Source organism: Nelumbo nucifera, chromosome 4 (genome assembly GCF_055504915.1).
Source record: "Nelumbo nucifera cultivar China Antique chromosome 4, China Antique-T2T, whole genome shotgun sequence".
NCBI classification, from domain to species: domain Eukaryota; kingdom Viridiplantae; phylum Streptophyta; class Magnoliopsida; order Proteales; family Nelumbonaceae; genus Nelumbo; species Nelumbo nucifera.
Window position 1 is genome coordinate 88,663,341 of NC_142652.1, and position 72,089 is coordinate 88,735,429.

The 72,089-nt window shown below is 37.0% G+C and overlaps 4 protein-coding genes and 1 pseudogene across 16 annotated transcripts; 3 read left to right on the forward strand and 2 right to left on the reverse strand.

The window, feature by feature from the left end:
• The first annotated feature begins 15,374 nt into the window (after positions 1-15,374).
• On the forward strand, positions 15,375-22,735 carry NF-YC9 (nuclear factor Y, subunit C9). 8 transcript variants are annotated; one of them, XM_088904128.1, is made up of 5 exons: positions 15,375-15,623; positions 15,708-15,781; positions 18,418-18,481; positions 19,681-20,571; positions 21,315-21,662. In XM_088904128.1, exon 4 carries the CDS (start codon positions 19,717-19,719, stop codon positions 20,530-20,532), a length of 816 nt encoding a protein of 271 aa, XP_088760254.1. In that variant the 5' UTR covers positions 15,375-15,623; positions 15,708-15,781; positions 18,418-18,481; positions 19,681-19,716; the 3' UTR covers positions 20,533-20,571; positions 21,315-21,662. The 8 variants fall into 8 exon arrangements, with proteins under 8 accessions (XP_088760254.1, XP_088760256.1, XP_088760255.1 ...); XM_088904130.1 differs by having other exon boundaries at positions 15,375-15,587; XM_088904129.1 differs by having other exon boundaries at positions 15,375-15,577.
• A 7,306-nt stretch (positions 22,736-30,041) lies between these two features.
• Positions 30,042-32,759, forward strand: LOC104612486 (increased DNA methylation 2-like). 4 transcript variants are annotated; one of them, XM_019200280.2, is made up of 3 exons: positions 30,042-30,250; positions 30,858-31,895; positions 32,290-32,759. In XM_019200280.2, the coding sequence occupies exons 2-3, from the start codon at positions 30,863-30,865 to the stop codon at positions 32,535-32,537; spliced, it is 1,281 nt and encodes a 426-aa protein (XP_019055825.1). In that variant the 5' UTR covers positions 30,042-30,250; positions 30,858-30,862; the 3' UTR covers positions 32,538-32,759. The 4 variants fall into 4 exon arrangements, with proteins under 4 accessions (XP_019055825.1, XP_010278230.1, XP_010278216.1 ...); XM_010279928.3 differs by having other exon boundaries at positions 30,861-31,895; XM_010279914.3 differs by having other exon boundaries at positions 30,048-30,254.
• A 15,094-nt stretch (positions 32,760-47,853) lies between these two features.
• On the reverse strand, positions 47,854-54,718 carry MEF19 (mitochondrial editing factor 19). 2 transcript variants are annotated; one of them, XM_088886572.1, is made up of 5 exons: positions 52,309-54,718; positions 51,513-51,726; positions 51,304-51,406; positions 48,485-49,441; positions 47,854-48,170 (listed from the first exon to the last, which is right to left on the reverse strand). In XM_088886572.1, the coding sequence occupies exon 1, from the start codon at positions 54,716-54,718 to the stop codon at positions 53,000-53,002; it is 1,719 nt and encodes a 572-aa protein (XP_088742698.1). In that variant the 3' UTR covers positions 47,854-48,170; positions 48,485-49,441; positions 51,304-51,406; positions 51,513-51,726; positions 52,309-52,999. The 2 variants fall into 2 exon arrangements, with proteins under 2 accessions (XP_088742698.1, XP_010278192.1); XM_010279890.3 differs by having other exon boundaries at positions 47,854-48,175.
• On the reverse strand, positions 48,789-49,412 carry LOC104586750 (uncharacterized). The gene has a single exon (XM_010244083.1). The coding sequence runs from the start codon at positions 49,410-49,412 to the stop codon at positions 48,789-48,791; it is 624 nt and encodes a 207-aa protein (XP_010242385.1).
• LOC104612477 (outer envelope membrane protein 7 pseudogene) lies at positions 52,333-54,779 on the forward strand (annotated as a pseudogene). Its single transcript, XR_016068648.1, has one exon. The product of XR_016068648.1 is annotated as an outer envelope membrane protein 7 pseudogene (transcript).
• The last annotated feature ends 17,310 nt before the right edge of the window (positions 54,780-72,089 follow it).

Consider the following 72,089-nt stretch of genomic DNA (forward strand, 5'->3'; position numbering starts at 1 on the left):
CACCCACAACCTGCCCGAGCTCAGAAGTAGGGAAGAGGTAAGCTCAGGCGAAGCCAAGGCTCCCCTCCTTTCAGTTCTGTCCCCCCTGTCTTCCGAACTCCTGGCATTCCCAATGCCTAAAGACTTCAAGCTCCCCCCTCTTGACAAGTATGACGGGTCGTTTGACCCAAATGACCATGTAGATGCCTTCCAGTCGTAGATGCACTTGGCGAGAGCCAATGAGTCGTGTATGTGTGTCCCGCCTACCTCGGAGAGCCCGGGTTCCCCACTAAGGAACCCCAAGCTCCCACACCCCTGGGAGGGAGCACCTCGATGCTTTGAGGCAGGGACTGATCTGCCTCGATGCAACCCGGTATGTGGCAACTTGGCAAGATGCGTGAAGGAGGGAAGGAGGATCTCCTGCCCGATCGCCATACCCGACAAGTCTAGGGACAACAGCCATGTCCCTCGTCAGGGCAGCATCGTGCCTGTCACATTTAGAAGGTGTCTTACACCTGACAAGCACATACCTAGCGGTGACGGCCCCGCGCGTGCCACCTCAGCCCTGCCAATAACGGTTGTGGCAGGTTGGCAGTGGCGGTTATACCCACCCTGTCAGAGGCCAATGGGCCAAAGGTAACAGATTTCTGCTATAAGGAGCTTAGTATCATGGAGGAGAGGTATCTTCATCTTCTACACTCGCGCTATCTTCACTCTTAGCCTTCATCTTCTCCTTGCTTCTCCTATCGAGTACTAACTTAATCATCGGAGTGTTCCCGCCGGGTAACTCCCCCCGGGATTCTTCTTATTCTTAGGTATCTTCCAGGAGCCATCCGAGTGCTAGCTAGGAGTGACCAGATCGCTCTACATCAGTTTTGAAACACAACATATCGTAATTTCTCTCCTATACCAAAATATTGAGGATCAATTCAATCCACAACAAAGGTAAATTTGATGATCCTCACCATATATAATGTAATGCCAGAAATGTTTTGCTTAAAATATTGCTGACATTGCATCCACACCACAGTGCAGAGAACCTTATGGAGTGTGGTGTGGTTCAAACTATGTGATTTTAACCACAGAAAGTATGTCCACTAGATTCAAATACACACACAGCATTTTATAGAGACCCCACTACCAAACACTCCCTAAATTGATTAGGGTGGCCAACAAGAGAGATACAGTGATAGGGACTAGTAACACTTCAATATGAAAGGAGGGATGATGCATTAATTGGTGCTGCTTTTTAACTTGTAGAGTTTCTTAAAGGCTCAATAATTTGAAGGATTTGGTGAATGAACTAATAATTCAATGCATCCGGATGAGAAGAGGGCCTAAGCCCAACTCACCTTTTGTTTATTTTTCTTCAAATTTCAACATCCAAATCCTTAGTTCATAGGATGTGGACATGATTGGAGCCTTTTGGAATGTGAAAGTATGAAACAAAGCTTATGTACTCCAATGGGAATGGTTAGTAGACATCTTTTTCTTGGTTGGAGGAAGAGGTGGTCCATCACCAAACAAGAAAGGAAAAAGTTAGTGGAGTGTTGGACACATCATGACAGAATTCATTTACCACCATAAAATGATAGAATTATTGTGGAAAAGACAAAAATCTTCCACAAAAATGAATAGACTTGTTTGGATTCTTTTGGAAAAAAAAAACAATAATTAGGTCCAAAAAATGAATTGTATAACTTGCAATAATTGATCAACTCACAAATTCTCCCTGGATCAACTAGTAACATGGATGGTAATAACTTCAGCCTGTTATACATAAAAACCTTGTTAAGGTGTGGCTTATTTACCTATTACAAGTTGAAGGGTTCAAAAAGTTGCGAAACAAAAAAGGAATTGACTGAAAGTAATAATCAAGGTTTTAAAAACCGACTCAGAATTGAAATGATTTTTGGCACTGGTTTTCAGATCGACAATTTGATCATCTGATTTGAATGAACAGCCCGCTTTAACAAAAAATAAAGTAATTAAAATAAAAAAAAAAGATCAAAAACCATTGAATAGATTGATGATGGTTCAACTGCCTGGGTCAATGGGCCATTGACCAATTCAATAATTTTTAGCCAAAGACCAGTTTTAGAGTAAAATGGGATCAGTTTCTTGAACGGTTCCCAAATCAAACGGTCCAACCGTCTGAATCAAGGAAGTTTGAAAACATTGATAATAATAAATGAATTAGACATTCGTAATTTGAGGATGGATATGGCACCGAAGGGGTTGATATAGCCGATCCCATATAGTTGGGATAAGGCTTAGATGATGATGCTACTGATGAATCAAGCTTCCAGGGTTTTCATTGAGGAAATAAAATACTTGAGAAAAAGGAAGGAAATGAACACTTTCCAGGGGATCTGACCTCCTGTTTGGTTGATTGTCCAGGCAGTCTGGAAAAGAAAACCTAAATAGTAGGAAAGCTATTGCATTTACAGAATGACTTTAGATATGAAGACTGCTCTGTTATCATTTAGGTGCTAGCGGAAACCCTTTTCAGCACCTTGGGTTATAAAAAGTCAGTTTAAATAGAAAGAATGGAAAAGGATAAAACATGTTTAGTTTTTCCTGTGACTTGTGACCTGTATTATTACATTAATAATTTATGGTGAGCAGCTACAATGATAAGACATCAAACTGATGGAGATTGGAGACTGAGAAAAAATTATGCAGGCTTAGAAAAATGGAGAATCCCTATCTTCTATGGACTGGTACAGCAAAGTCTTGGCCTAAACCCAACTAAGAGCAGAGAATTCTTTCAATTCTTGGTATTGGTAGCATCAATTGCAACTTTTCTTGGTTTAGGTTTAAGAAACTCCATTGATGGGCATTATTACATGTTTGGCTCTTGATGTTACAATTTACCCTAACAGATGAGTATGGATGCATCTTGAGAAGTCATGGTGTTAGTCATATGATTTGACATTTTCAAGGGATTCAGCTTCATTTTGAATCTTGGGCTCCTGGTAGTTAAAAATTTTAACCCTAAATGTGCTCTTTTAGATCAACATTTATCTATATATACTTAAAATGCAATTATTCATATAATTTATACCATGGTTTTAAAATCGTCATTGATCCGATTTGGGTGGTTGAATTGTTTGATTAATTTTTATTGCAAAGCAAATCAAGCTACGGACTGACTAGTAAATTTCAATCCGAGGGCTCTTCCCTTTCGACCTTATGAAAAAAAAAATCATTAGGTCTGAATTTTATTAAAAAACCATTAAATCGGCCAATAAATTGTTGACTCAAATGGCTGAACCGCTAAACTCTTCAACCCAGACAATGGGTTTCAGGTCAATTCTATTTTTAAATTATTTTTTATTTATAAATATTTAATAGTGTCATGGGTAGAAGACTTCAATTACGGTTTTGCGAGTGGTGCTGTGGGTAGGGGTGAGCATAATTCGGTTGAAACCAAATAACCAAATTGTGCTGTGGGTAGGAGTAAACATGCAGATATAATCCAAAGCCCGCCTTTGGTCTAAATCCAAAAACAGAACTTGTAGGGGTAACTTGGTAAATATACAGATATAGTGAAAATCCCAATGGTTACTAGCCTTAGGCCAAAACTTAGTCTTTGACCATCAACCTTCATCTTCCTCCAACCTCTAAAGACTAAAAGCCCTGAATCCCTTGCAGCGGTGAGCAAGCAAAATTGCAACAAACTACGAGTTTCAGTTCCATTACTCCACGGTCCAGCATCTAACAAATTAATTTTTCCAGCGGCAAGTGATAGAGTCCGGCGAGTCTTCTTTAATCTTTATCTTTTTTGTTCTTTTTAGTTCCCCCTCTGTTTTTTTCTTAGTCATTGGAATCTCTAAGTACAAGTATTTTTTTTTCTATTTTTCCCTTTTAATCTTTCAGTTCTTCCTGGTATTTTTGTTAGCTTTTGAATCTGGACTGTGGAAATTTTTAGTCACCGGATTCTTCAGTTTTTAAGTGCTTTGCTTAAATTTTGTAGTGTAAATTTCAGATGCACTTGCACAAATGCATAGGAAAGATCGAGAGTAGCAAACAGATTCGGTTTAAACCGAATCAACTGAAATAACCAAAAAAATTCGGTTCAGCTTATTCAGTTTTTGCAAAGTGGTTTCGATTCAGTTTCCCAAATAGATATATCGGTTTTTGAAAATTCGATTTATTCGATTCAGTTTTTAACCGAAAAAGCCAAATTCTCACCCCTAGCTGTGGGACACGAAACAGCCAGCCTTTTGGGTTGGTATCTTATACCGGTTTGGTAGTACTGTGAACCTGGATTGTTAGAGTTGTTGCAAAATACTCAAATCCTGCCTTGAAGACAAGGTTTGCAAATTGGGTGCAGCCAACCCAAGCCCAATTCAATCTAACCTGTGCGGGCTTGATGTTTAAGGCTGGGCCTGGGCTTCAAGTTTCGTGCTTGACCTTAGCTTGGGTTATGTTTGAATGTGCAGTTACTGACATTATTATCCACACTTCAGTGTATGCAGTGCATGTGTGTATGCATAAAGCATGTATAAATAACCATGCTATTTCTACACATTTTCTTTTCTTTTTTTTTAAGGTTGACTGTAAAACTTAAACAAAAGTCGTAAGTGCAAAATATCAACAAGAAACTTCTCTAACCTGATCAATCCATCTAAAAGCAACTGAGTTGGGCCTTGGATTGGGCTTAGGCTGGTAAAATTCAAGCGTTAACTTTGAGTTGGGTTAGGTTTGAGCCTAAGGTCTAGGTCTTAGGATTGAGTCTAGGATAAGTTTTTGTTTTTTAGCTTTGGGTTGTATAAAATTGAAATAAAAAAATGCTTAAAACATTTGATAAGAATTAGGGGTGCAAGTCGGGTTGGCCCCAGTTAACAGTTTACACTGTTTTGGGCTTAGGTTTCAGGTTGGGCCTATTGAAAATTTGACAAAATCCCAACCTTAACCCAGAAAAGTTGCACCCCTAATAAGAATCAATTTTAAAAATATAGGTTGTGTTTGATTGCAATGCAAATAAATTTGCACTGATGCGAAACTATGGCAGTGCAAATGATTTGAGTGTAAAATCTGACCTATTTTTATTTCAAATTTTAGCTTATTTTTGTTTGGTTGCAATACAAATGGAAATGGAGTAAATTAAAACATAAAGCAAAATAAAGTGTAACCCAAAATAAAATTTGAATTTTTTTTTTCCATTTGCACTCCCATACATTTGTACTAATGCAAATAAAATTGCACTGCAACCAAACACAGCCATAACAATTTTGAGTAAATATGCTTTTACCCCCAAAACTTAAAACCTAAAATTGGGCTTTTCTTTTCTTGCAAAGAAAGATGAACGACTAAAAACATCATGGACGCACAGTGGACCTCCTAATATATGATGAAGCTAATCTAGTAATAAAAGTGGGGGTTTAATAAAATAAACAAAAGATTTACATATCCTAGTTTTTTTTTTTTTTTTACCATTACATGAGCAACTGTAACATCAACCATATTAACATACGTAAGCATAGTTTTATCAAAAAAAAGGGAAATTGTCAAAAATTCACCATGAGTTTTCAGCATTTCTCTTAAATTCACAACATTTTAAAATGTCTATCCCCCATATCACTAACTTGACGTTAAAGAGACTAGCGGCTGTTAATGTATTACCATTTTAACCTTCATAGAAAAATATAAATTATATACATATATTTTAATATTTAGACATGAAAAAGGGAAAAAATTCAAAAAATATTTTCAAATATAAAATACATAAAAACATAGAAATTTCAAAAATATAAAAAATTATAGAAACTACACACAAAACTATAGAAATTGAAAAACAAAATCAGAAAATAAAAATTGTAGAAGAAACACCTAAAAGTATAGAAAAACACAGAAATTGCAAATAAGTAACAAAAAATACAGGAAATTTTATATATTGTAGAAAATAGAAAAATGTAAAAAAACAGAAATTATAAAAACATTAGAAATTATAACAAAACACTAAAAATGTAAAAAAAATGAAAAATACCCTTTTCCTCTAACTTCCCATTCAAGGGTGATTTGGTCATAAAAGTTGTTATTTATACTGATGTGGACACCTCTGTTAAGAAACATTAACAGTGCACTAATGGAAGGTGAGTTTTTGAAAATAAAAACTTACTGACATGGTGAGTTTTAGACGTTTTGAAAAGTTGTGGTGACTTTAAGAGAAATGCTGAAAACTCATGGTGAGTTTTTGACAATTTTACAAAAAAAAAAAAAACTTAGCATATACTTACTGTAATCTATGAGATGTTGATCCTTCTAGCTAATGTTTCTTCAAAGCTTCTTTCGCATAAAAAAGTGATAGCCATTAGTATTCTCCCTGAGGCTAGAAGACTTAAACCTCTGACGATCACCCAAAGTTTAGCTTCACTTAGACTTGGCAAAAAGTTGACCCAACCATTGAACCCGACTCAACCCAACCCGAAAAAAATAGAGTTAGGGTCTCATATTTAGCTACTTGAATGTGAGAATGACCCAACCAGACCTAATCCGGAAAAAATTGGGTTGTGTTTGGTCATGGATCAACCCGCTGACCTGATTGTCAAGTCTAATTGGGACTATTTATGCATTGTTAGAAGTTTCCACTCTTTAATTTTTTCTATTCAGTCTTTACTTTTTATTGTCTACTCTTTAAATTGTTAAATGTTCAAGTTTTTTTATTTTATATTTGGAATTTTAAGACTTTTTTTTTAATTTTGACATTTTCATGCAATTTTTCTTTATTTTTTTTAAATTCCAGTTATTTTTTGGAATGAACCGAATTGACCCATGGGTCAATCCTAACCTAAACATTTAGGGTTAGGATCTATCATTTGACAACCCAACCTGAACCCGACACACCCAATCCAATTGCCTGGTCTAGCTTCACTGGATGCGTTTGCCATGCAATGTTGCCTTGCAATAAGGGTATCAAAATGGTGAGAGGATAAATAATGACTTGCTACTGCTGTTTGTGTGTATGTGTGCGCGCATAGTGTCCCATGAACCATCAACTATCACAAAGGTATAAGAGTGGTTGTGAAACCATTGCCCGTTCATGATATTGGAGGGTTCTATTCTCTCATGATAGTCGAATCGATTAGCATCTAAAGGGGAAAGGGTAATATGTGCCTGCCTCTTGATGTAGACCTCATGAGGGTTAGGAGTTTTCCCTTTGAATAAAACTTCATTGTGCACATCCCATATGCTTCACAAATTGGCCTGAATTCTTGCTAGCTAGATCTTTTTCATGTGCTTTATTTCTACCTTCATACCACCATTCAAAAAAAAAAAAAAATTAATGAAATTGTGTTGAAGAAAAGCTTCAGGGTGGACACCAACTTGGGAATGTAGCCACACAGCTTTTGAGAACATGCATCTGAAAGAGAGGTGTGATAGTGTTTCTATTGTAATAGCAGATCCTTCACTTTGAGGTTAGAGGGTAAGTCCTGTTGGTTTAATTCAAGATTGAAGGTGGGTCTATGATTGCTTGTCCAAGGTACCAAAGGGTCATTTATCACATTAATCTTCTCTTGTACCAATTTTACAACTGAGATTACTCTTTAGCTCTTCCTTTAGTTTCATTATGCTTTTCCTTTTCTTTCCCTACTTTTTCCTTCAAACCAAACACAGTAACACAGTGTTAAGGAATTTCCATGTTTGCAAATAAAGCCTTATTCATTGCTTGTGACAGTTGAAGACCCAGTCCTCCCCTATCCTTCCTTTTGCAACTTTTGTTCCATGTAATGTTGAGACCAAAACTTTGGTTTTTACAATCCTTCCACCAAAATTTTCTATAAAGTTGATCAAGTTTGAACAACATTAGTCAACACGCAACAAACAATAATACTTTGGGCAACTGCTTTCAACTCTATAAACTAATTCTAACCTCAATTCAACTCTATAAACTAATTCTTTATAGGAGGAACTCTTGTTATATCAATGGACTAGATATTGGCTTAATCCAATCCAATCCAATATAAATTTGTTATGACGGACCAGGTCCAATCCAATCTAATAAATATTTTGGACCAAATTAGTTCAATCTAATATATCTTATTGGTCTATCCATCCGTCCAAATTGATTTTGGACTGGATGGGGTCCAATTCAAAACCCCTCCATTAACACCCTTAACCGGGTGTGCTTTTTTTATGATTTTAACTCCTTCCAAGTTCCCTTAAACATCTCCAAGCAACACAAATAAAACCTGCATGCTAATTATAAAATGAATAAGAGAAAGCGGGTCCCCTTGCCTGAAACCTCATTTAGTAAAGAAGGAACCACATGGGCTACCATTTAGTTTTATTGAGAAGGATGTAGTACAGAGGCATTGATAGGTAAGATTACAGCATTGATTCGCAAAACCCATTTTCCTCATAACTTGTATTAAAAAAATTCAACCACATTCTATGAAAAGCTTTTTTCATGTTCAATTTTAAAGCAACCCATCTTTCTTTTCCCTCTTTGTTTTTTTTTTTTTTTTTGAATTTATGAATGATTTCTTGGCTAAAATTTATATTATCCGATGTATTCCTTCAATATAGGATGCTTGATTTCTTGGCTAAAATTAATGGCTTTGTTCTATTAGCTAGGGTTTCTGCAATTGATCTATATAGTACATTGCACAAGTTAATAATTGGTTTGTAGTGATTAGCAAGCTCTGCTCTTATTTTCTTGGGAATGAAGACTAAATTGGTGTTATTTTATTCTTTGAGAATTTTCTGTCCAGTGAAGAAGTGTTGAACCATCCAAGCAAGATCCTCCCTTACGACTTCCCAATATTTTTGGTAAAAAAAGGCTGTAAAGCCATTTAGTCATGGTGCTTCATGGGGTTTCATTTGAAAGAATGCACTCTTTACTTCAATTATCAAGGGATTGACAAGTAGATTAGCCTGATCATCTCCTATGAAGGTAGGAGTTATAAGTTCGTCCAGAGAGTTGGGGTTGAAAGTTCTTCGTCCCACTCACTCAAAGGATTTTGTTCTTAAAGCAATTTGCAATTTCCTTCTTATAAACCCAAGTTCTTTTGCCCTTCTTTAGCCATTCAATGCTACACCATCCTCTTCTATATCTAACTTTCTGATGGAAGAATCACATATTTCTATCCCCTTCATTAAGCCAAAGCTCACAATCATTCCTCTTACTTAAGCCATTGATTATACTTACTCATTAACCTGCTAATCTCATCCTTATTAGAACCTAGAAGAGGGTCACTTTGTTTCAATGCAATGGCTTCCTCCAAATCCTTGATTTTTTTTTTATTTTATTTATTTATTTTTATGAATGTTACTAAACTCATTCTTGCCAACACCTATCAACAATGGCTTTGCATTCTTTATGCCCTGACCACATAGGAAGGAAGTGAAAAGATTTCTTACCTCCCACGTAGTTATAATTGTTGTCTAAAAGCAAGGGGTTGTGGTCTAAGTTAATTAAAAGAAGGACAAATTACTTAAGTGGCGTTTGATAAATCTGAAAAGTTAAAAATATATTAATTGCATCTGGAACCTGAAAAGAGACATAGATGCTTTTTGACTTTTTAGAGGCTCTGAACAGAGAAGGTTGTTTGTGTTGGATCAAACCTTCAGCATCTGAAATTCCTTAATTTTACTATTTTACCCCTAAAACATACTATTTGGTAATTTTGAGTTCAATTTGTACTATTTCACAAAATATAATTTATTAAATTCAAAATAATATTGAAAAATGTGAACAAATTATGATAAATTATAAAAAATTAAAAATTATTAGAATAAGCAACTAGTTGACCTAGACGGTTGGAGTGTTCAGCCCGGAAATCGTTCAAGCAACTTGTTATGTTTCACCCCTAACCCATTCTTGGTCAAAAACAATTGACTTCATCAAAAAACAGCTAACCCGGGTTGTTGAACCGTCAATTCATTTGACCCATATAGTGGTTCATAGTTTAAAAAAGTTGCAAGAGGAGAGAAACACATACCTCAGATCTGAAATCCAGCCTAAGACGTGAACTCAAATCTAAGATCCAGGACAGAGAGAGAGAGAGAGGAGGAGGAGGAGGAGGAGGAGGAGAAGAAGAAGACTACAATACAAACGTTGTAGAGTGAGAAAATTGATCTCAACTTTGAGATCTGAGAACTCAGGTCTCAGATCTATGTCTGTTGCCGCTGCTTCGCCATCGTTGTTGCCATTATCGTCGCTGGTGAGCATCCAATCATCCTCCTCTTCTTCCTCTTTCTTCCCTTCTTCCGTCCTTCCTTTCCTTTCTCTTCTTTTCTTTTTTGCCTTTCTCCTTCCGTCCTTCCTTTCTTTTCTTTTCTTTTCTTTTCCTTCCGTCGTTGTTGCCATTATCGTCGCTGGTGAGCATCCAATCTTTATTTTCTTCTTTCTTTCTTTCTTGTATAAACATATAAATATTTGCCCTAATGTAAAATTGCAAACCGTCTGAACTGTTCAACCTGGGCAGTTGAACCACTGACCCGGAAACCGGTCGCTAGAACGATTTCGTTTCCGGGTTAATTTTTAAAACCTTGTTGATATGCATCAATAACCACTTGAGGGTATCAGGTTGATATTTTGATCCTTGGTATTGGGTTTAGAGCCAACTTAGGCTATATTTGCATAAACTTAAGGGTTTATGCTTTTAAACTCCCAAATCACGAAGCTTAAAAGAATGGATACATCAAGAAAAAAATGTTGTTGCTACAATGAGGGGCTAAGGGGATGATTAAACGACTCGAAATCAAAACCATTCTGGCCACCGGTCTCTAGGTCGACGAATCTACCATCTGGTCCAAACGAATGGCCCATTTTGACAAAATAAATTAAAAAATAAAAATAATTAAAATTTAAAAAATGATCAAAAACCGTTGAACGGGTTGACAGTTTGATTGCCCGGATCAATGGGTCGTTGACCGATTCAATAGTTTTTTGCTAGGGGTCGAGTTTGGGGTAAAACGGAACTAATTGCCTGAACGATTCCTGGATCGAACGGTCCAACCATCCAGGTCAATAGCAGTTCGAAAACCATGGTTCAATAATGGTGAGAAGTTAATGGCTAGGAGCATTTCCCTCCATATGAGCAATATGATAAATGCCAAGTTAACTCATAGCTACAAGTTGAGTAACAAGAAGATTGATATGAAATCATTAGATCCGCTCACACAGCTAGAGGACTCGAATTGGTGGAAATATTGGGAGTCACTTCCAATTCAACAACAACTAATAGCTAGGGGTGTCAATTGGACTGGATTTGGTCTAATCTGATCTAGTCCAATGTGAGTCCATTATAACTGAGCTAGGTCCAATCCAATTCAATGAATATTTTGGACTATTTTGGTCTGGTCCAATTCAATGTCAGGACCATCTAATTTGTTCAAGTTTGTTTTGATTTAGATTGGTTTCAACCCAAATTTGGTCTATTGACACCCATACTCTTACCTTATATCAATAGACAAACCAGGCCCAATCCAATCTAATAAATATTTTAGACTGAATTAGTCCAATCTAATATGTCTTATTGGTCCATCCAATCCATCCAAATTGATTTTGGACTTGATGGGGTCCAATCCAAAACCGGTCCATTAACACCCTTACTAATAGCTACACCGGCCTTACTTGTTATTCAGGTATTCGAGTGTTCATATAACTTGTTCACAATAGTTTTAATACTATATCAACTTATTCTTTTGCACTATCCACAATTCTCTTGTTTGTTACATTCAAAAACGCGCAAGTTTTGAAGTTAAGTACACAATTAAAATATTTTTAATCAAAAACTATCCAAGCTCAAGAAAATAGAAGTGGGTTGCTAGAAGAATAACATCATAGTTCATGTGGTGGACAGCTCCTAATGTTATATTGAACTCTCCTGAGGCTAGTTGATAGGTCATATCTGAATTCAAATCCATGTAGGAAGATGATGATTCAGCCCCCGTTTGGAATCATTTATTTTAAGCATTTATTCATATAATTACTTAAAATAAGTGGTGGAACCACACAATAATTGAAAAATAAGTACGACAAAAAAAACAAAATAAGTACTTAATTAAAAAATAAGCAGACCTGGACTAGTTTCAGTTCTGTTCAATATTTGGTGATCTTTAAAAAGTACCAACCAAACTGAATTCGAAGTTGAATGAACATTCAAATTAATATATTTTAACCAATTAATTGAATTGTTTTACATTCATATCGTTTATCAAATAAATGAATATCTATAATAAAATTTTATTTGAGAGAGATAAAGTATATATAGAAAACCTCATGTGTATATCAATGTTGTAAATCGGGTAGGCCCAACACGGCACGTGGCACGCCCCCCGGGCCCATAGCGGGCCGAACAGATGTCCCCAACGGCTAGTTTAAGCTTTTTGGGGTTTTTTACAAAAATACCCCCCAATAGCTATAAATAGCTATATAAGGGGGGTATTTATGTATTATGATTTTGGGGAGAAAGAATGACACAAATGCCCCAACAGCTATATAACAGCTAGTTTGGGGGGCATTTTGGGTAAAGTGATAAATAATTTTACAATGACCAAAATACCCTTCTCAACAACTAAAAAATGACTAGTTTTTAGGATATTTTGGGTAATTGAATTATTTTCAATTCCTATAAATAGCCCTATCCTCCACCATTCTCATCACACCAATTCAACAATTCCTATAAGTAACCTTATCCTCCACCATTTTCAATTCCTACAATGATCAAAGTCAAGAACAATAGCAGAAAATGATGAAGTCAATGTTTTTTGTATACTCAATAGTTGTATAGCATTTTTTTCAAATTATTGTAAATTTTGTTTTAATTTTTTATGAGGGGTGATTTGGCCTGACCTAGTAAGTGAAGGACACGTGGACACGACTTGCCAGCAAGACGACAACTCAGCGTGGAGAGCCTTGTCAACAGTTTGGGAGCTTGGGTGCTCGGGCACCTCGATACCAAAGCCACTTCGGCACCCGAATACTGAAGTGCCACGTAATCAACTCTAAAAGCTTCTCCACGGACTCCGAACCTCCTGGGATCACGCAACGTAACAGCAGGCCTTATCCTCTCCCCGCCCGGAACGGAAGGTAATGATAAACTTCATTGACTGATACGTTACTCTCCCTCTAAAGCGGAACGGATCCCAACTATGCGGGTCGAGGATCCCGAAGCCGTTTTGTGAGACCTACGACAGCTCAACTATATAAGGGCATCAACCCCCAAGACCCAGGTACGCGCGATTAAGTGCATTCTAGCTCTCTCATTTCTTAAGCTCTTAGCTCACATATTACAGTTACTGACTTAAGCATCGGAGTGACCTCGCCGAGTTAGCCATCCTAGGTTCTCTAATCCCCCATTTCTTTGCAATTCGAGCAATCTACTTGGCAACAAACATCCAAGCTGCCCTACAGCTAAGAGCATCCAGATCGCACACCATCAATTTTATTTAATTTATTTGATATTTTTTAATAACATAATTTTTTATTTTCAATTTGTAACTATATTGTATTTTTTATGTTTTTATTATTTTATTCTATTTTCTAATTTTCATATTTCATTCATCCAACCATTGTATGCTTTGTATCATTCAAATTTAAATGAAATAAAATTCCTATTTTTCTTCCAATTTGGTATTCACTTTGAGTCTTTCTCTCTTTGTCTTCTTATTTGGTTAAGTATTTTTTTTATTTCTTTGTTAGATTTTTTATTTATCTTTAAATAGTTTCCAAAGTAAAAAAAAAAACCAGTCTGGCCCATTTCGACCCACACCCAAGACCCAACCTGTGGCACAACCTGACACAGCTTGCAGCCCGCTTGGCCTAGGTCCACGGCACGACACCATCCCACACGATCTTGGGCCATGGGCTGATCCCCAAATTATCCTTGCAGAGGGCGATACGGTTTGCATGGGGCGGCCCGGCGGGCCGGCACAGCCTGTTTTACTAGGGCTACAAGTCGGGCCGGGTTAGGTCGGGTTGAGGCCAACCCTAACCCTAACCCAACCTGACCTTCAACCCAACTAACCCAACCCTAACCCTAAACCCTAATTAAATTCCTTCAACCCTAACCCAACCCAACCCAACCTTCTTTCCATTCCTTAAAACTTCATAGAATTTCTCAATTTTAGATGTTAAATCAACTCTCACTACATATATTAATCCTATGTTTCATTAGTATTTGTTTGTTGACGTTTTTTTTTTGTTCTTTTGGTACAAAATTCAGAAAAACAAGTGTCAGAAATGACTATAGTTTATTATGAGTTATGACTTACGATAGATCTTTCTTAGGCGACAAACAACATAGAGTAGATGAAGAATAAAGTTTTTAAAAAACATAAAATAATGTTATTAAGGTTTTAGTCTTTCTTATTAGAATTAAGTGAAAATGGTTATCTTAAAAGAAATACATGATACTATATGGTGGGGTCTATACAAATATCATGCATCTGAACAAACCACACATATAACATATATTTATATATGACATGTACTATAGAGTCAGATTCGAATTAGATTAAATTGATTAAGGAATCAACGCTAACCCTAACCCAAACATCAACCTAACCCAACAAATAGGCCAACCCGACCCAAGTTGCAGCCTTGTGTTTTACACCTTCTGGTTCAGATGTTTATTGGATGAATCCCGCTATATCCAAATTTGATCAAGCATTTGTGTTCAAATGCAAGGATTTTTTTTAAGAAAAATGGAAGGAATTCTCCATGTATAATGAGTCAAGCATGATGTATTCCACAAGGTCATCCCTCATGTGATGCACCATGCACATGTACGGAACTGAGGTGGTGTATCATAACTGGCCCAGTACAACTGTAGAGGATTTCTTCGCACTCATTCGTATCCATCGTTCATCGTTGTTGATTGAGTTCAGGCCTCACCGTATAGTCATGTGCAAGAGTAGAATCTGGAATCTTTGACCTGGAATTTCTTTTTTAACACACCAAACAAAAACAAATCTATAAATCTGTCCTTATTTTTCCACATGGCCTGTGGGCCCGGCGTTTATATTATAATAAACCATGACATGATAATGATACTAGAAATTGCCACGTGGAAAATTTCGTGTGGTCTAAAATCTCTTTCTAGCAAACGACCCACGTAAAGGTGGACCGGGCTGGGAACAGCAAAGCAAACATCCAAATTTTAAAACCAGGTCCCGTTAGAAGGAAATTGCATCTGCACCCCACAAACACCCCCTACATACATATCTCAGCGTGCATTGAGAACATCTCTCGAAGTTTTCAATGGAAAATGTTCTTAATACACGATTGGGATATGCTGTGGGGCGTTCGTAGGGCGCCCTGTGTGGAGCGCAGATGCGAATTCCGTTAGAAGGAGTCAGTGGTCGGATCCTGGGTCCGGCCTGTCGGAAACGGGGTAGAAACCGTAGAATTGTAGAAATAGAACGGCATGGCGGCACTCGAATTCAGGGGTAAAGTTGTCAGAAAATTGGAGAGAGGGATTGTCTCTCGTCTCGACGAACCAAAGAACAATAGAAGCAGGAAACAGTTTTCTATTCCATTTCTCTCTATCACTTCACTTCTTCTATTGATTCCAAACCCTAAAAAAGATCCTCTCTCTCCCTCTCACTCTTTCCCTCTCTCTCTCTCTCTCTCTGTGAAAAGGTGCGACGTGGTATTCTCTCGCTTTCTTCCTAGTTTCGTGGAAAAGGCAAATCTTTTTCTTCGTTTTCGACCTTTCTAAACCTAGTTTTCTTTTTCGGATGATTTTGACCAGTGAATTCGCAATTTTCAGGGGTTTCAGTCTGGTAGGAAGGGCCCAAATCAGAGAAAGAGAGCTCCATATTCGAACTGTGTCTGTGTGGAAAGGTGAACTTCTGCTATTTTGAGCACAGCCGGATTTTATTGTTTCCTTGACAATTCGTTTATAGATCTGTTTCTTCTTCTTTATATTTCTTCAGTTTGATTTATTTGGTATTATTGGTGATATGGATTTTCTAGAATGATGTTTGGGATTTCTGAGCTTTATATATTTGGTTCTAGAAATCGTTGCTTTGTTTTTACGTTATCTTTTATTATGATTCAAGATTGGATGATGTTGTCTTGTAGTCAGAGGATCCTAGATTCTTGTTTATTTTCTTTTTTTGTTAAATGCTATTTTTTTATAGCTTCTTATGTTCTATTTCACTCCATCCTGGTTTTATTTAATGATAACTAGTTGCTCCCACATCAGTGATACTGTAGCTATTGGATGTGGTTTGGATGTCATGAAAGAATTGAGGGACACTTTAACAAGGTCAATGAATGGTAGAGAAATGGCAAGAAGTCACATTAGGTGGCTTACTTGGGATGGCCAATCGGTCTTGTTAATGTTAGTTGATGTATTACATACTTCTTGTTTATTTTCTTTTTTTGTTAAATGCTATTTTTTTATAGCTTCTTATGTTCTATTTCACTCCATCCTGGTTTTATTTAATGATAACTAGTTGCTCCCACATCAATGATACTGTAGCTATTGGATGTGGTTTGGATGTCATGAAAGAATTGAGGGACACTTTAACAAGGTCAATGAATAGTAGAGAAATGGCAAGAAGTCACATTAGGTGGCTTACTTGGGATGGCCAATCGGTCTTGTTAATGTTAGTTGATGTATTACATACTCAGCTGCTCTTACTGCAGTTGAAGATTACTATTTTTTTTGCTTGTTTATGGTTAAAAACACATTTTTACCATTATGGGTAATGTGGTTATGGTCCTTCCCGTGGAAACATGTTAACATGCTCGGCTATTCAAAGTAAATATTGGGGTTGGTTACTATACATAAGTTCCAAGGTCAGGTAATTTCGCATTATATAAATACTTTAGGCATTTCTTATGTATATAAAGAAGGTAACCTTTTTGTAACTTTATTTATTACAGCATACAATAGTAATACAAAATTCAGAATGTTATAGAAGAATAAAATGAACCGTTTTCTGAGAAATAAAAACTGTAGCAACCTGTCAATGAAGTAATGTCTGGATGTAATAAGGATGATCGTTGATCCTTTAACATGTAGATATTTATCATAAAATGGTTATTAAGTTTTCAAGTGTTTCATCCATGGACGTTGGAAGGATGGGGGGGTACTTTGTTTAGAGACCACTTGGGTAATATTTTATTAAGATTTTGTGTTCCAGTATAGAGAGGTAATTCAATTAAGGCCAAACTACTAGAATTTTTGCAAGATTTATAAGTGGTTTATTTGTAGAAGGTGAATGCAAATTGGTGGTTAGGTGGCCGTTATCACCGTTTTCATGGTCTTTGAACCCTTAGATTTATTACTAGAGAAGCTAAAGATTTGTCTTCAGCTTTGGACAGGTCATTCAGTTGGAACCCGAGGTTGGCAAATAGCCTTGCTGATGATTTGATTAGGAAGGGGGTCTCAAGATCTGAATTAAATTGGAACCTGAGAATGTGCATTGGAGTCTGAGAGCAGCCACTCCACACAAAAATAAATAAATTAATTAATAAAAATTCCAAAGCTTGCATCCATATTCACTCTACCCATCTGGCCCTCTCAAAATCCCAGATTTGCAGGACCATCGTTAGGTAATGGCCATTATTTGGTCCAAAGCTAAGGGCTAATTTGCAAACAGTATTATAATGCTTTATGGCAGTGTGGCCAGCCTTGCTACATTGTACTAGTCCCTACTTTTCTGTTTCTTGGGAAGCAGGAATTCTATCCTTCTTTATTTCAATATAATTTTTTGCTTGTTCTTGATGATAAAAAAGAGGGTACTTGATCATCCTTTAAATGTTTTAAGTGATGAAAATTTGAAAACATGCAAAAGAAATATTTGAAAAGAATTCTTCCTTGCAATGTTTTATTTGGACACTAGAGATTTTTTAGAAAAAGAATACTCAAAGAGAATCCATATTTTTGCTTTTGTAAAGAGGCGAGCTTATGGAAATTTAGCAATGAAAAGAAGAAATTCAGATGGATTACAAAGTATATGGAAGTAAAGATAGATTGAGTCAAGAGGAGTGCAAACTCCATGGCAGATGCTCTAGCTAAACAAGGGACGGGTAGAAACTTGTTATTTTGGGCACAGTTGTAATATAGTCTTTAATCTGTGGGGAGAGATAAGAGAGTTTATCTCTCTTTCTGTTTACTTATTTGTACTTTTCTTCAATCCTTAATCTTAATGAAAGTTGGTTATTGTCTCATATTGATAAAAAAAATCTTGGTTCTGTTTCTGTATTTCATCTTTTTATCAATGAGATCACTGATTCATTATCTGTAGTGATGTGAAAAACGATACTTCAAATGCATTAAATTCTCCTTTGTGGCATTTTTTTGAGTATCTTCTTCATAAATCTGCATGATTTATGGTAAAAAGGCTTTGTAGGATTTTGAAAAGGATGGTCACTGAATGACATGCTTATATGAGTTGGTGAATGGTGATTAGGGCTATCAACAAGCTGGGCTAACTCATGGTATTTCTTTGCTTGGTTTACCATAGGCAATAAAGCTCAGTTTGGAGCTCAAGGGCCAATTCTGATTATCAAGCCAGAGATGGACTATTGGTTCATTTACTATACTTAAACAGAACCAGTATTTTTGCTAGCATTTTTTTTTTTAATTTCTTTGGATGTGTTGGCTTCTTCCCTTAAATGGCTGTCAAGGTATTTCTTGTTGCTCTAGGATATTTTCATTATAAAGAGGTCGATCTTGGTGCTGCTCCTTTAAAGGTTTAAAATTGTAATGGAGCTTCAGATTTTGAATCTTGTAGTTGCAATTCTCTGAAGTAATAACATTGGGTGGGCTACCAGTTTTAGAAAGGTCCTGTCTAACTTCCCCATTCTAGAATTGTCTCTGTGTATAGCAACTCCTTTTTACCAATTTCCACTGACATTTTAAGATTTCTCATATTTTTCTGTCTGGATCAACTGATCAATTCCAATCATAGAATTTTATTATTACACTAGCTTTAGGCAAACCTGCTTAGCTCCTAAGGAAGTAATTTCTGTTCCTGCATCTATTTTATATTTAAAATATATAAAATAGAGTCCACCCTTCACAAAGGCCTAAATGGAGCTACAAAGGCACAAAGCAGTTGCTATAGGTTGCATGACTGCAAGCCCCTTAAGCTAATCCCATAGCTACGTAATACAAGACCATGGAACCTAAAAAGATAGATGGAACTTGATGGTGCTATAGGTTTGATCTGTGTTATATGGTTTGGTAATTCCATTACTCATTATATGCTTTTTCTTTGGTTGATAACAATATAACTTTTACATATATGGCCTTCTTGTTAAGGAATATGATAATGAAAAAACTTCATTAAAACAATAAAAAGAGTTGGTACAAAGGGCAAGTAAAGAAACAAGAGCTCAACACTCAAGAAGGGCCCTGCCAAATACATGCAAACCAGAATGCCCAAACAATTGCTATGGAATATCAGGATCTAATGGAGTTGATCTCTGTCAATACTTGATCTAGCAAGGCCTTTTTTTATTGATCTAGTTAGGACATTAGCCAAGGTATTTTCCGATCTTCTCAACCAGTTGAGCAAGATGCTAACTCATGCTGCCAATGATCTACCCTCTTGAACGTGATGCCTTGGAATCCAAGGGCCATCCTTCTCAATCACTCATCCATTGGTTTCATACATGTATTTTTAATTTAACCTCATCAAGTGTGTATTTTCTATCAGGAGGTGGCCAGCCATGACCTGTTTATGATTTATTTATTTGTTTGTTCTTTCTTAATGTGATATCAGATCTCAGAAGACAGAGATTATCTTGCACAAACTAGAATGGATCAGCAAACCCATGGACAGCCCCCAGTCATGGGGATGGTCAGTAATGCTGCTCAAGTGCCATATGGTGCAAATCCATATCAAGCTAACCAGATGATTGGAGCCAACCCCCCTGGATCAGTTGTCACATCAGCTGGATCCATTCAATCTCCTGGCCAACCATCCGGTTTTACTGCCTCTCCAGCTCAGCTTGCACAACACCAACTTACTTATCAGCATGTCCACCAGCAGCAGCAACAGCAACTGCATCAACAACTCCAGGCTTTCTGGTCAAATCAGTACCAAGAAATTGAGCAGACCACTGACTTCAAGAACCATAGCCTTCCGTTGGCAAGAATCAAGAAGATAATGAAGGCTGATGAGGATGTAAGGATGATATCAGCCGAGGCTCCTGTTATATTTGCCAGGGCCTGTGAGATGTTCATCTTGGAGTTAACACTGCGTTCATGGAATCACACAGAGGAGAACAAGCGGAGGACACTCCAGAAGAATGACATTGCTGCAGCAATCACAAGGACTGACATCTTTGACTTTCTAGTAGACATTGTGCCCAGAGAGGATTTGAAAGATGAGGTACTTGCCTCAATGCCCAGGGGAGGAACCATGCCTGTTGGAGGTCCATCTGACCCTCTTCCTTACTATTATATGCCTCAACATTCGCCACAAGTTGGAACTCCAGGGATGATCATGGGTAAGCCAGTGGTTGACCAGGCTCTATATGGGCAACAGCCTCATCCTTACATGGCTCAGCAGATGTGGCCTCAACCACCACAACAACAGCAGCAGACACAACAAGCACCTTCAGATTCTTGAGCTTGGATAGTGACTGCAGAAGACAGTTTGGAGAAGAATGTAAGTGAAAACTGAAAACTCATCATATCATCTCTAAACAGTTGTTAAATTTGGTATTTAACATACTGTGTTTGTTGTTAGGAAATATGATTTTTTTTTTTTATCAATTTATGAAATAGGGACTTCACCATCTTGTCCTTTTCCTTTGGGCTGGTATTTCTTCTTGCATTATGATTTCTACCAATAATTTACCAAGCAACTACCAAGAATATCATCTATGTGGTTTTTTCATATGTTATCCAGTCAAAGATGTTATTGACTCTAATGGCTTTAAGACTATAACCAGAAGATTCTGTGGTTTCTTTTCAGAGCCATGAATGTTCAGCCTTCTGGGCATATAGATTATTTCTCTATTTCTGAAATTGTAATTGTGCATATTAGGTGATTGGGTTGCTCTAATCTGTTCAGATGTATCCACTTTTTCTTTATTCAAAGGTGACGTTGTTATGAACTGCAGTCGCCCACTTTCCCCTTTTGTGTGGTCAGTGTTAAATTCAAAGGATTTGTAAGTTCACCGTCAAAAAACAAGTTGTATGAAACGGCACCCTTTTTTATTTCTATCAAATGGCTAGAGCATATACCATGATAAGAAACTTTCTCTTGATCATGTGCTAGAGCTCTTTTTCATTAACTATATATATCAGCATAAAACAATCTCCATATCTTTTTCAAAGTTTGTGTGTTAAGATAGTATTTTTCATTCTCCATTTTGTTCTTATTTTATAATTTGATACTGTTCACAGAATTTTAGGGTGTTGAAACTTCTTCCAAATGTCAGTACAATGAAAGGAGTGGCATCCAGTACTGGAGTTATAGTCAAGATAGTTTCTGCAGAGGATTTCTCTTCTGTATGGAGCATTAATACATCAATACTTCTAGGGAGTAATTAGTTTCTATTGATGGGAGTTGTTCCCTTGGGTCTTTTATTTTTGGTCTTTCCCATCATTTCCAGGTTTTTTTTTTTGTTTTTGTTTTTAATTCGAGAGCCTTAAATCAGTTGATGCAGTACAAATAGAAATTATAACTGAAAGAAATGCTTACATCTCTTACCATAATTTCAAAACAAAAAAGGTGAGTGGTTGCTTAACCTATATTATTTTTTGCTTAGGTAGTAGTTAATGTTGCCTTATGGTGTTTCAGTTGCTTTACTGTTATTTTCATTATCGTCTACTTTATTTGGTTAATTTTTAAACATGGGGGCAGAAGAAGACTTGAGCACTTGTATATGGTGAAAAGTAGGAAATATGAAACCATTCTTCACAAACTTGTATCAACCGTCCAAAATCATGTGGCTTGAATAGAAGCAAACAGGGTTTCTACAAATGCTATCTAAATTTACATTTGCATGTTGTAATGCGATGTTGCCGGTACTTTCGATTAGTTAGACATGACTATTGTTGCTTAGCTTACAAGAACTTACACAAGCTAATGTCATAGCTGGGGCCTTATCTTGTCACATAGGAGTTAGGACTGGCGATATTGAGGCTCTGATGTGGTTTTCAATGATAATCTAACCACAAAGAACAACCTCAGTACCTTTGCTTAAATCTTTCTGAGGCATTCGAAGGGCGTCTTGATAACTAGCACAAGACGCCTTGAACTTTGCGTTAGGCTGCGTTTGGAAATAATGCAAATGGAGTGTAAATCCAGTTCATGGTAAATTTGCACTCTGGTTCATTTTCGCCCGTGTTTGGCAACATTACATTTATGCTTTGACAAATGACAGACCAATGCGTATTTACATTGATAATAAGATGTAATACATCAATAAAAAAGAAGTAAATTTGCATTCAAGTGGGTTTTTGATAAAAAAAAAACATATCCTTATTGAAATTCATGTTTGAAATCATTATGGTTAAAAGTTTATTTGGTAAGAAGGTAAATTTGTCAGTGCAAAACTAATTCAATTTTGCAATTTATATGAACTATTTTATACTTTACATATTTGCATGTTTTCAAACACAGCCTTAGTTACTCGTGGGATGTCTTGAAAACTAGCACAAGACAGCTTGTTCAAGGGGCTCTTCGGTGGACCCCAATGATAACTAGACATCGCAGCCGTGAACTGGGAATGTCTTCCCATGAGTGATAACATTGAATACGGGTGTATTTATCATGTCAAAATTTTTATGCATGTTATAAGTTGTATCAAAAGTTTTACACCCCCATGTCCCATGGTCTATTGATTCTTCATTAGTTCGTCACGCTTTACATGGTGTATTTATCATTTAGGACTTTAATAAGGTTAAAGGTGTTTTTTTTATGCTTCACAAGGTATATTTATTATTAAGCACTTTAACAAGGTTAAATGACCATTACATTTAATTTAATCACTCGTTTATTCACGTTTAGAAGGATGCAAAGTAAGGTGGTGTTGTGTATTTCAATAATTTAAATAAACTATTAAAATGCGTTTCTTATGTGCTCGTACCCAATTTATGGTTTTTTGGTAAACAATTTATGGTTATTTAAGCATTGGATTTGATGTTATTGATGAATTTTTGGGGTTTATGTGAATTTCCTTAAATAAACTAATAGAACTTGATTTGTCCTATTGGTTTTTGATATTCTCTTTTTATTTGGCCTATAATTATTAAAGTGCTTTCTCTATATATTTTGAAAAAAAATGCATGGAATCACTAAATAATGTTAATATTTGAGGCTTACATCTTTTTACACCTCATACCTTGAGGCTTGAGGCTTACGCCTCAAACCAAGATTGTGAGGCTTAAGCCTTGAGGCAAAATCTGAGCGCCTCACCTCAAGGCATACGCCTCACGCCTCAAGCCTTTTAAAATATTGAACAAGATAAAATCAGCATCCTCTTTTAAACCTTTCCAGACAGGTTTGCGGGGAGGGGGCATAGAGCTTTGGAATACTTCTTATCACCATTTGGAGTAGGCATTACAGACAACAAATCACTCATGGCCCTCTAAATTTGCTCCACTGCCCCATTGGCCATCCAAGTTTTATTTCTAAAAATCTTATCATTTCTTAACCACCAAATATGATAGGATATAAGTGCCACATTAGAAATTTCTTTTGGTCCTGTTTATCTTTCAGATTGTTTAAGAAAGAGCTTACTGAGTCCATAACCGAGGAACGCACTCTTCTTGAAATATCTCCAAAAGGGAAAGAAAACCAAAGAGCTCGAACAAAAGGACAGGAGAAGAACAAGTGTGAAATGGATTCATCCCTAACATTACAGAAAGCACAAACAGAGGAGCAAACAAGACCCAAATTATTCATGATCTGCGAAGAAATAACATAACCTTGAAACATTCTCTAGAGAAACAGTTTATATCTTCGGAGCAGGGATAGGTGCTGTTGACTTAGGCTTTGGATCCTATTCGAGGTTAAATATTGAATGACTGAACCTAAGGTTCAGTTTGAGAGGAGTATAAATGCAAATATGTACAGTACAAATACATACAAAATATAAGGTTTTGCACTCTACAAATTTATATTTGTACTCTTTCCAAACAGAGCTTAAGTAAATTTACCTTTTGGGTGCAAGGTCCAATAGAGTTGGTCTCCTAGAGCAGATCTAAAAACATGGGTATGATTGTTAACTCATTCTTCCCCAAAAAGCTGACTCAGGGCCCCCTGATCCCAAGACCCATCCTCATTGAGGACATCCTTTGTGGTCAATTTAGTTTGGCTCCGCTAGGGAGGTCCCATATGGGAGCCACAAAACCTTTCTGATTATAGATCCAAAGAGTTCCCCATAAAGGGGCTTCCTGAGTCATCCCCATCTTGTAGCCCAGAAAAGGAAAAACTTCTAAATGCTTTGAAATACCAATATTTTGAACCTTGGTGTTGGATGGGCCACTAACAATAAAAATAGATGGGTTTATATAAGAAGTTCCACATTTCATAGTCATTTGGGACCTTGGCATCAGCATTCAAAGCATTAAAAAAAAGGGTCCATTTGGTTTGTAGGGATAGGGGATTGGAATTGGAACCGGAATGGGCCATTCTAATTCTAATTGTTTGGTTGGGCAGAATCAGAATCCCATTCCCATTCTTGGTGGAATGGTATTCCTCCATTTGAGGGAATGGTCATTTCCTCTCTCTCCCCTGGGAATGAAATCCCATTCTAACTAATTCCAATTCTCATTCTGATTCAAATTTGAACCAAATAAACTTTGGGAATAAATCATTCTGATTCTGATTATGAGGGATTTCAATTTTGATTCCGACTATAAACCAAGCAGACCCAGGGAAAAAAACGGGATCTTAGTGTTCTGAGTCAATGCATGTTAGTTTCAAAATCAAATGTGCCATTAGACACCATGTAGGGCAACTCAAGTTTAGAAGCATATGTGCCATTAGACACTACATAGGGCTAAAATAAGTAGGAAGAAATTCTTGATACATAATCCAATACAAAATGTGATATTGCCATTTCAAGTGGAATCTGTCCAAATAAATATGTATTTTATATATCAAAATTAAGGGTAAATTGTTGGATCCTCCCTTGAAGTTTTTGATCATTATTGAAACCTCCCCTGAAGTTTAGTAATTGCTATCACCTCCCTTGAACTTTATGATACAATTGAAAGTAGCCCCCCTTTGTTAGAATCTTTTAAGAAGAGGTAGAAAATTGTCCAAAATACCCATGCAATTACTATTGAGGTTGGTTTCTACAGAAAAATAATACAAACTTTATAAAGAACAAAAAATAAAAGAGAATTTAAAAGTTGCAGCCTTACCTTTGACAACGATTGATATGAAGATAAATCAATTAAAAAAAAAAGATTTTAACAAAGAGTGTCTACTTGCAACTATGTCATGAAGTTCAGGGGAAGTGATTGAAATTACCAAACTTTAGGGGAGGCTTCAACAGTTTACCCTAAAATTAAATCACTTTTGTGACATTTATGTGGAGTGAAAACAACAACACAATGCCATTGCCAATATAAAGTATATATTGATGCAAGTCCAATTAGCTGCATTAAAAACATTGTTGTTGAGACTGTATAACCAATCACATCTCTCCACATCACCACATGTTACACTTAGGGGTGGCAAAGGGTGGGTTCAGGGAAGGTTTTGTAAATTTTAGCCCTAACCACCTCCTTAGACTTCCCAACATACCCTCTCCAAAAGTCATAGTAGGTTGGATCTTTAGAATCTAGAGTCTTCCCCCACATGAAAATGCAAAGCCCTCCTAGCACCACTCTCCCTAAATTTGAGAGTGGAATAGGTCAAGTTGGGTCTAAAACCTACATCTAATTTCCTCTTACAAATAAGCAATAAACAAGCAAGATAACATAAAAAACATCAAAATTTCCATATACTTGATTAAAATATATAAAAAACGAGATCAAATTTGTGCCCCACAAACTCCCCAATGCACATCTCAACCTGCATTGGGAACATCTCCCAAAGCTGTCAGTGGGAGATGTCCCCAATACACGATTGGGATATGCTGTGGGGCACCCTCTATGGAGCACAAATGTGGATTTGTAGAAAACACATAAACCATCAATTATCCTTCACAGAAAGTTCAAAATATTATTAAATTCAACACTTTTGTGGTAAAAAATTCAACGCATGAATTCATATGCAAGTCATGGAGGGGCAGCTTTAACCTAGTATCGTACCCTACCTATACTAAATTGTCAAATCCCAAAACGCATCCTTGCCCAAAATCACTTTTTAAGTAAAAAAAGAAACCACTACAATGGATAGGTACGAGGTACCTATCAGATAGGATTAGACCTGTTCATGGGCTGGATAGCCCAGCCTAGCCCCCGATCGGGCTTGAACATGATTTTTAGCCCACGGGCTTGACCTCGGGCCTAAAATCTAGCTCGATTATTTTTTTGGGTTGGGCTTGGGATTTGTCAAAAAAGCCCAACCCAACTCGACTAGTTTCTAAACCCTAAATCCCTATTCCTTAACTCGACTAACCTTTCCTAGTTTCCCTCTTTTCATATTTTTGTCTTCTCATTCTCACTCTCATAGTCTCAGGCACCAGCAAACTCAGACACCTTTCTCACTCTCAAAGGCGAACTCAGGCACCGGCGCCACCAACCTTCTCTCTGGCAATGACCACTGACCAGGCTCTCTCTCTCTCTCTCTCCCTCCCTCCCTCCCTCTCTCTCAAACAAAAGAATTGAGAGAGTTTGGCGATATGAAAGCTAGCATCAAAGGATTGGTTGACACTGGAGTGGCCAAGATCGCTCGTGTTTTTTCTAAGTCCGCCGGATGATCTGAAGGAGAAGGTAGTTTCCGATCGGACCTACATTGACGTTGGGGTTCCGGTCATAGATATGAAAGGCGTAGGTGAAAACCCTTTACTGAAGGGAAGGGAGATCCATCATATGGATGGCCGAACCATGCAGGATGGCTGGGCGAAATTTCAAAAATTTCTTTTCTCCCTTCTGGGAATCATATTCCCAGTTTTAGAAAAACTACATTTTAATCATATTCCCAGTTTTAGAAAAACTACATTTTTCAAGGATCATTCATGAAACAAACCGGACTAAATCTGAAACCAAAAGAATGGGAGAGCAATACCTGATACGGAATCCACACGTGTAGCTCCCAACGTAGGTGTTCACGCCCAAAGAGGGTACCAAAACCTGCTTCCACTAAAGATGACGTAGCTTAAGATGAAGCAGGTTCAGCAATGCAGTCCTTCAGCAAGAACTGCAATCCTTCAGCAAGGATCAAGCAAGGGATGGTGAGCACGAATTAAATCTGATTTTTCTTGCAAAAATCAGAATGAAGATCCAATCTTGATCAGTCCAAGAAACTGGAGATCGAATAGGATAGGGTGGCAAGAAACAGAGGGAGAGAACTAAGAGCAAAAAAAGATGAAACTGAAGCAATCCGCCCCCTCTATTTATAAGCCTTAAGGATCAGTTTCTCCTAATCCAAATATTTATTCGGATCTAGACTCCTTAAGTGATAAGGCTTATCCCCTTATCTTATCTATTGATCCAAACTTAGATCCATACCCATATTCACCCCATGTCACATGACTACTTAAACTGTCATATGACACCCTGATTAATCATATTAATCTTGGGCCCTAGGCCCATTAAGTAAGTGGGCTCACCTCCCCTTTTAATTGTTGGCTAATTTGGCTCTCTTTGTATGGCGTGAGACCCTAACATTGATCTCACAAAAGCCATATGGGTTAAGCCTAGACTCTATTACAAGACTTGACCGAATTCACTGTTGTACATAGTGAACCCCTGAGTCCATCAGTATGGGCTCTTAATGGGCCTAACATTTACACTAAATGGTCCCTGAGTCCAGCCACCTTATGAAGGCCCAAGGACTATGGTTCTTAAGTGAGATTAGCCCATCAAGTATAAAAGCCCTAAATGATCTTACACTTAACCTCTCAGCCCATAATGATCAAACACTGCCCGACAAGAAATGACCTCTCCCTCGGCTGCAAGGTACAGTGTTGCACTCTCTGCTCGAATGGATCTCGGGAATTAAAACATTTTGCAAACCATTTCATAAAATATAATATATATTTATAATATAAATATATTTTGCTAAAGAAATCTCAAACACGGTTGCAATCTATTACCGACAGTTTTGGTTTCCATCAGAGAGAGTGTTGTCTCCGATCATTCACTTTGTCCGACAAAGGGGCTGATTCTGTCACTATGATCACCCATTCAGGTGAATTCTCATATTGCCCCAACATACCCAGGTTTTGACCTCCACTAAGGATCTCACTGACTGACATATTAAAGACAGTCCAATCCAATACCTAGTGCAATACCATAATCAAGTCTAGGGGTTAGGTGTAACTTTCCAATTTTGCCCATCAATCTCCAAGGTCCAGGGCACAACTGGAAATTGGTCTGGGTTCAGGGTTTCAAGCAAAACACACACTACATGTGCTTCGGGTCTAACCCTGGCAGTTGAGACAAGCTACTCCAACCGACTTAGCAGCACATTAGTGTCAGCCTTGGTAGGATAAACCTCCCCAGGTCTACCCAACGGCTGAGAACATTCTAAACTAACTCAAGTCTCATATGTGTCCAGTTTAAGGGTAATTACACAGAAACATACCAAATATAATATGAAACAATTATGTATTTTTATTCATTTACAATAAATGTTAAATGTACATCAATCTGATTGGAACTAAGGGCATACACTGTCTAACATTTACTTCGTGAGGAGATTGTTGAAAAAGTGCAACATGCTTCGGAGACGTGGGGCTTCTTTTAGGTAGTGAATCATGGGATCCCTCTCAGTGTTCTGCATGAAATGATTGAAGGGATACACAGATTTCACGAGTAGGATATTGAGGTGAAGAAAGAGTTTTATATACGAGATCCCATGCGAAAGGTAAGATTCAACAGTAATTTCGATATGTATCAGTCAAGAGCAGCTAATTGGATAGACACCTTGCTTTGTGTCATGGCTCCTCATCCTCCAAGCTTGGAAGAATTGCCACTGGTTCGTAGGTATCCAGTATTCTCTCTCTCTCTCTCTCACCGGCAGTAAATTTGCAGTTTATTTCCAAAAACCATTAAATTCTATGTAGAGCTTTTTTGCCTTCTACTAACTATCCCACGTCTCCATTACATCTATAGAACTGATTCTAGGCATTATGCCTCTATAGCTATCACCATGAGCTGAAAATACATTGAACGTTGCTATCACCACGAGCCTGGCCTAACAAGGGATAATCATTTTGTTAGGTCAGGCTTCAAGCTTGGCCCAGGCTTCGGGCTTTTTATGAGGGCCGGGCTCGGGTCTGAAAAAATTCTGTTAATGAAGAGTATAAGCCCGCCCCATGAACAGGTCTAGGTGGGATAGAAATTGCCATCGTTAAACTAACACTTTTTTTTTTTGGTAAATGCATTTGTTTCATTTAGGCTATATTTGGTTTGAAGGAAAAGGTGGGGAAAGGAAGGGAAACATAGGAAAACCTATACAAGATTTGTAAAGGTTTCCCCAATTTTTCCTTCAAACCAAAATGCAACCTTAAGGTCATTTAGTAAGACACCCCCTTACATTGAGAACGGTTTGTATATTCGTTTGGGAATTTATTCTGAAAATGCCCGTAAAAAAAGCCTCATATCACCTTTTTACATACAAAACACTCCCCACTTTATCTTATTCTGAAAAAAAAAAAATAGATAAAAACAAACAACAAAAAAATAAAGAAAAATAACAGAAATAAAAATAAAAGTAAAATAGACAACAACAAAAAATTATTTTTATTGTCTATTTTATTTTATTTTTATTTCTCTTATCTTATTTTTTTCATTTTGATTTATTAATTTTCTATTGTCGTCTATTTTATTTTTATTTTTCGTTTTCTATTATTTCGAATGGACATTTCAGTTATTTCATTTTAGGGGTGTATTAGTAATATCCAAACTGTAGGATCGGTATTTGTAATTACATAAAACTATGGGGTCATCTTAGAAAATGACCTTTTCATTTATTTTCTTTTTATTTCCTGGTCTTCCTCTTTCAATCCTTCCCTTCGCCGTTCCCCCTTCTCTCTCCCCTCTCTCTCGCTACCTCCCCCTCCCCTCCGTCGATCACCGCCGGCCGCCATCACCGGCCCTCCCTCTCTCTCTCATTTGTGCGTGAGCGCGCGTGCCTTCGCTCTGTCCTCTGCTTCCTAGATGAAACACGGCGCTACAAATCCAGCTATCGTGTGCCGCCAAAGAATACAGAAGTAGGTAAGGTGAAATCGTCATATTTGTCTGTAGAAATTGTGTGTTTTGTACACATATTCATGATTTGTATGATTCAGATCAAAGCAAGGCTAAATTTTGAAAGAAGAAACTAAAGGAACAAGTTTTAGATGAAGTTCTGGAAAGATAAGAACTAGGTTTTAAAATTTCTTATAAATATTCCATGCCTTGTGAAGAGTTTTGTGATTGGTTGTGATGAAATGGTTCTTGATGCCTCCTTGTTAGCCATTTGCTCAATATAGAGCCATTAGCATGAGTTCTTGTTCAATTAACACAGCGAGCGAAGCTGCAGTAGAATTATGTTTATAGTTTATAGAGGTTGGCTGTGTATCTATCTATCCCTTGTGGGGATGTGATTCAACTTCTCCAGGCTGATGTGTTCCTTCAGCACCTGTGATGATCATAACCAAGAACTTATGCTAATCATGCTACTTACCTTCTATCTTCAAGAGAATCCCCATGCTAATGCTGTATAATGATGTTTTTTTAGAAGATGAGTGCCTATTTATGGACTGTTCTACCATGACAGAGATACAGCTACAAGAAACTTAGTTTTGTTCGTCTATTAAAATTTTCCTTATCCTGCAGCAGACATGGAAACCTTGGCTGAGGCTGCAGAATCTCTTGCTCCTACATCGTCAGACTTCAGCAACCTACCCAACTGGATAATTCCAAATGATGACCAGCGTTTTCTTTTACTCTTCATCATGGGTACATACTTTGGACCTGATCTTAAGGGAGAGAAGCCAAAAAAATCAGTTCTGCAGAGAATGGCCGAGGGGCTTCCACCTTATACTTCTGATCAGCTAGCTGGATCACAAATGAAACTGTTGGAAGCAGAGAAGATATACTACTATGTGCTTAGGGAGGCAGGCCAATCTGTCATTGTGAAGCCACCCATTTTGCATCTATTCTTCCAAGGGAATCTCTTCAACCCAGCACAGGATGCTATTGCTGATTACCGCCAGTTTCCTGATCTCTTTCCTCCTCATTTGCATCCCCAGTCACAGTTAAGTGATCAATGCCATGTAATTGAGAACATTGTATTCATTAATAATCCAGAAATATCTTACATTAAACCAGAGGATGTAGAAAGATTTAAGAGACTAACTAGGCTTGAGGATTTGCTGCTGGATAGAAATGCTGCAATGTCACACACAGGTGATGGTGTCAGTGGAGTTACAAATTCCAATTCAGAACCACAGAAATCTAATGGCAAGTTGCCCCTCAGAAGATCTTCTAGGAATTCTCATAAAAGACAGTATTCAGATTATGTAGATCCTGAGGAGGCTATGCCACCCATTCATGACGCAATACCTTTCAACAGTGTACCATTCAGTAGTACACCTATGCCATGCAAGAGTGTCCCAATGAGCGTGCCAATGATGCCAACTGAATTAAAAGCTGAGCCTGCAGAGAGAATGGGGTCAGCTATGCTTATTCTTCCTTCTCACCCAACATCTGAAGAGTGGAATAATATTGTAGCTACCACCAAGAATGGGATAGCTTTGACTGGCAGTGTAGCTGAAAGGCAGGCTGGTCCACTTATAGGACTCGTGGACATTGGTGTTTGTGAAGATGCATATTTGTTCCGTATATCCCTTCCAGGTGTAAGAAAGGATGAAAGTAAGTTGGATTTATGAACTCAACCTGATATATTACCAGATTCATGTGCTCTCTTAAAAAAATGCCCCTTTGAGAATAAAAATGACATTTTATCAATCTATTGAATGGATTGGATATATGAGCTCAACCCGATTTATTACCAGATTCATGTGTTATATTTAAAAAAGTATTCCCCTTTGAGAATAAAAAATGACATTTTATCAATCTATTGAATGGAAACTTGCCATCTTTTTCACAAACCATTCTACTTATCTCATCTCATAACATGTGAGAAATTTTTGAAAAAGAAAGGATTTTTTTTTTCTAAAGAGTCCTGGTATGGGTTATTAGCAAGCGTATCTACTCTTTGTCTGACATCATAGCTGCTTGTTAATTAAACTCATTGTGGTTACAGAGGAATTCAGTTGCGAAGTGGAGACTGATGGGCGGGTATTGATAAAGGGAGCCACAACAACAGGTGAAAAGCTGGTATATAAGAACTCTCAGGTGTTTGAGATGCAAACACAGTACCTTTGTCCATCAGGACACTTTTCTGTAGCCTTCCAGCTCCCTGGTCCAGTAGAACCTCGAGAATTCTCTGGTAATTTTGGGGCTGATGGGATTCTCGAAGGTATAGTAATGAAAGAGAGATCACGGAGATAATTTGGTATGTATCTTTTCCTTTTATGTTTCTTGAAGCACAATTTGATTTGTAAACTCTCTCTCTCTCTCTCTCTCTCTTGATGCATCTTGGGGAAATAGAATTAGTTGCAGTAAGTCACAGAATGGTGGGAAGTTACTTGAGATGTTTCACTTGTCTCCATCTTAGTACTCAGATCTGTTCAACCACCACCAGTTTTATGTAGTGGACCAACTGATTCCATATAGGGAGTGCTTTTGAATCTTGATCCATAAATTCATGAATCATGATCCATAAATTCATGAATCATGATCCAGAAATAAGAATTAAGACCCAGAATGCACTTAATGGTTGAGCTGAAATAGTTGACTAAAATATGAAAATTAATTACATTTGATGCCCTTGATGCAATCCAACCAAAGGACTTGGGTTCAAAATAAATAAAATAATCGTTCATAAACAAACATATACACGCTTATTATTGTTGTTATTGTTTAGCCCTTTATAAACTTGATCATGTTGAGTCGACTTTCCTCCAGGTAACCAGTGGATTAATGTAATAATACCAATGTTCTTGATAAATCATTGAAAGAATAAAAGGGGAAATTCTGAGGGTCCTAGTATGCAACATATTAACATTATAGGCCATGCCAGTTTGGAATGATTTTGTTTGTGTGTAGAGAGAGATTGCCTCTTGCTACAGACAATCTATGGAATGGAAGAAAAATTATTCATATTCATACGAGCAACCCTTGATAGTTTGGAAAGGGCTCTATTGATGATGATAGATAGTCTGAATTATTGTATGCCCAATGTGTCCCCTAATTTGGATGACAGGTTGAAACTATGATATCTAGATTCCTCTACAGTCTTGGCATTACCTCTGTGCCTCTGTCAGACATTAGTATGTTTCAGCATGGGCACCTCCACAGTATCGTACTGTATCATAGTATGAAATAAATCATACTGTTCAAAATTTTATAGCACCTTACAGGTTTAATTAAATTTTGACAAAAGGCCTCGAGAAATGATACTTTAATATTTAAGAACGTGTCCAGATCATAAGAAATAGAGTCATATATGCTTGATTCCTGTAATTATGTTGTCTTTGTGTCTATTTTTGGGAATTGAATTGGTATACCATCACCATGTTTTCTGCACCTACACACCTGTATCTTGATGATGCCAATCTCATCATTATTATCTTAGAAAGGAAAAGAAAAAGGAATTAGGGTATCCTCATCTCATTCTTGTAAAAAGACTGGAGGAGAAAAATCTGCAGCCTTTTTAAACTTGTTTTGCATCGTTCACAGGGAAATATATATGTATATCTATTACAGTACATTATTGCCTCAAGGTGTCTCAACCGTTGATAGCAAATTTTGCCATGGACATGGTTGAATGCCAGCTTGCGTGCAAACCTGACTATCTCCCACCACCCATGACTGTGTCAGTTGCTAAAAACATTGATGGCATATTAACAAAGGTTTACAAAGATTCAAAAAAGAAAATTTAAACAAACTGTCATTTGCTCCGAAATAGACAAAATTTATAACAAAGGTTTATAAAGGTTCAAAGGGAAACGCAAAGAATATCGTTAATGCAATTTTAACACAAGCATCAGGAAATGCTTTGAATATGCACATGATTCAAATTTTCAACACATGTGATATGTTCATGTATGTCACAGTTTAAGGGGGTAATAACTGGAAATTGTTTATGCTTTGAACATGGCCATCTCTGGAATTTCTCCTAAATCCCTAATATATGGCCTTTTGGTGAATCTGAAATTGTGATATTTGTGATAGTTTGAACCTTGGATATGCATGAATATGGTGGAAAAATTAAGATATGTATGGATTATGTCAGGGAAACTTAAAAAAAAAAAAAACATCACTAACACTAAATTTGAGCATCAGATGAAGGCTTATTCCCATATGAAACATATACTTTCTTAGTCCATATAAAATGTGAATTAAAAACTATTCCCATAAGAAACATTACTTGGAAACCAATATAATTCTGGTTAGTCTAAATTTTAATAATCGATTAGTTTTTAATTTTTTTTAAGGCTGTGTTTGGAAATGATGCAATTAAGTGTTAATACAAATATGTAGAGTGTAAAACGGTTCATATAAATTGTTAAGTTGGGTTAGTTTTGCACTGACAAATTTATCTTCTTACCAAATAGACTTTTAGCTGTAATGGATGCAAACACAAATTCCAATAAAACATATTCTTTTTTTATCAAAAGCGAACTTGAAGTCTTGAATACAAATTTACTTTTTTATTGATGTACTTTTACATCTTATTATCAATGTAAAAATGCATTGATCTGTCATTTGTCAATGCATAAATGTAATGTTGCCAAACACATGCAAAAGTGAACCAGAGTGCAAATTTACCCTGAACTGGGATTTACACTCTATTTGCATCATTTCCAAATGCAGCTTAATAGACATAGCCTAAGTTCCTATTTGAGAGGGCTTTCATGTAGCATTGAGTTACATAAGCTGAGAAACTCGGAATGTCATGATGCCATGTTTGCCAATAAAACATATTCTTTTTTTATCAAAAGCGAACTTGAAGTCTTGAATACAAATTTACTTTTTTATTGATGTACTTTTACATCTTATTATCAATGTAAAAATGCATTGATCTGTCATTTGTCAATGCATAAATGTAATGTTGCCAAACACATGCAAAAGTGAACCAGAGTGCAAATTTACCCTGAACTGGGATTTACACTCTATTTGCATCATTTCCAAATGCAGCTTAATAGACATAGCCTAAGTTCCTATTTGAGAGGGCTTTCATGTAGCATAAGCTGAGAAACTCGGAATGTCATGATGCCATGTTTGCCAAAAATCTGGAAAACTGAAAATAGGCTTACATGAACCGTAAAATCAACTTTCCCGTGGTAGTTTTTCCAAAGTGGCTTAGTGAACATTGAAGCCCTCCCAAACGGGCTATAAAAGAAAAAAAAAAAGAGAAAACGTTTAAAAGTTAAAATTTAAAGCCCATATAATCTTACTCATAAAAAAAAAAGCTCATACAATCATGACAAGCAGGGGAATACGGTGTAGTGCAGATTGTCTTTCATGTTTCAACCTATGGCTAGGAGACCAAATCTATTAATTATGAGTTAGTAACATGACATTAATAACATCACATTAATTACGAGTTGAGTTAATAGCACACATTAATAAAATGGGCAGCCGTGTTAATGTTATGATGCCAAATTTGAATTTGAATGGATAAGTGATCCTATTTTACCATATGTGTTCAAGCATGTACAAAGTGTTTAGATAGAAGAGAAGGGTATAGCGCTGCCAACTGACATCAGCTGAATTTATAACTTTACCTGCAAAACCCACTTTTATGGCAAAAGCAATAAAAGATAAGTACTTTTGTTTTGAGGTATACATATGATATGCCCAACATAGAATAAGAGACCATGAACATGCAACCCTCATTCATCCTCGGCCACCAATGTCGACGCATGCATTCACACACTTCAACAATCTTGTGTGTGCATGACGTATGACGTAGGATAGAAATCATGGTTGAGCTTGAAATGGTGCAAGTTACATGTTGATAAGAAATGATCTAAATTCCATTAGATCGAAACTTTGAAAACACACCAGAAAGTAAGAGAAAACTCTGAAGAAATTGTATTCAAAATTCACTACATGTAAACAAAGGCTTAGGGTCTATTTTATAGGCCCTAAATTAAAAACTTATTCAAACTAGGAAACCAATTCCTAATAGAAAAAAGAAATAAATAGGAAAGGAGACAACTCCTACACCTTTCCTAACTATAACAAATAAAAACTCTACTAAGACTAGGAAACTCAAAAAAAGAAACAAATAAGAAAGTTATGAGTGTTTCCATAGGACTGTACGTTTTCATCATTTCATTCATTTTTGGGCAATTTCTTCCTATCCAATTGCTACATGTATTTATTTTCAAACTGCTCTACATCATTCCCCTCCACTTGAAAGAAACTCGTCCCTAAGTTAATCTTTGGATAACCTAGACCATTAGATGGAAAGTACTCATACAAATCAACAATATTAAAGGTTCTAGAGATATTCATGTCTTCAAGAAGATCAACAGCATAAACATTGCCGTTGATTTTCCTTAAGATCCGATAGAGACCATACTTCTTCGGCTTTAATTTGTTGCAAGTACCAATAGGAAACCGCTCCTTACATAGGAACACCATTACCTAGTCTCCTACATCAAATACCTTTGTTCTCCGTCGCTTGTCAACCGCTGCCTTGTACATGGCATTGGACTCTTCTAGCTTCTGTTTCACCTCTGCTATAGTAGCTTGGTGATGTTTAGCCATGGCACTAGCTGCAACACTCATGCTGAAAACATTAGGCAGCCTTACCAAATCTAGGACATGCCTGGGCTCCTTCATGTAGATGATGAAGAATGGAAATCTTCCTGTTGAACTATGAACAATGATGTTAAATGCAAATTCTGCTTGAGCCAAAATGTTGTCCCACTATTTAGGTTTGTCACCACAAATGCTCCTAATCAAATTACCTAGAGTTTTGTTTACTACCTCAGTCTGTCCATTCGTCTGAGGATGTGTTGTGCTACTGAAATTAAATTCAATGTTGAACCACTTTCATAATGTCAACTAGAAGTGAGCTAGAAACTTATTGTCTCGATCTTAGGTGATAGACTTAGGCACTCCATGCAAGCGCACAATCTCCTGGAAGAACAATTTTGCCACATGCGCTACATCAGTAGTCTTATGGCAAGGAATGAAATGTACCATCTTTGAAAACTGATCGACTACCACAAACACAGAGTCTACTCCTCTCTAAGTTCTGAGGAGTCCTAACATAAAGTCCATAGATAAATCCTCCCAAGGTTATGATGGCACTGGCAGAGGCATGTAAAGACTTGTGTTTTGAGATTGACCATTTGTGACTTAACAAACAGGGCACTGTCTCACATAATTTCTAACATCCTTCTTTAACTGAGGCCAATAATACCTTTCTTCCATGCTACTAAGTGTCTTGTCTCTGCCAAGATGGACACCCAAACCTCTAGCATGTAATTCAGGAATCACCTTGTCCCGTAAGGATGTTCTAGGGAGACATAGTTTGTTTACCTCGAACAAAAAACCATCATGTACAAGAAAATCACCCACGGACTATTTGGTGGTATGTTTCTCCTATGTTCTGCCAAAGTATTCATCGGTTTCATAAAACTCCTTCAAGCACTCGAACCCAACAACTCCATTACTTATACGGATGAGCAGAGTGGAGTGTTTGCTCAACGCATCAACTACTCGGTTCGAAGCACCAGATTCATGCTTGATAACATAATGAAACCGTTCTAAAAAAGTTGCCCACCTGGCATGGATCTTGTTGAGGTGTCATTGACTTCTAAAATACTTCAATGATTGGTGGTCTAAATAGATCACGAACTCCCGTTGAATTTGATAATGCTCCTAATTCTTAAGAGCTCAAATAATTATGTACAGTTCTTATTCATATGTTGACCACTTTTGTCGTGCATCGTTTAATTTCTCACTAAAGTAGGCTATTGGTTTACCTTCCTGAGATAAAACACCACCGATTCCAACACCATTGGCATCACACTCTAGCTTGAAGACTTTGTCAAAGTCTGGTAAAGATAATACCGGTGTAGAAGATAACCTCTCATTGATTTCAACAAAGCTTCTTTCAGCCTCTTTTGTCCATTTAAACTTCCCTTTCTTCAAACAGTTGGTGATGGGGGCCACAATTCTACTGAAATTTCAGATGAATCTCCTATAAAAGGTAGCTAAACCATGAAAACTGCGTACCTCCGTCACAGTTTTTAGAGATGGCCAATCCCATATAGCTTGGATCTTTTGATCATCCACATATATCCCATCAGCACCAATTATATAAGCAAAGAACATCAATCTTTCAGTCATGAGGTGGCACTTTTTTAGATTGACATAGAGCTTGTTCTCTTATAGTACAGTCAATACTTCTTGTAGATGTTGTATATGCTCTCCCTCAAATTTGCTATGAATCAGAATATCATCAAAATAGACCACAACTAACTTGCCGATAAAGGGTTTGAGTACCTGATTCATCAGTCGCGTGAACGTGCTAGGAGCATTAGACAATCTAAAGGGCATCACCAATCATTTTCCATTCATCACCAGGCTTGATATGGATATGATGATATCTGCTCTTTAGGTTAATTTTGGAGAACATCTTGGATCCTCCCAATTGGTCCAGCATATCGTCCAATCAAGGGGTGGGAAATTTGTATCAAATGGTGATCTTGTTGATGGCACAACTGTCAACACACATCCTCAAACTTCCATCCTTCTTTGGTGTCAATAATGTAGGTACTATACACAGGCTTATGCTCTCTCAAATATGCCCCTTTTGTAGTAGCTCCTCCACTTTCTCCCTTTAGATCTTGCTCTCTTTCGGGCTGGATGTCATTCATAGGGGGTAGATGGTCTAGTTCCATAGTTAGGGCCTTGAACTCATCCAATAGGGGCTGCACCTACTCTGGAACTTCGTGATTAGACTCTGCCTCTCCCTTGATCACCAAAGAAAACATCTCCTTGGCCTCCTTAGTATCTACAACAAATTTATGTTCTAACGAATATATTGAAAGGAAAGACTGTCCCTCCACTTTAGAATATTTGGGTGAGCCTCCCTTTGGTACAAGAGCAATTCTCTTGTTCTCCCATCTAAATACATACAAATTCTATCTACCCTTATGTGTAGAATTAGCATCATATTGTCATAAACGCCCCAACAACACATGACATGCATCCATATCTACTACATTACATGTGACAATGTCTTTATAAAATTTACCCAATGAGAGAGGAACCTTACAAATTTCTGTCACCTTAATGGCAAGGCCCTTCTTGATCCACCCGATTTGATAAGGGGTCGGATGTGGTTTTGTTGTTAGCTGCAAGTGAGCAATCAATGCCTTGGACACATAATTCTCGCAGTTGCAACTGTCTATAATCAGGTCACAAACCTTTTGGTTGATTGAGCACTTGGACTAGTAGATCTTCTGCCACTGTGAAATCTTCTCATTCTTTGGTGTGCAAAAGATTCGCTGCACCACACAAGTAATTGGTTGACCATCCTCTCCATCAACCATGTCATCGAATTCACCTTTGTCTAGGTCTGTGTCATGATCATGGTTGTCTTCCTCCCCAACCTGCTCATTTACCAGGTGAATATCACCCTTCCGTAGAGGGCAATCACCGGATCAGTGGTCGTACTCACTGCACTTTTAGCAAGGACCATTAGGCACTAGCTTGGCATAAGGGTTGTTGTTGGTTCTGCTAGTAGAAGCTCTAGTCTAGGGTTTCAAGCCATCCCCTGCTTGAGTCTTTCTAGGTTTTGCTCCAGATGGCTAGGTCTTATTAGTAACATGGGGCTGCTTATCCTTGGAGGTAGAAGACTTCTACGACTCTGCTTGCGTGCGCTTATAATTCTATATTTTGCTTGTTGATTGATGCGCTAACAACCTCTTCGCTCGGAGTGCCAAATTGTAGGCTTCATCAACAGACCATATAGTTAGCATCCCCAATTTATCTTGTATGGCGTACCTCAGGCCGTTGATGTATATAACAGTTTGTTAATCTTTCATCTCTTTGAGATTGCAACGGGTTTGCATCCTCAAAAACTCCTCTATGTATCCTGCCACCATTCGCTTTCTCTATACACAATTATGAAATTGTTAGAACAAAATCTATTCATGATCTGCAGGCAAAAATCTTCCTCTCAACAGCTACTTCATCACGTGCCACTTTCATACGGGACGCTTTCCTTGCAACGCTCTATTCTCTTGATGGCGCTGCCACCAAGCTCCTGCCCTTCCTCTTAATCTGTAAGCAACAAGAGGAACTTTCCGATCATTTGCAATGGCCATGACGTCAAAGAATTTCTCTACCTCGTACAACCAATCAAGGAAACCTTCAATGTCTAGACTCCCTTTGAAAGTAGGAATCTCAGCTTTGATCTTATATTCCTCATCTCTTCATGGCCTGGCTGCTCCGTAGGACTCTTCAAACTCTCCTTCTTCATCAGAATCATCTCTCTGTAGGTTGATTTCTCTCACGAGCATTACCTCCATCTTTGTGTTCTCTGTTGCCGAGGCCAAGACCTACAAGTGTAGTATGTATCTCCTCTAGCAATTCAGTTGTGCGATCCAAGTTTTCATTTGTTCGACGTTCATGAGCCTCCAATGCATCCCATATAGCTTATACTCCACGTTCATCATTAGAGTGAGTGTCTTCTCTACGACTAGCCATCAAGATACTAAAGAGCTCTAATGAAATAGGTAGGATAACCTGCTCTAATACCAATTGACATAGGACGAAAACCGTGGTTGAGCTTGATATCATGCAAGTTACACATTGATAAGAAATGATCTAGAATCCACTAGATCGAAACTTTGAAAACGCACCAGAAAGTAAGAGTAAACTCTCTGAAGAAATTGTATTCGAAATTCATTGACTGTAAACAAAGGCTTAGGGTCCCTTTTATATGCCCTGAATTACAAACTTACTCAAACTAGGAAACCAATTCTAACAAAAAAAAAGGAAACAAATAGGAAAGGAGACAACTCCTACACCTTTCCTAACTAATCTAAAAGAAAGCAAACAAATAAGAACTCTACTAAGACTAGGAAACTCAAAAAAAGAAACAAATAAGAAAGTTATAAGGGTTTCTATGTGTTTTCATCCCTTCATTCCTTTTTGGGCAATTTTTTCCTTTCCAATTGCTCCAGGTAAGGATAGATAGACTCCTAATTTGGAATAAAAAATAAGATGAGAAGAGAGCTTCTTTCATTTCATTTTTATGATGAAAACGTTATAGGACACAGGAGTTACCAACTTGACACTAAGCGCTCAATTATGTCTTTTTTTGTTGGTAAAACATTGAAAGCATCAACAAAGCCTAACAAAGGCACGGCCTTGCAAATCGTTGAAATTAATTTTCTCAATCATCAATGCGGAACAATCAAGAGTCAAAGTTAGATGATCCTCAAACCCAAGATTTGTAAGAATGTCTCGTGTGTTTGAAGATAAAGTTTCTCTTCTCACATTGGACCATCTCCTTGATGTCCAATATGGTGCACCTCAAAAACCAAGACAGAGTAGCATCATCATTGATATACTAAATAGTGATAAGAGAATCACCCTCAATTATCACCTCCTCGCATTGCAGACCCATCGTACCACAAAATGCTTCCCTAACCACCCATGCTTCTACTGTATTGATGGAGTTCTTACCTATGAACTTAAAGGAAAGATTTGGAATTCTATCATGGCAATCCCTAGCAACCCAAGCAATTGCAACAACCTCTTCTTGAGAAACTGAAGCATCAAAATTAATTTTGATTTATTGTAGTTGAGGGGAGTCCAACGAACTAGGACTTGCTTTTTGGGGGCCATTGGTTCCCCCTCTACAATTAGGCTTTCATTATACATTTGAAGCTCCAAGGTAGTGTTTTCAACAACCTTAGCTAGGTTTGCTTTTTTATTTTCAAGGATCCCACAAAAATGTATGTCACCTTCATCCCATCTTCCTTGTTCCTAGGACCAACCCTAATTCTTAGAAGCCATTCCTCAATATTTTCATTATTTGTAGTGCCCAAATAAGAATCTATAATGTGCCAAATTTGTTTTACAATCAAACACCAAGCCAAAAGGTGGATTAAAGATTCTTCTTCTTCTTCTTCTTCTTCTTCTTCTTCTATTATGACCCAAATCCTTCAGTCTCTTTCTGGTTGGGTGTTTTTCCCCACAAATAAGCCACATAAATAATTTGACTTTGGCTTTGATGTTTAGGCTTTTGAAGGTCTTGAGTTTAGTGATAGGTTCTTGACTATTCCCATTGTTAGTTTGCATCTAAGTGCCATATTTGATACTGAAATCTCCCTTGCGGTCCCACCACAAGTTATCTTCTTGATCTTTAATTAGGACTTTGACACTTTGAATACTATCCAAAATCTCTAGATTTAAGAACAATAGTTTGTCAAAGTCCTAATACTTCTCCCCTGGTTTGAAAAAATCTTAAACTGTACTATCTAAGTATATTCTGTGTAGGTCTCTTTCTTCTAGATATTTATAATTTTATATAGAAGCCCCTTGCTTGTCCATTTATCCACCCAGAAATCTTTTCCCTTTTAACAAGTCCCTATTTTCAAGAATTGCTTTCCAATTAAGGAACATATTTCTTTTGAAAACAGCTTGAAAGAAAGGGTCCTTCTTAAGATACTTGCTTGTTACTACTTAATCCAAATGTTATTATGTTCTTTAAGTATTTTCCATCCAAGTTAGCCATGCAAGCCTTTGTTTAAGCGCTCAATTATGTCGGTTGTTAAGTGTTGCCCTTTTCTTATTCTCAAAGGCAGCTAATGCCAAAGGTAAAAAATATTGATTAGGGGTGGCTATGAGTCGAGCCTTTCACGAGCTATTCTAGCTTGGCTTGTGAAAAGCTCGGCTTGGCTCGGTTTAAACTGAGCTTCTAGCCCGATATATAGGCTCATTTGCTAATCGAGTCGAGTTCAAGCCAATGATGCTCGGCTCGTGAGGCTCGCAAGCCTAGTATTAAATAAATAATTTTTATTATATATACATACATATAAATATATATAATAAATAGTTTTTATAATTTTTAATTTTTTGTCTAATAAAAAAAAACTTGGCTTATAGTAAAGCTCAAAATGAGCCAAGCTCGAACTTGCAAGCTATGAACTGAGCTGAGCTCGAGCTCAAGTCTTTAACTCTAATCGAGCTCGAGCCTGATACTATTCCTGGGAGTCGAGCTCGAATAGCCAAGTATTCGGCTCGGCTCAACTCGAATCCACCCCTAGTATTGATACACTCCAATATAGCATAAGGGGTGTATAGGTACTTTGAACCATGCACCCACCTATTTTTTTAATTTTTTTTACAAAAATAGGTTAGGGGTAGGTTTTAGGCCTGTCTACCCCCTGAAATATGCCAAACTCCCAAAGCTCCATTATTTACTGTATCCGTGATATGTGATGAAACTTTGAACCTTGCATTGCAACCTTCATTAGCAATGATATATGTGATGAAATTTTGGACCTTGCATTGCAACCTCCATTAGCAATGATGATGTAGTAATACTCTCTGTTACCATTGGATTTGGTGGCCTTTGTCAGAACAAACAAGCAATCATTAAAATGAAATCAAAACCAAAGCATATACTATAATATGAGACATGTTCATGGGCCGGGTAGCCCAATGGGCCAGTCGGGCCCAACCTGATCTAAGTCGGGCTTGGACAAGATATCAGGCCCACGGGCTCGGGCTTAGGCCTAAAACATTGGAACCTTTTTTCGGAGCTTGAGCCCAACTTGATAATGTATTAATATAATAAAAATATATTTTATATAATAATATATATAATATTTTTTCTTTATTATTCTTATCGTTTTCAAGTAATAGTGAGATCTTTTATTATTTTTATAAACAAAACAGTTTTTATTGAATAAAAAAAGAAAAAAATTATTTTTCTAATTTTCTGATTGGGCTCAGACCCGAGTATATTCTATAAATACAAAGAGAAAGAACGGCTCAAACCCAGCTTGGTCCGGCCCATGAACAGGTCTAAATAAGACTGAGCAGCTATTTTACCAAGGTAAACAGGTGATAGAGGAGGTAAACTACAGCCCAGCCATGAGAATTGTCTCCTAATAGGCAGGACCTGTTGCCATGCCCAAGACAAAAATACTGCAACTCTGGAACTCCCAAAGAGAACTTGACAACAAGATACCATACGATTTTACCATATGAAGCGAATGGGAGCTCTCAACATCCAAAGTGTGGTCATAAGTGCAACAATTTTTTGAGGGGAGGATTTCTACTTGGTAACTAAAATGCATAGAAGAAGATAACTTAGCATCATTACTGAACTTAGACCCAATCTGAGAGCATCCACGTGACAAAAAAAAATGCAAGATTTGGTCCATATCCATTCCACCCCTCGCATGACTGCAGAGAGGTGGGACCAATATTGGGTAATGCCTTTTTCTTTTTCTTACTGAACTTACAAGGATAAGAACAAAATAACCCTTTATTCCCATTCTCACTATGTAGGTGGGTGAGTAGGTAGATGCAATGCATAAATATACGAATTCAAGGTTTTTAAAATCGGACCAGACAGGGAATTATTCTGAGATTTGGTTGTTGGGTCGGACAGTCCAAATGGACAGCCCGCTTTAACAAAAAAAATAAAAAATTAAAAAAAAATGACCAAAAACTATTGTCTATGTCAACGATTTGATGATTCGATCGCCCAAGTCAGCAGTTCACTGACCAAATCAACAGTTTTTGGTCAAAAAGCAGTTTTGGGGTAAAATGGAACCGGTCAAGTGACCAGTTCTCAGTTTTTCTGATCCGATCGTCCGGTCCAGTCCAGTTTTAAAAACACTATAACGAACGAATATATGCATGTAATCATGTATATCTGTACGATGCCTCAAAATTTGGACACTGAGGATTCTAGGACACCACAAATAAGTTTTCGAAGATTTTCAGTCTTAACAAAAGAAAGAAAACTCTTGGTAAACTAAACTATAAACACTTAAGCAGGATAACCACCAAAGGATGAATTGGCAAGGGACTGTATGTCAGGCATAGAAACAAAACTTGTTCCAGAAAGAATATCACCCTAACCACTACAACGCCAAGGGGATCCAAATATGCTCACTATATGGACTACATAAAGATTCAAAGGTTAGAATTACAGATGCAACTAAAGGTTGATTATATTCTAGAGAATTCCAAATATGCTCACCATATAAACTACATAAGGTGATCATATTCTAGAGAATGGAGATTAACTGAGAAAATTAACAATGAATATGTAGCTAGTTGAGGCAATGCAGTGCAACGGATCCAATATCCACTAGCCAATTCTTCCAATCTCACCTAGGAGATCAACTAGACTGACAATTCCCCATCATCATATATGACTCTTAACATCTGAATACTTTCTTATCCTTTCTCCCAAGGCCTGGTTTATTTGCAGCGAAAATTTGCACTGGCACAAAAGTATGGGAGTTCAAATGATTTGAGTGTAAATTCTATTCATTTTTGCTTCAACTTTTACCTCATTTTGTGTGTTTACAGCTTAGATGGAGCACTGAAGTTGGGTCCTGATCACCCATGTGACTCCACTGAGGTTCATCTACGTGAGAAGGCCAAGTCCCTCCAGTTAGTTACCCGTGGCAGTTGTAACCATGTGCAGGAGTGAGAGAGAGGAGAGTATAAATAATTGTAATCCGATCTAGTTGGCATGAGAAGTAAAACCCTACTATTCTCCTTCCTTCCTTCCTTCCTTCTTCCTACTCCTACTTTGTTAGGAGGGTGAGCTCCCTCGAATCAGCTCAGAGTTTCAGATTTCTTTTGAAGTGAATCTATCACAAACCAACTTCTGTTGCTTGTCTATCTACATCCATGTCAACACTCAACAATATGGATGTTATATATTTATGACAAAAAAAAATGATACCACTCTATTGTTTGGTGGAATGGTAAAACCTTGGGCTGACAAGCATAAAAACATGGGTTTTACTCTGAGAATGGCCATGTGCTAAAAAGTAAAAATCCCAGGGGTTAGGTCCATATCCAGTCCACCACTCCCAAGACCCTAGATAGTTGGGATCAGAATTGCATAACAACCTTGTTTACCATTCACATGTTAGGCCATATGAAGTACTGTATATCTACATAGTAGATAACAAAAGTACGTTGGCGAAGAAGTTGATATGCTCCATACAAGGGTTCTGTTCAATAGGTGTCTCAGTAGGTCAACACCCCAACATTCCAGATTCTTGCAATAGATCAAGTGCATACTTCCTCTAACAAATATAAATGCTCTTAACTAATCTCTCTACTTACATACCAAAGGATTACCTTAAAGTGCCAAGGTCCTTGATCTCAAAGTTGGAAGCTAGGAAATTCTTCAGTTTTTTAATCTCTCTTGTATCATCTCCTATTACCACCATATCATCCCCATACATTAGATCATCATCTCCTATTATCACCATTCTTCTTTAGGAACAATGATGTGATCATAACTACTTTGACTGTATCCTAACTTCCTTGTTGCTTTACAAAGTCTTTCAAACCATGCCTTAGGTGGCTGGTTCAGGCCACACAGAGCTCCCTTCAACTAGTACACTTTTCCTTTCATATCATAGCCTAATAAACACTTATTCCTATAAATCCCCATTCAGAAATGCATTTTTTACATCAGTATTTTTTTTGTTTTTTTGATCAGCGCATTTTTAGGTATTCAACTTAGCTTACAATTAACAATAGGAATATCTAAATCTGAATAAGGAAGGGATCTATGACTACTAGTATCAGGATGAAGATCTAAAGCATGCTGAGAGGTGTCCAATCAGTCCTGATCATGCATTGAAGTGTCTTTCTTCCTTCTTTGATAGACTTGTAGCTCATTATCATCTATGGCAAGAATAATAACAATAGGAGGATCACTAGAACAAAGATCAAAGGGAGAAGATGGAAAGTTTGGAGTTATGAAAATAGGAATGAAGAGTTTCTCTTCTAGTCAACTAATCTCCCCTGAAAAGAACTCTAAGAAAGATCAAAGTAAGATTGAGACTCAAATAAGGTGACATCTCTGGTGTCAAACTTCCTACCAGTCTGAGAATCGTAGCATTTGTGTCTCTTTTGAATAGGAGAGTAGCCAAGAAAGACACCATGAATGGCTTTAGGATCCAATTTTGAGAGTCTGTGATGATTATAATAAATAAAGCACAAGCAACCAAAGACTCTGAGAGGTAACAAAAAAAGTATCTTGATCAGGATAAAGAACAGAAAAGGAGTTTTCATAGCTAACACCCTAGATGATATCCTATCATATGATGATGCCATGAGAATAACCTGGGACCAATAATACTTATTAGGAAGTACATGCTGAAATAATAGAGCTCAAGCAGTTTCTAGATGATGTTTATTTTTCCTCTTTGCAACTCCATTTTGTTGTGGAGTTGAAGCACACAAAGATTGATGTAAAGTGCCTTCATCATCTAGAGATGTGTTTAATAAACAAGCAAGATATTCTACTTAATTAGTTGAACAAAGTACTTTTAGCTTCTTCACAAATTGTGTTTCAATCATGAAAGGAAAAATCATGGTCATTCTTGATACTTCATCATGACCTTTCATAAGATAATACCATGTGCATTTAGAATAATGGTCAATAAAACTAATAAAATAATGATACCCATTCATAGAAACAATAGGTGAAAGGGCCTACACATTAGAATGAACCAAATCAAAAGGACCAGTAAAACTATTTATAGAATCTAGATAAGTACTTACAATGCTTGGATAATTGACAAACTTCACAACTAAAACTCCCAAAATGAATTCCAACAAACAATTTAGGAAACAAAACTATTAGCAAAGCAGATGATACATGACCAAGTCTAGTATGTTAAAGATAAATTCTAGCAACCAACTCCTTAATCCTTATTGTCACTACAATCACCACAAAATGTTTGTAAAGATGAACTGATATCTTCATTAAGGTAGTGCAGGACTCCAATTTCACAACCGCTCCCAATTGTTTGCCTCATCAACCTGTCCTGGAAGGCACAATGAGTAGGGAAGAAGGTTACACTAAAAGTCAAACTTTTTGTAATCTGAGAAATAGATAACAAATTTAAAGTACAACTAGGAACATGAAGGGCATATTAAAAGTGAAATTATTGCTGAGTTGGATATCTCTCTTCCCAAAGATGGTATAAAGAGACGCATAAGCAACCCTAACCTTATCATGTTTAGATGAGAATTGATATGTAGAAAATAGGGATGATAAACCAATCATATGATCAAAGGTTCCCAAGTCAATAACTCAAGTGCTAGGAGAGTAACACTTAATACAAAGGCTATACCTCACTTAGCAAAGGAATTACTCTTTAAGCAAGCCATAGCTTTATTTAGAATTTCCACCTCTTTGGCTGTGAAATCAAGAAGGCATCCCCGAACATTAGGAGAAGTTTGTCCCAAAGGAGGTGCCACACTACTAGTAGAGTTTCTAGGTATCCCTTCTGCAACACTGGATGTGGTCACATTCCTAGAGGCATCTTGTGACTTCTGAGGCTTCTCCCCTCCACAGTGATTACACCTCAAGCTTCTCTTGTCAATATGCTTCCCATATTTTGCATTAGATGAGAAAAGAGCTGATTGTTCCATGGGCTAAATAGGTGTTTCCATTTGCATTTCCTTTATTCTCATCTCTTCATTTTTAATAAGATAGTAGACATGCTGGAGATCAGGAAGCTCATTTCTTCCCAAAATTTGAGACCCTATACCTTCATATATGGGGTCCAATCCAGCAAGAAATTTGAATATTCTTCCTTGTTCAACCAGCTTGACGGTAATTTGATGGTAGTCAAGCCCTTCCCATAGTCCTTCCAATGTAGCAAAATATGTGGCTACTGACATATCCCCCTGTCTCAGGGCTGCCAGGTCCTGATGCAACCTATAGAGCCTCATATTGTTATTCCGTTGTCCATAGGTGTTCGAGATCTTTTCCCAGATTTTGGCAGCAGTGGGAAAACGCTGAACTGTCCTTGCAATCTTTGGGGTCATGGAGGATAACAGCCACAACATCACCATTGCATTTTCTTGACACCAATTCTTGTATTCTGGATCTTCCTCACTAGGTTCTTTAGCCTTACCATCAATATAACCCAGTAGGCCTCTTCCAGTGATGAAAAGTCTAGCTGAAATAGACCACTCTCTGAAGTTATATTCATTAAGTTTCATACTTGTGATCTGTAAACTTGATAAATTAGGGTTCTCAATGCTGGTTCCCATATCTCCTAGTCTCCGACCCCTGAAACTTACTTCATTTGACAGAGATGACAAATGAAATTCAGACAAATCAAACAGTTACATGTTATGGTCAAACAAGCAAACAAGTCAGACATGCAATTCAGATTCAAACAAATTATGGTCAAACAAGCAAACAACTTACAGTCCATTGATGTAATTATAATCTTTTTGGGTTGTTTGCATTTTAAGGTAGAAGTCTTATTAGTTTTAGGATTTAGTTTGGCTAAATTCAATGTTTAAGAAACAGCTACATGTTTAGGAACTTTCAGGGAGAACTTGTTTTGGGCTGTTCTGTAATTTGAAAGCATTCTTCTAGGGGTCAACACCCTTATCTGGGTGGTGACAATATATTATTTAAATATTTTCTAACAAAAGTTACCGTTTCTGATTAAAAAAAATGTCAGGAATGTTTAGGAGAATTTCAAGCAGGGAAAGAAGTTTATGTAAGATCCACAAGTATAAGAACATAAACTTTTAAAATTTTGCATTTTAGTTCTTTCTGGTTTAGTTTTGATGCCAACCGCTTTGGAGGTCCAATACCGATACCCATTGTTTTCAAAACCAGACAGGACCGGACGGTAGGACCGAAAAAACCGGGAGGTTCCGTTTTCCTCCAAAACCCCTTTTTCCCCTAAAACCATTGATTGTGGTCAGCAAACTGCTGAACTGGCCGGTTAACCGTTCGAATGGTTCGAACGGTTTTGACCGTTTTCCAATTTTTTTATTTTTTTGTCAGAACGGGCCGGCCGTTCGGGTCGAACGGTCGGACTGTTCGAACTGGTAACCAGACCCCTGACCGGTTCGGTCACCGGTTCGTTTTTAAAAACCATGCTGATACCAAACACACACTGGAGTCTCAATGCCTCATATTCTATTTCTTAGTAAAATTCTTATATATGGATGCCAGAGCTAATTCCAGCAAGATCAATCCTTCTTAACCCTTATTATTTTTCTCTTAATTTCTTAGACAATGCTGTCAGAATTCATCTTATTGTCTTTTCAGAAACACTTGTCTCCTAAAAATAGCAGAGGAGGCCAACATACAATTGTTTGGGCTATCCAAGACAGTTAAGTAGGAAGCCATGACATGTTTAATTAGCATGTGTAAAGGTAAATACCCTTTAAAGGTGTATGCTTCAATGCTGAATGTTACTTGGCCAAATAAGATTTGTCTAGTTGATTTCAGACGAAAGGGAAACAGCCTGGGTGATAAGCAAGCAATATGGATTACACAAACCGTTCAATCAGCCTACAAAATTTACCAACCTCTATTATTGTTTTTTCTTTTTTTTTTTTGATAAATACCAACCTTTATTAGTGTTCAAAATCTATGTTACCTGGACATTTAAAACTGAAATTATAACAATGTTTTCTACTCCAATTTTCAATGTAAATTCTGTACTGAAGTTGTATACAAGTTGTTTTTGTGTTATATTTCAGTAATCCATGGTTCAAGATCCAATACATACAAACTTCAATATTTACATAATATAAACAATGGGTATAGGAATTAAATGCCATGAGGGGTATATCTTCCCAGAACAAGTTTCTAAGGAGAATTAGCTAAAAGATGGTACACAGCAAATGATTGGAAATGACAATCATTTATATGAAAACTACAGAACTATCCAAATGCTCGAAGAACAAAATCTAATTCATGTCAGATTGTTAATAGATGGTCTAACTCTGGCATGAACCGAGCGAACCAATAACTCAACTTACTGAATGGTTAGAACAAAAAATTAAGTCAATTTTGTTACAGCATAAGAAGATAAATAAAGTGCAGTAAAAATTGTTAAGTGTTCCATTATAAGATTTTCATCATTAGCTATTATGAAACCCATTTTTAATCCTTAGCGGAATACAAGCTTACCTCACTAAAGCTGGCTCTGAACCTTGTGGTCTTCGATACGACACACGAATTTGCGGCAATTTAATCAATGTCTAATTGTCTACAAGGTCTCATTTGAAATTAACTGCAAATTTATCGGAGACATTGATCGTCAAGAAACCCCAGTAGAGCGAAAAAACGAAATTCATCCAAAGAAAAAGAAAAACGAAAATCACGAACAAAGAAGATACCTTGCTTCAGCTAAATAGCACTGGCAGTGTTATTGAAGGACTGTGTAAGATCAAATGGCTGAGGATGGCGGCGGAGTACGCGCTGCGGGGCCAATGTTTCTCGACACGATACCAAACCAATGCGTTTCTCTCTCAATATAAAAGATCCAAACTTGCCAGGGGGATGTCCATAAAAAATCAAAAAATCGAAGGGCCGATTCGATTTTTAGTTAACCTATAAAAAACCAACAGTTAATGATTGATATATATAAATTTTTAATATATATCCCATATTTTTTATGTATTATATATAAATATATATTTATATTATATTCATAATGATCTATTTATAAATATATTATATATTTTAAAAATATTTATAATATATTATATATCATTTATTATTTATAATATTATATTATAAATATAAAAAGCCGAAGAATTGAATGGGTCAAAAACTGAAACTGGCAGATCGATTAATCAATAGTATTCGGTTTCGATTTGAAAAAATAAAAAAACGGATACCACTAATTTGATTTACAAAAAAGGGTCATGCTTCGGTTAACCAAACCGTGAACATCCCTAACCAAAATGTGAGGTGATGACCCAAATATGAAATCATTCATTGATGATCCAATTGAGCTATCACAAATTCACAACCATTCAAATTGAGGATATCATGGTTATACACTCATACCCATTTCCGAGCCGTTGAAATTTGAAAAGAATACATCGTAGATCAGAAGGTTAGGGTTATTTAAGATGGTTGGACCAAATTAGTAGAGGAAAGCCGAATAAGAGAGAAGAACTGACTCACTGAGTGGAGGGGAGGGGAAGGAAAATGAAGCAATCAACGAAGGTGAATTCGATGAAATCGGCAATCGTGGTGTTCGGAGCCTTGGCTTTCGGATATCTAACCATGGAGCTCGCTTTCAAGCCTTTTCTGGACAAAGCCCAGGAGGCGACGGACAAGGCCGACCCTACCCGGGATCCCGACGACAACGATGCCACCGGAGCTTCCAAATCTTCTTCGTCTAGTGCAGACGCTTCGGAAGCCGCAGTCCTCGAGTAGAGACTTCTATGTTCTCTTACTTTCTCTTCCGTTGATGAGTCTTTTTTATAGGGTTTTCTTTGCCTGGTCCAGTCGGCTTCTTTTGGGTTGCGATAATTGATGCAACTCTCTGCTAAGCTTTAAATCAATTTAGGTTCAAGGATTTTTAAAAACCAGTAATACCCGTTCAGTTTCAAAAAAATAGTTGTTCAAATCATCACATTAGTCCATTAGTAAAAGCTTAATATCAAGGCGTATTAGGCAGTATAAGTATTATTTTTTAAAACTTTCAGGGGGCCAGTTTAAGGTACCTCCACCTCTCAAGTCTCAACCAGCCAAAACCCTGACACGCCCTCTGTTGGGGCGTATCAGGGTGCTCCCGATACGATAACCAAACTTTAGGATCTAAAAAGAAAAAATGAAAAATAAACACCCAAACAACCCCTTTGGAGGGAATTCATGATGAACTCAATGGAAGTATGGAACTACATCCTATAGTTTTCTCAATCCCTTTAAGCCTCATCAACTGTCTAGTCATGTTCACTCTCTGCCATCTTCCTGCCTGAGCATATATATTGGAAAGCAGCACATAAACTCCGCCACCCTGACCCTCCAACTGGGTTACATGCCTTCCCACTCGATCAGCCAACTCGACATTGCCATGGACCTCACAACCATTCAGAAGAGCACTCCAAATGGCTAGGTTCGGCTCCATGGGCATCGTCTCAACCAGCTGTTCCGCCTCCTTCAGGCGGCCAGCTCGACTCAAAAGATCAACCATGCAGCCGTAGTGCTCTATCGTGGGCTCTATGCCATACACATTCCTCATTGAGTTGAAGTGTTTGTAGCCCTCATCAACCAACCCTGCATGGCTACATGCGCACAGAACTCCAATGTATGTGATGTGATCAGGGGTAACATCATCACTCCCTTGCATTTCTTTCAACAGACTTAGTGCCTCCTCGCCATGACCATGCATCGCTAAGCCTATGATCATACTTGTCCATGCCTTCACATCTTTCTCTGGCAAACTCCTAAATACATGGACTGCACTCCGTGTGTCTCCTGCTTTAGCGTACATGTCCATGAGACAAGTTCCTATAGCAACATCTTTGCCAATGTTGGTCTTCTCCACATGAGCGTGGAGTCCTTGACCCAGACCCAGAGCTCCCAGATGGGCACAGGCCCCCAGCACACTTAAAAAGGTCCCTTCGTCCGGCTCAAACCCGGCCATTTGCATTTGCAGGAAGAGATTCAGGGCATGGGTTGCCCGGCCGTATTGATTATAGGCACCTATCATGGAATTCCAAGCAACAACATTTCTTTGAGGCATCTTATCGAACAGATCCCTTGCCACCTTTAAGCTACCACATTTCGCGTACATGTCCATGAGGGCTGTGGCAAGAACGACATTTGAATTTGCATTTGCATTTGATCGGAATGGATCAAACCCACTTTGGCGAACACGTTCATGGACCCATCTTCCACTTTCTATGTCTCTATTCTGTGCACAGGCAACTAAAACGTTTACCAAGGTGATCTCGTTCGGCTCGATTTTCTGAAGGTCCATTTCTTTGAATACTCTTATAGCCTTGCTTGGGCGGTTATTGTTGACGTATCCAGCAATCAGAGTAGTCCAAGCCACTACATTCCACTTGGGAGTTTTCCCAAACAGCCTTTCTCCGGCCTCCATATCGGCACAACATACGTACATGTGCGTTAAGCTAACAGAAGCATACATATCCGACTCGAACCCAGTTTTCACAATCCGACTGTGAACACACGTCCCATAATTATGATCATTAACCATCGCACAAGCTTTAAGCACAAAGGGGAAGGTGAAATGGTCCGGCGAATAGCCCCGATGTTGCATCTTCTTATACATGGACAAAGCCCCATCTGGGTTGTTATAGTTACAGTTGCCTCTGATCATGGAATTCCATATGTATACGCTGGGCCGGTCGACTTGGATGAAAACTAATGCCGCGTAGCCGAGGTCGCCAGATTCAGCGTTCACGCAGAAATCGATAAGCCTGCTCAAGGGGACAATGCTTCTGTCGAGTGAGGTGGTGATCATCAGCCCATGTAATTGTTTCAGCTCTCTCATGCTTCTGCATTTTTCCAGAAGAGAGAGGATTGTGCGGCCGTGTTTCGTCATGACTGTTGCGTTGGCCATGTAAATGTAGGTCCATCAATTTCCATTACAAATAAAAAAAAAAAAACTAATTATCAAATTCAATCAGCTCAAAGAACCACTTGGTCTTCCTCCTCAAACTCTCAAATTTATTATAGTTTTGAAGGAGTACATCTGCACCATAATTTAGATTTTAATGGGAAGTAAAAGAAAGAATTGACGAACTCAAATTTTCACCTCCCCATTGAAAATTTGCAAGTGGGGATGTATCTTTCCGTGTCTCTTTTGCAAGACAATTCCGCACTGGGGCTATGATAATATGATTGATAACAGCATGAAAGGTGTTTGTTAAAATGTCAACTTCCAAACCACGGCATATTGCTGTATGAGTTCCGGCTTGATGTTGAACTCTATCGCCACGCCCACCACAGTAATGGTATGTGGTTAGTGGTCACTACACACTAGTGACTACTTGGTATTCCAACAGTCATAACAAAAGACAAACATCTTGTTTGCGCTGCAGCATGTGTTTCGCATTCAACCACGGAGACTATCTCCAACCACCCACCCATCACGGCATCAAAGCGGCTTCATGGTTGGCTGTGGCATGGTGCCTACTACCTGCATAACTGAAATCAAAGAAGAGAATAGATGGAAACCAACCCGTGACCCGCCTTGGCCCACAAGAGAAAAGTACACAACTGCTGGAGCAACAGCTGGTTCTGCAACTTTGTTATGTTTGTAGGAAATGTGAGTTGGAATCTTTGGTTGCTATTGTTTCAAGTAGGTGTGAGCAAGAAAAACCTAAAAATCGATCGAAATCTAACTGAAAATCCAGTTAAATGTGGATTTAATATTCTTAAAAAACTGAAGATATCGGTTTAGTTTTGGTTAATCAATATAAAAAATCGGTGGTTAAATGATCTGATCCGTATACATATATGGGTCTGTGATAAAGACTCCCTGTACTATGACCGTGAGACAAAAACCCCCTTTCATTAGTTTTTCGTTGAAATCCGACGTTACAATATTTTTTAATCCCTATATTACCCTTGTAAACAATTGGAAGAAAAATACTATTCATCTTCCTTGAGCTCACGATCACACGAACAGTAGCGGCGATAAGAGAAGAGAAAGGGAGATCAAGGATTACTGCCACTCTACTGTTCTCTACCTTTGCAAATGGGGTTCCACTAGGATTACCCCTTGTCTCTGATCCGTTGCTTCAGTTTCCTACCTCTGCAATACGTGCTTTCTTATCCGTCGTTGTTGTTCTTCTAAAATGACGATGGCAAGTAATCCAAAACTTTTATTAGTGCCCAAACCGATCCATTTCCACGCAGAAAAAACACCGGAAGATCCAAATTCAGGGGGGTAATAAACGAAAGACAGAAGATGAAGGTTGAAGATCCAAACATTAATTCCTACCTAGTTTTCCCATCGAGGAATGTATTGTTGTCTTGTTCAAAGACAGGAACAAATAAAGAAAGAGAGGGAAATCTGGGAAACTAAGTAGGAATTGATGTTTGGATCTTTTGCCTTTGGATCTTCCAGTGAATTGATGTTTGGATCTTCTGCCCTTTTCACATCCCTAATCATCGGATCGCCGCCCTGCAAAGTGCAAGTTAATAAACGAAAGAACAGGAGGTAATCCTAGTGGAACCCCATTTGCAGAGGTAGAGAACAGTAGCCGTAGTAATCCCCGACCTCCCTTTCTCTCCCCTCATCATCGCCGTTGTTCGTGTATCGTGAGATCGGGATGATGAATAGTGTTTTCTCCCAATTGTCTACAAGGGTAATACGGGAATTAAAAAATTTTACAACGGTGAATTTTAACAAAAAGCTAACAAAAGGGGGTTATTGTCTCAAGGTCATAGTACAGGGGGGTATTTGTCATAAACCCCATAGTATAGGGGGACAAAGACCCCATAGTACAGGGGGGGTCTTTGTAATTTACCCTTTTATATATTTTACATATACTTATGTATATTATATATATTTTTTATATATTATAAATTAATAAAATATGCATTATATATAAATATATATTTATAATATATAATATATTATTTATTTTCTTAAAATATGATATTTTATATATATTTCTAGTTTTTTATTATATATTTTTATAATGTATATTGCAAAATATAAAAAATCAAAAAACCGATGAATCGAACCAATGGTTAACCAAACCGGTCAACCGGTTAATCAATCGGCTTCGACTCGCTTTCAGTTATCGGTTTTCCAAAAATTGGTAACCCCAGTTCTGTTTCAAAATTAAGTCCACAGGTCAGTTAACCGAACCATGAGAACCCCTAATTCCAAGGCCAAGTTTAGAATATTAGTGGTTATAAGGGTATGTTTGGTTCATAGTCGAAATCGAAATGATTTATTCCCATAGTCTGTTTGGTTCAAATAGGAATGGGAATTGGAATCAAAGAAATGAGATTTCATTCCCAATGGAGGGGGAGGGAATGGCCATTCCCTCAAATTAGGGAATGCCATTCTATTAGAAATGGGAATGGGGTATCGATTCCAGCCAACCAAACAGTTGAAATTGAAATAGGAAATAGCCCATTTTGATTTTGATTCCAAACCCCTATTCTCGTGAATCAAACAAGGCCTAAATGTTGTGGTTTTGAGGGTGGCTTTATATTACATGCTTTGGGTTTGGGTGTGGGTTGAGATAATGGATTTGATAATTGATGAGGGTGGATTTGGCCCTCCAATAAAATTATGACACCTGGCACCTCATGCCAACTAAGTGTAGCCTCTTGACAACTAGACAACTCGAGCTAGCTACAGGCAGCTTGCCACTTACAGGTAACTCGGCATAGGTAGTCCACCACAGGTAGCTCGCCACTTAGGGGCAGCTCGGCACTTACAGGCAGTTTGGCATAGGTAGCTCGCCACTTAGGGGCAGCTTGGCACTTACAGGCAGTTCGGCAAAGGTAGCTCGCCATTTAGGGGCAGCTCAACACTTATAGGCAGCTCGCCACTTATAGGTAGCTCGGCATAGGCAGCCCGCCACTTAGGGGTAGCTCGGCATAGGCAGCTCACCACAGGTAGCTCGCCACTTACAGGCATCTCGCCTCCTATTAGGCCACGAAGCCCTGCCTCGGGTAGAAAGCCCTGCCTCAGGTAGAAGCACCTCGGCACATTACTGACAACTCGGTGAAAAGTATATCGGCGCAAGGTAGCTCGTTGCAGAGCAGCTTGGCGTATCACAAGAAGATTTCCTACCTGACAACCGTACATGCCAGATCTGGAGACTACACCCACGTCTCTGGCCAGGCGGCGGCATGCCTACCAACTCTGATAACACCTCATGTCTGATAGGGTCGTACCCTGCAACGGTTACCTACGCCCACCAGCTCATCCCTGGCAAGTAATGGCTACGACAGAGAATCAGAGGCGATTACGCCAGATCTGTCAAAACACCACTATATAAGAGCTCCGACCCACCAGAGGGGAAAGGGGATGGAAAATGGAGGTAACCCTTGCTCCATTTCTCTAATATCATCTTCAAGCTCTCTACTATCAGAGTGCTAACTTAGCCATCGGAGTGGCCCTGCTGGGTAAACACCCTCAGGTCCTCTGATTCAGTTCTCGTAGGTCCCTCAGTTCCTGCAGTCCACAAAGATGAGCAGATCATCTCTCGCAGGGAGGATGGGAACTTCAGCTCCTGTCGTTCGCAAAGAGGAGCAGATCATCTCATGCAGAGGGCAGTCGGGTTGCACTACACCAGGCAGCTCGCCACCAAGGCAGCACACAACAGCTCATCAAGGTGGCTCACTACTAGGGAGCTCGTCATCAGGTAGCTCACCACCAGGGAGCTCGTCACCAAGTAGCTCACCACCAGGGAGCTCGTCACCAAGTAGCTCACCACCAGGGAGCTCGTCACCAAGTAGCTCACCACCAGGGAGCTCGTCGCCAAGTAGCTCACTACTAGGGAGCTCGTCACCAGGTAGCTCACCACCAGGGCGCTCGTCACCAAATAGCTCACCACCAGGCAGTTCGCCGCCGGGGATCTCCATCATACTCTGAGTCATAGGCCACCTGGGAGCAAGTCAAATGACGAAGTACTTAGCCAAAAATTGATACATCACAAAAAAAAAAGAAAAAGAAAAAATGGTACGTGACCAGAAACGGTTACATCAATAATGTTGTCTGTAATTCATCTTCTAAAAATCGGTTCTTTAATGTTGTTGATTATATTAATAATAATCATCATGACCTCGACTCTAGGTCGGTTTTGATGCTCTGGGGTAGATTGACTCAGGATGGGAGATGATTCTACACAAAGCTTTGATGTTTTTAACAATGTTTTAGAAACTGATGCGAAGGCTGAACCGTTTTTGCCTTTGGGTCTTGGGTTATATGTGTGATGTATTTTATCAATAAAAATGTATAATTAGTTTTTAGATGTAATATATGTATATATAAATAATATTTTATGTTTAATTAATATTTTTTAATTCATTTTTTTATTTTTATTTATAAAAATATTAAAAATTGTAATTTAAAGGCAAAAAAGGTATTTTGCAAAATTGGTGGGATAAGGTGTTGTAGGCTCCTTGGAAAAAGTTATCCAAAAAAAGGTAACCCCAATTGAAAATCTGAATTGGGGTAAGCCAAAATATTTATATATATGTATATATAAATATTATTTTATGTTTAATTAATATTTTTTAATTCAATTTTTAATTTTTATTTATAAAAATATTAAAAATTGTAATTTAAAGCCAAAAAAGGTATTTTGCAAAATATTTATATATATGTATATATAAATATTATTTTATGTTTAATTAATATTTTTTAATTCAATTTTTAATTTTTATTTATAAAAATATTAAAAATTGTAATTTAAAGCCAAAAAAGGTATTTTGCAAAATTGGTGGGATAAGGTGTTGTAGGCTCCTTGGAAAAAGTTATCCAAAAAAAGGTAACCCCAATTGAAAATCTGAAGGCAAAGTTATGGCCTCTTACAGTTTGCATATACAATGATCATGTCAAATGAGTTAACAGTTGAATCACTCAAGTTGAATGGTTTTTGACCATATAACGGGTTTCATACAAATTGGACCTAGAATCTTAACTAGGTGATAGTCCAAATAGTTCAACTAGCCAGATCAACTAGGAGTTGAAAACACTGATTTTAAGATTAGATACCCTCCGGAACAAGGCTATTTAAGTTAAACATAGATGGAGGTTTTGTTTGGGAAATTGCAACTCTTCTTTTTGGTGCTATCATAAGCAGTTAAGCACTAGGAAGGGAAATGGTTCTTTTCTAGCACTAAAATGTAAAAACTCTTCAACTTTAGCATCTTTTCAAGCAAAAGTAGAAAGTAGTTGGAGTTGTGGGAGGTCTTTGTCGGTGAAAAGGTGTAGGGCCTCTAAGCTGGTCCTTAAAACGGATTGTCTACAATTGGCCTCTGGTTTTACAAAAGAAAAAATAAATAAATAAATAAAGTTTTGGAATGGCCAAAAAGACTCTTTCTTTTTGGCATTAGTATGTTTTATACCGTTCAATATTTATTATTCTAAGCTTAATTAGATGTAAAATAGGTTTATTGTTTAAATTTTATGTTAGAACTTTATTTTTAATTTAAGGAAAATTGTCAAAAACTCAACATGAGTTTTCAGCATTTCTCTTAAACTCACCACAACTTTTCAAAATGTCTAAAACTCACCATGTCACTAACTTGACGTTAAAGAGACTAACAGCTTTTAATATATTACCATTTTGATCTTCATAGAAAATATAAAATATATACATATATTTTAATATTTAGACATGCAAAAAAGGAAAAAGTTCAAAAATTATTTTCAAATATAAAATACATAAAAACACAGAAATTACAAAAAAATGTAAAACATTATAGAAATTGTACACAATATAAAAAAAATATTTTCAAATTACAGAAACTATAAAAATTGAAAAACAAAATCAAAAAATAAAAATTATAGAAAAACACAAAATTGCAAATAAATAACAAAAAATACAGGAAATTTTATAGATGGTAGAAAATAGAGAATGTAAAAAATATAAAAATATAAAAAACAGAAATTATAAAAAACATTAGAAATTATAACAAAACACTAAAAATATAAAAGAATTGAAAATTGAAAAAGGAAAAAGACCCTTTTTCGTCTAACTCGCCATTCAAGGGTGATTTGGTTATAAAAATTGTTATTTATGTTGACGTGGACACCTCTGTTAAGAAACATTAACAGTGCACTAACGGAATGTGAGTTTTGGAAAAGTTGTGGTGAATTTAAGAGAAATGTTGAAAACTCATAGTGAGTTTTAGACAATTTCCCTTAATTTAATGTTTTATTCTTCACACTTTTATTCATTGTTTAAAAGCCAACTTGGAACCAGAACCACTTTGGCTACCTGTTTCTGGGTTAGTGGTTCGACCATCTGGTCCAAACAGATGACCGATTGAAATTAAAAAAAAAAAATAAAAAAAAAAATATATATATATATATATATATATATATATAAGTAAAATAAAAATGACCAAAAACCACTATCTAGGTTGAATAGATCATTGACCAAGTCAACAGTTTTTTACAAACGATTCAAAGGTAAAACGAAACCAATTACTTGGATGTTTCTGGGCCGAACAGTCTGACCATCCAGGTCAAAGATGATTCAAAATGATGCTTTAATTTGATGAGTCAAAAACCAAATAGTAAGACCAATTGACCTGACCCATGGTCTTGTGACCAAAATAGTGCTTTGTTTGGTGCAAGTCTAACAATAATGCATGCACAAGAGTTTACGAATTAGTTTATTAAATTAAAATACCATAGGCAGGACTTTTTATGTTCAGATATAACCTTGGATCGGGTCTGGGGTTTAGGCTTTACATAAAGAGCGTGTTCAGGCCTAGATATTTTTTTTTTTGTTAATAAAGAGGCAAAGCCCTGCCCGAATTAGGGGTGATCATTTCAGCATGGCCCGTCCTGGTCCGGAAATTTTGGGCTTGGGCCTGGGTTTTGTGTTCAAGCTCGACCTGGGCCCAGGCCCACATCAGACCTGCAAATTTTAGGGCTGGGCTTGGGCATAATACTTCAAGCCCGGCCCGCATATATTTAAACTTACACATCTTCTATATAATGTATACATATGTATATATGTTATTTTACATTATATTATATACTTTATATATAAATATTATAACATGACATGTATAATTTATATTATATATAATATTTTATATTATACAATGTATAAAATAAGTTTATATGCTTGTTATGTCATTTAATATATAGATATGTAATGTTTTATATATGAGTGACATTGGCCAGGAATTAGACCCGGGCCAACCTAAGCCCATATAGACCTAGGCTAGGGCTAGGGGTGGCCACGAACCAAGCTCTTCACGAGTTACTCGAGCTCGACTCGGCTCGGTTTCAACTGAGCTCAAGCCCAGATTATAGGCTTGATTAATAAACGAGCTGAGCTCGAGCCTAATAGAGCTCGGCTCAAATATATATATATATATATAACATAATTATAGAAAATAATATATATATATAATAAAAATATTATAATTCTTATTTTTTTAATATCAAATAAAAATATTTTTTATATATAATTTTTAATTTTTATAAAATATTTTTTCTCATATCAAGCTCGAGCTCAAGCTTTTATCTCAAATCAAGCTCGAGCTCGAGCTCGAGACTTATACTTCCTAAGCGAGCCGAACTCGAGCCTCGTACTATTCGACTCGGCTCGACTCGAATCCACCCCTAGCTAGGGCTTATGTTTTAGGCTCGGAATATTGGGCCAGGCTGGGCCTGGGCTTAAGCTATTATCCTTATCATAAGTGCAAAACCCAGCCCAACCCATGATCACTCCTAGCCCGAACCCAATCCGGCCCAGTCTGTGAACGAGTCTATTACACATAGGGATCAAGGGGTGGGGGCATAATGCATTTGAGGTCCACTAACCTTAGGTTTGATGCTGCGCCCCACAAAGAAAAAAATGACAAGTGATTAAATTTCTCAACTACTGAACCGTCCACGATTTACTCTGCAATTTAGAACCATTAATAACCACCCATCCTCCTTTATGATCATCATTAATATCATTTATCCTTGTTCATCCATGTGGGGTAAGTAGAACCTAGGAGTGGTCCAATGAATTTTCAAGTTGAATTGATTAATTCACAATGTGTTGGGGCACTATGACCTCCAAAGTTGAGTTGTGAGGGTTGTTCGCTTTATTAATATTAAGGGGGGCTTTTCTTTTTTGGCTACTTCTGGGGATGTTGTGTCCAATGGCTTGTGGGCTGAGGCAATATAATTGGTATTTATTGGAAGGTCATTTATTAGAACACTCTTTATAGTTTCACGGATTTAATTAAATTCATCCAGTCGTTTGTGACATATTTGTTTTGTCATCTGAAAATGGTAACAACATCACCTAAACTACGTGGAAAATGTTTAAGGGCATGAACCCATAATTGTTTATTCTAAAAATACTCATAAACTGAGTTGAAAAAGTTCAAGGGCATGGATTCATAGTTGTTTATTCCAAAAGTGCCCATAACATTTTTTTTGTATAGAAAACAAATTGACCAAATAGAGCAAAATAGTGGTTTTTCGTGTCTTATTAGGGGCAAAAATGGTATTTTGATTTTAAATTTATTTGAATGGATTCTAGGGTTAAAACTATCATTTTACACTTTCATCTAATTGAAGGTTGATTAAGTAATAAATTGATTGCAAACTATAGGGGATGTTTCTGTAAATTAAAACACAAACTATAGGATTAGATTTTAGTAAATTCATGAAACTATAAGGGGTGTTCTAGTAAATGACCCACAACATTCACAATTCACATCATATGTGAATATATCCACCAGATTATGTGTATTAAATAATAAAACTGGAACAATGATGTGATTTATCATATGCTTTCTTCCTTAATAACAGATTTATCATATGTGGGTCTCAAATTCTTTAAGGGGTGCTTACAACAAGAATGCTTTTTGTTTTAATTTATTTTTGAAAGTATTCGGTTATGATATTTAAAAGATATGATACAGGAAAAATGTATGACCAATCAACTGTATTTATAAACATGGTGGCCAATCAGGTGTTATTTATCAAAAATCATAGGTGGATTTTGATTGGTTAAAACTCCTTCTATACCATGTGTTTCCCGTATCATAGATTTTCTCTTTTTGAAATTGCTGCATCAGCAAAAAAAAGCAAAGGAAAAATCTATGATGCCATGATACTAAAAAGTAGGGGTGGACTCGGGCTGAGCTGAGTCGAATAGTACAAGGCTCGAGCTCGGCTTGCCAAGGTAGTACCAAGGCTCAGGCTAGAACCTTGAGCTCAAGCTTGGTTCGAGCTAGAACCTTGAGTTTGAGCTCGGCTCGAGTCAAAAACTCGTAAGCTTGAGTTTGACTCGACTCGAACTTGAACTCGATTTGAGAAAAATGTTTTATAGAAATAAAAAATTGTATATAAAAAATATTCTTTATTTGATATTTAAAAAATTAAGAATTATAATATTTTTATTATATATATTATTTTTCTATAATATATATATATATATATATATATTTGAGCTTGGCTCGCAAGCTTCATGTGTCGTGCTCTATTAGGCTCGAGCTCATTCGGCTCAAGCTCGGCTTGTTTATTAATCGAGCCTATAAATTGGGCTCAAGCTTGACTCGAAGCAAAATTTAAACTGAGTCGAGTCAAGATCGAGTAGCTCGTGAAGAGTTCAGCTCGTGGCCACCCCTACTAAAAAGGCTCTGACCAAACAACACCGTCGAGTATTGAACTATGCTTTTTATTTTGAAAGACATAAACAAGTTGGTTTTGTTTCAAAATACAATTCATGCTTTTGAAACCATAAAAATGGTGGTTTTTAAAAACGAACCGGTGATCGAACCGGTCAGGGGTCCGGTTATCGGTTCGAATGAGCCAACCGTTCGGGTTCTGACAAAAAAATTTAAAAATTGGAAAACAGTTAAAACCGTTTGAACGGTTAACCTTCCGGTTCAGCGGTTTGCTGACCAAAATCAACAGTTTTGGAGGAAAACGGAGGTGACCGGTTCCCGATTTTTCCAGTCCAACCGTCTGGTCTGATCCGGTTTTGAAAACAGAGGTTTTTAAAACAAAAGAAAAAATTGCAGTAAAGATTTTTTTTTTTGTTTTTAATTATGGAACACGGTATTAAATAAATTGACGAAAACATATTATTTAAATAAGAAATTCAAGAACACCTTTTTATTTCAATTTTGGAAACAAAACACAGATGTACAACCAAGATTCAAGAACATGCATTATATGTTATTGTTTTAAGAACTATTTTATTTTTAAACCAGATGATTTTAATTTATTTTTGAAACTCAAAACAATAAAAACAATTCGCATCAGGGAACAATCCCTCACAAACTATTTGTTGTCGATTCAACCATGGTTTTCGGATAGTTAAACCGCTCGACCCGAAAGCCATCCAATCAACTGGTTTCATTTCACCCATTAACAGGAATCTTACCAAAAACTGTTAACCTATTGACCTGGATAGTTAAACTGTCAATCCGTTCAATTTGGACAACGCTTTTTAGCCGATTTGATCAAATGATTGAAACACTGACCCAGGAACTGGTGGCCAAATCAATTTCTAAGTCTTTTTTTAAAACATTGGATTCAACCATCTGGGTTAATGAATCCATCAACATAAAGAAAAAAATAAAAAACAAAACCATTAACCCATTGAATGGTGAGGCATGTTAGTGGTTCAACTTCAACCATGCAGATCAATGGATTATTAATTGAGGGGGTACTCACAATGACATTGGGATCTATTCCTTACATAGGGCGCCTCACAACGACCTCACGGATACATCCCACCGTGCATTGAGAATATCTCCCATAAATAATAACATATAAGATAGATGTTCTCAATGAACGATGGGATGTACCTGTGAGATATTTTCAAAACAAAAATAATTGTGGCATCAACAAAAAAAATGTATTACTTTTGCTGATGATATAGATTTCTAATAGCATCAGGTCAGGTGGTTATTTATCAAAATTTACAGGGGTAAGGGTTTATTAGTCAAAACACTTCCAGTATCATAACAATACTATTAAAAGAAATTAAAAAAAAGGAACTTTAACTATAAAAACCATGGTTTTTAAAAATGAACCGGTGATTGAACCAGTCAGGGGTCCGGTTATTGGTTTGAATGGTCTAACCGTTCGATCTGAACGACTGGCCCGTTTTGACAAAAAAATAAAAATAATAAAAAATTAGAAAACGGTTAAAACCATTCGAATGGTTCGGACAGTTCAAACGATTAACCAGCCGGTTCAGTGGTTTACTGACCAAAATCAATGGTTTTAGGGAAAAAGCAGTTTTGGAGAAAAACGAAACCCAACGGTTCCCAGTTTTTCCGATCTGATCGTCCGATCTAGTCGGGTTATAAAAACAGTGGTAAAAAATTTATACAGTTTTTTTATCTTTCTCTTCTTTTTCCTACTTTTTCTTTCGAAACAAACAGACGAAACCAAACAAAAAATCCAACGATAAGGAATAAATGGTTTCTGTCAACTCGTTTGTCATTATGTTAATCAACCACGGGTCAGGATAAGTCGATAAGGCGGTTTCATGTCATACCATCCAATCATCCATTACCCATCCCAATGTTATAATTTGATATTGACATAAAGATTAGTGTGTTTGATTATGGTTGGACTAATTGTTTGTTTGAATAGGCAGAGAATAGGTCATTTCGTTGCTCCTTTTAGGGTTGTTCATAATAAGGCCCAATCCGACCAAATCGACCAATCTGGACCGATCCAACCCGAGTCGGCTGGGTTTTTATCAGTATGGGTCGGTTTCGGGTTGTGCAAATTCCTAAATCGATGATTCGGGTTGTGCAAATTGCTAAACCGATCCGAACCAAACCGACTTAGTTCCTAGTTCAAACATAAAGTTCCAAAGCCCATTAGGCCACCTAGTTTTTGAATGGTTGCAAGAAACTTTGGATTAGTGAATAGTGATTAATGAACAACTTTTTTTATTAACTTTTCATTTAAATTTTATCATAGGAAATGGCTGAAATGATGTTCAATTTATGACTGTTTTTAAAATTAGCAGGATTTTATCACAGGGATGAACTTAAAACCAAAACCGACCCAACCCGACTCCAACCGACCAGGTCGGTTTTGCTTAACACTGGGTCGGTTTCGATTTCTATGTCAGGTAACCCGACCAGGTCGGGTCGGTTGGAAAAACTGCAGTAAACCGACCCAACCCGACCCATGAACAACCCTAGCTCCTTTTTCATTTGTGGTGGACGACAGGAGGTGAGCTAATTGGAAAAATGCCATTCCTTGACACCTTAGGCTTAGGGTTTTGGATTTTTTTGGGAGGGGGAGTTCTAGTTCAATCCATCTTATAAATCTTAACGGTGGATTGATGTCAAATCTACGGGCAAGATGTGATTTATAAGGGGTTATTAGTAGATTAGAAGGGGGTTGTAATTTCAGATTTTGAGGTGGAGTGCAGTTTATTTATCTTTTTTTTGTTTTTTTTTTTATTTTCGGGAGGGGAGGTTATATTTCAGTCCACCCCTACAAAGGTGGGGCGAATCCTAACCGTAAATCGATGCCAAATCCATGGGCAGGATAAGGTTTATAGGAGGGGCTACTAGTAGACTAGGAGAGGGCTGTAACTTCGGATTTCTGAGGGGACAATATAAGAAATCCAAATCCAGTAGCAAGTTGAGGTAGATGTATAGATCCCTTAAAACATTGAGTTTCGGAGTGATTAAAAAATAATCGGTTATTTGAATAAGCATTTATTTTGGGCCGGGATCACTTCATTGAGTGTTTATTTGTGTTTGAGAGATAATCCCAAATAAGATGATGTTTGAAAATTATATGCATTTCAGACATGATAAAATGGCGTTAATGCTCTTATTATTGTTATCTATTTAATAATAATTATTATTATTTTATAATATAAAAATATTATGTAATAATAAATATTATTTATTTAAATAATAATATTTAATAATATATTTATTGATGATAATTAAAATATTTTTTATCTATTATTAGTTAATAATATTAAGTAAATAGTATTATCAATTAAATAATAAATAATTATTTATTTCAACAAATTACAATATTTGTTTATTAATAGGATACTATTTTATTTTATTTGTTATTATTTATAATACTATCAAATAGTCTATTTCTAAGGGTAAAATAGTAAACTTCAAAATTTCAGATATTGAAGAATTGCTCCAACTCAAATGAGCTTATCTTTTTAAGACTTTAAAAAGCAAAAAATCATTTCAACTTCTTTTCAAATTTATAACCCGAATAATAGCTTTTTGACTTTTTAGACATCATACTTCAGATTTATCAAACACCACCTAAGTGTTTATTCTTGATGTGGACTTAATTTTAAGTGCTCCTTTTCTTTCTTGCCTATATTGGCCCCTTATGTCATTTTGAAAATACCTATACTACCCCTATTTAAATTTCACTAAATGCTCCTGAGCACTTATTTAATAAGCACTTCCAAACTTAGCCTTACAAGTGTATATTTCCTTCAAAATCTACTTCGAAATCAAATCCAACCACACAAATTGGACTAAATCTGAACTTAGTTTATCAGATACATAACTTATCAACTCCAAACCCAAGCCACATATGAATCCTACCTTGAAAAATTTTAAGAGAGAGGGAGAGAGAGAGAGAGAGAGAGAGAGAGAGAGAGAGAGAGAGAAATGAATCCAATCTTATAAAAATTTGGGAAAACCAATTTTGATTTGATATGAATAAATATGCATGTGCAACGTAATTTTAGATAACATTAATAATTTCAATATCCTCATTAGAATTATTTAAGAAGGATAAGTAATAAAAACATGGTGTGCTAGTGTATTTAGATTTTATACTTCATATTCATCATTAATAAAAAAAATTCTTATTTATCATACTTGTTTTTGTTTAATATGATAACTATATGATATTAAAGATGTGCTAAATTTTATAGACAATTTTTTCTGTTTTTTATATTTTTATTTCTATCTTTTCTTGAGTTTTTATTAAACAATTATGACACCATGTGCTGTCTTATTTGACTTAAAAAGTTCTCATTTTTGGGCAACTTTAAAATTTTTATTCCATTTACATAATTAATTCTAAATATAATTCTTAGATATCTCAAAATTTTCTATAAAATTTATGTATTTATGTATTTTTTATTTCTATATATTTTTTAAATTTTTATTAATTAATTATGACACCATTGGTTAACTCACTTACCAAAATAATTGGACCATTATGGTAAATCAAGTAGGTTGGGCTGAATTTAATCTTGACCCAGGCCCAACTCTATGCATTAGACCTTAGGTTTTAAACCAAAGTCAAGCCTAATCTATACAACTTGGGCCCAACCTCCAACTTGCAGTGAAATTTGATGCACTTGGGTTGGTCTTGGACTTGGATCTATTAATTAGCCCCATGGCAAAATTTGACATAAAATGCATGTGTATAATTGTACATACATGCAAGTATGAAAATAAGTGTTATATGCATTTATGATTGTATGTATATAATAAGGCTTGACTTTTTCTTTTGATAGAACTAGAAGGGGCTACACAGAACGGAAGGTAGCACGTCCCCAAAAATCAAAACAACAAATAACAATTAAATCCCTAGGAATGGGACTATTGCAGACTTCATTAGAATGTGCATGATTAGCAAGCCAATCTACAACCATATTTCCCTCTCTAAAGACATGACAATAATCCACCTTTCCTTCAAGCCTTTCAAACAACACCCTACAGCCTTCAATAATCGGCTTCACTCTCCACAGGGGGGTTGGTAGCACTCTTCAAACAGTCGATCACCAACTTAGAATCACCCTCAATGATAATGGATTTGTTAGGAAAATTAAGAGCAACATTGTGGGCTTCCCACGCAGCCCAGGCTTCTGCCACATTGACAATAGAAATGCCTAATTTATAAGCCTTGAAGTCCAATATTCGGCCCATATGGTTTGTAGCTATACAAGCTATTGAACAACTACCATTAATACAGGAGGCATCAAAGTTGACTTTAATGACCTCTAATCCAGAAATTGACCATCTAATAGGAATAATTTCTCTTCTCCTCTGATCAATCACATCCCTTTCCTCACTAGCTTGATCAGCCTAAGAATAAGGCTTGACTTTAACTACCTATGGGATAGGCTTGGGACCAACTCGAAAAATAAAAAAACCTAAACTTTTGAACCTAGGCCTAGAGATGTGCCTAAATTTTTTCATGATTTATTTTATAATTTTTTAATATTTATATTGTATTTGTTTTTGCATTTTTATTATTTAGTTATGAGAACATTGGTTGACTCATTTGATACTGATGGTTAAACTATTTACTCGTCATTCGGACAAAAGGGTGGTTTATTTAATTATTTTTCATGTTGGTTTTGAACACATAGGTAACAATGACAGCGAATGAGAGCTAATACCTTAATGAGAGGAAATTTAATGGAGTGGAAAGTAATGACACTTTAAATTACATTTTTTACCTATATAGTTAATGATGGATTAAATTCATAAATAAGGGTCTTTTAGTTAAGAAATTTCACAAAGTTCATTTATTTAATGTGCCTTAAATATAAGACTAAATGAATGGAGATGGAACTTAATACTTTAAATATAGGACTTAATGATGAGGAATATAATGAATTTAATAAAATTAGTGGTTCAGATTATGTTTTTTGCCCTCATAAATATATGGAGACCAAGTTCAAAGAGTATGGATATTTTAGTAAAAAAAAAAATCTAGAATCTAGACCTCATTCACATTTTTAATAGTAGTATAGATATAGATTTGAAAAATATGTGAAACATGGATTTGAACTTTATTCATTGATCACCCCCTAAGAAAGAGAGTCACATCAATTAAATCCTAACTATTAGATTGGTAAATTAAGAGAGAGAGAGAGAGAGATCTAAGTGAAACTTTATGTTATGAATTATTGAGTAGGTTTTTGGTTAAAAATATTAGTTTTGGGGGTAATTTGAGTTTAGTTTACCCCAAAATTCCTAATGTGATTGTACAGTCCAAGTCAAGGGAGGGGGAGATTCCCAGTCCACTGGGTGGCGGTGTGAGCATAAATACATTTGGGAAACTAATAAAACAATATCAAGGTGGAAAAATATTTAAAAAGAATATTTTCATTGGATTAATAAATTTAGGGTTTCTAGTAGATAAGGGCAACTTTTGCCCTAAATATCAATAAAAGATAATATTTTTATAAAATAATAAAAATAAGATAACTTTTTTTGAAAAATATCAAGGAAGGGCAATGATACTATTCATCGTCTTCCTCTGCATGTGTATTCATCCGAATACACTATTCATGCAAGAGGCGGAGCAGGGCAAAGGTGGTCGTGACATTGTTGTCGTTGCTACCCGAAAGAGACGGCAACACTGTTCTCTTTTGTGGTTGCTATTCCAGTCTCAGGCGGTCGTGACAGAACGCGAAGATTGCACAGGCGGTCGTGACCGATCCTAAGACTGGTCTCAAGACCGGAACAACAACTACACAGGCGGTCGTGACGTTGTTGCCTGGAACACCAAGGAGAACGGTCACGACCACCTGCCTCTATAGGTCTAGCGAGCCCAATTCTCAGAAGCGCACGCCACCAGGAGGCAACGGCTATGCGCGGAGGTGCTTGAAAGCTGAAGATGAATCATCACCGATGCTCAGATCACCAAAACTCCGTCCCAGGTAAATAAAATTCGAGGGAGAGGAAGGGGAAGATGATAAACCATTGCAAAAGAGGAAGATGATGCTCAGATCACCAAAGCCCTATCCCTCGTCTCAGATCGCCGCTTGCAGTTACCTATTAAAAACAACCACAGAGGCAAAACAACCACAGAGGCAAAGGAAGAGGAAGATGATGAACAAAGTCATTGCCTTTCCTTAATATATTTCAAAAAAAGTTACCTTGTTTTAGTTATTTTATAAAAATATTCTTTTATTGATATTCATGGCAAAAAGTTGCCCTTATCTATTAGAAACCCATGAATTTATTTAGAAAATTGATCATTATTTATGAGTCCTATACCATTTCAAAAATCACATATCAAATAATTTTTTTTTTCAAAGAAGAGGCAACCATGTGTTTGGAATAGAAGCTCTCTACTTCAAAGTAAACAAATACAAGACTCGTCATACTAATTAGCAATGTTTTAAAAACTGATCCAGAACCGGAACTGCTTTGGTCATCGGTTTCCAGGTCTATGAGTCAATCATCCGGTCTGAATGGATGGCCCGTTGCAACTTAAAAAAAAATAAAAAAACATAATTAAAACAAAAAGGGCCAAAAACCGTTGTCCA

What these genes read in the sequence shown, in the direction of transcription:
- NF-YC9 (XM_088904128.1), top strand. Translation starts at nt 19,717, where the DNA reads ATGGATCAGCAAACCCATGGACAGCCCCCAGTCATGGGGATGGTCAGT.
- LOC104612486 (XM_019200280.2), top strand. Translation starts at nt 30,863, where the DNA reads ATGGAAACCTTGGCTGAGGCTGCAGAATCTCTTGCTCCTACATCGTCA. An exon ending in AGGTGTAAGAAAGGATGAAA is followed by an intron (nt 31,896 to 32,289) that starts GTAAGTTGGATT and finishes TTGTGGTTACAG; the next exon opens with AGGAATTCAGTTGCGAAGTG.
- LOC104586750 (XM_010244083.1), bottom strand. Translation starts at nt 49,412, where the DNA reads ATGGGAACCAGCATTGAGAACCCTAATTTATCAAGTTTACAGATCACA.
- MEF19 (XM_088886572.1), bottom strand. Translation starts at nt 54,718, where the DNA reads ATGGCCAACGCAACAGTCATGACGAAACACGGCCGCACAATCCTCTCT.